Source organism: Perognathus longimembris, chromosome 18, assembly GCF_023159225.1.
Source record: "Perognathus longimembris pacificus isolate PPM17 chromosome 18, ASM2315922v1, whole genome shotgun sequence".
Classification (NCBI taxonomy): domain Eukaryota; kingdom Metazoa; phylum Chordata; class Mammalia; order Rodentia; family Heteromyidae; genus Perognathus; species Perognathus longimembris.
The window spans coordinates 30,526,495-30,598,583 of record NC_063178.1 but is presented as its reverse complement, the minus strand read 5'-3'; the positions used below and the strand labels follow the sequence as shown (position 1 = coordinate 30,598,583).

Below are 72,089 nucleotides of genomic sequence, written 5' to 3'. Positions count from 1 at the left end.
TCACGTTTCACTTTTCTGAATATCTTTAGCAGGTCTACACAGAGCCAGAGAGTGAGTGAATCTTCACCAGTGACTCACAGACTCGATTCCTCTGCCATGCTCTGAGCAGCTCACATGATTGATTGCTAACACATGACCCAGGTCCACAGCTCCCAACACGGCACAGAGCAGATTCGGTAGTGGACTTTCTTAGGAACGTTCCACCAAAGTGAGATACAGTTTTGTACAAAACAAAAGAAGGAACTGTAACTGTAACCCCTCTGTACATCACCTTGACAATAAAAACATTTAAAAAACTAGATTAATTAATTAATAATTAAAAAGAGGAAATCATTTTATTAAATCCATGAATATAAAGTTAGTTGATGAGATCTTTCAAAATAAACTAACATGAAAATATCCCAGGCTATATTTGGGGCTGAGTTAGAATATTGAAGATCAATATTTTTTGGAAAATTAGAAGTCCTGAGGAAAAGGTAAAGTAATGGATGGGCTGAGTTGCAGTTACTAAAACAACACAAGACACACTTTTAACTTTCCAAGAAACAATCAAGGGCGTTTGCTCTGCTATTTTTGAAGGAATTTAAACATGTTGAAATCTCAGTTAAATTGTAGCATTTGTGACATGGTATTTTTATATCACTGGTTTATCTGTTTTATTTTCATTTTCCTTAAGCTTAAGGGAACTGATTTTACTTTTGAATTAGTAACTTCAGTGAAAACATATGTACACTTGTACTGGTGCATCAATACTGTGCTTGAAACTTTATTAAATATGGAAATGTGTCCTAGTTTCCTTCAGTTTATGTGACATAATATAAATGTCTCTGTATAAGTTGCATTTGGGTTAAGCAGTAGAATTTGGTAAGTGAGCAAATGAATGATCTAGGAAAGTCCAGGGCTTCAGAGTAACTAAATATTGTTTCACAATGTAAAAACATTCTGTTCTGTTCTTTGTTTTCATTATACTGTAGATAGTCTCAGCTTGGTATGGATGCTCTGGAACCCGGAGGTGTTTGGTGTGGATGTTCTAGAATCTGGATGTTCTTAGAAATACTAGTGCTAATCCAAAACCTCATATGGAATAATAGAAGACCCTGAGTACCAAAAGCAATCCCTAGCAGGAAGAAGAGCGCTGGAGGAATATCAAAACCAAGCTTCAAACTCGATTACAACGCTGTAGTTAAAAATCAGCTTGGTAGTGGCATGAGAATAAGCCCAAGGACCAATGGAATAAAATAGAAGACCCAGAAATGAACCCGCAGACCTATAGCCACCTAATGTTTGATAGGGAAGCCAAAAAGGCAAGATGGACGAAAGAGAACCCTTTCAGCATACGGTGCTGGCAAAACTGGCTATACCTGTACAGAAGGCTGAAGGAAGAGCTTTATATATCACCCTGCACCAGAATCAATTTGAAATGGATAAAGACTTCCATGTAAGACTAGATTCCTGAAACCTTTACAGAAAGGCAAAGGGGAAACACAGGGGCTCTCTGGCACAGGTCAAAACTTCCTAAGTAAGGATCCAGAATCACAACAAATCAAAGAATCACAAGCCTCGCAGGACCCTAACTCCTCTACCTCTGTGTGGCAGTAGAGGTGATGTTCTGTATTTCCTTCCACCAAGCCAGGATCTGCTAGGGTGAGTACATTCCATTGCTTTTTTAGCATCTTTTGGTGATGCGATGAAAGTAAATAAAATACTTTTTCCTTCCAGGCCAGCGCACAATTACAGGTGTGTGGTGGAGTTGTGTAGGGCTGGTCCTCTCACCAGAGAGCAGAGTCGGTGAGGTAAAGGCAGCTAGCCTCACCCTCCGTGCAGCGTTATCCATGGCCTTGATGCTCACCCGTGACAATCTGAAAGCTCTGGAATGAAGGAGAAGCTACGGATTTTTTGTAGGATAGGAGTCACTAGGAAACATGAATGTCATGTAGCCTCTACATCTGACCACCTGATTTTGTTGATGTACTTATGCCCCCGGGCCATTTGCTCATTTTCACTATCTTAAAGCACATACAGGAAAATTGGCTTTTTTTTTTTTTTTTTTTTTTTGCCAGTCCTGGGGCTGGGACTCAGGGCCTGAGTCAAGGCTAGAACTCTGCCACTTGAGCCACAGCACCACTTCCAGCTTCTTCTTTTGTTTTTCATTTTTTTTGTTTGTTTTTTATGGTGCTGAGGAATCGAATCCAGGGCTTCATGCATGCAAGGCAAGCACTCTACTGCTAAGCCATATTCTCAGCCTGAAAATTAACTTTTTAAGTTCAGAAACTGGAAATAAAATGAGTCTTCAGAAGTGGAAGTCATATAAATCTAGTAGAGTGATTAATACGTTATCTTTACTACTGACTTGAAAGAGACAAGAGTACAAAGAAATTTCTAGAAAGAGGTCTAGAAAGAGAAGGCTAAGAAGCGCTACCTCTCAGTCTTTTCTCAGTAGTATTCTTGCTATTTTCCTTTCTCTATCACCATCTTATGAAAAAAATTAATATACTTGGGGCCCTTGATTTTCAAAGAAAATAGTCATTTCAAGGTCCCTCTTATGAAGGGGTCAAACATTTGAGCTATTTCCACTGCAAAGCCGCAGCCTCTGTAAACGCATGTACACGCGGCTGACTACCTGTGAATTACCATATTGAAATCCAACAGAATTGTGTGTCAATAAAGCAGCTTCATGCATGTCAGATTTCTGAGTTCTTTTGCCCTCACATTTTCCCTTCTCATATTGGCTACTGATTGTTTAAGTATTTTCTCTTTTTCTTCATTCCTTTTTATATTTCACAGTCCCCCCCCCCACCCCCAGACTCAAATATACCTCGGCCATTTTTGTTCATTGTGCCTTACTCTCAGTCTGCATGTATTTCCTTGACACGCCCTTTTGGTAGTTTGCTGAATGTGGTTGGACTCGTTTGCTTACATGGAGGAGTGAAGACCGTGAGCCGGATGCCTTTGCAGTTGGACAGCGGGAACACAGGGAGAGGGATGGACCAGGTGGGTGGACTGCCTGTACCACAGCATAGGCAGAAAGGTCCAAATGAAATCACCCCAGTCAAACCAGTCTACATTAATTATACTTAAGACTTTTTAAGTCGTTGCAACAAGTGAACATTGTATAAAATATAGTTTGATAGTTACTCAATTCTGTCAGATGTGTCCAAGTATACAAAACAGTCCTGGTGCTGCCTGTTGTGACCAAAAGCCTAGGAGTATTACATATTTAGGTGGTTGTGTGTTGAATAATACTCAGCTACATTGCATGGTGGTTAAATCAACTTGTGTCTCTCCATGAATACTTGACATTTTACTTTGGTGCAAACTTTCTGAACCTTTTCTTCTTATTTCTGAAACGTAGAAGTTTAATAAATTGACCCAGATCATCTCCCATCTTTCTTTCTTCTGTTTATTGATTATGCTATGTGTATATTTTGAGCTCATCAACTTGTTTAAAAAGTTACAGTCACATTACATAGGGCTACTTTGAGGGCCAGAAGGAAAAATCTGTGGAAGAACAAAACAGAGGGAAAATGCAAACAAGGAATGTGTTTAATTAACAAAACTTCTTAGAGAGGAACAGATGGAAATCTGCCATTGACCTAAATTACATGCTTCTATTTTTTTCCTGGATGGAATTCATCCTATCTTTGCTTCCAAAGAAAAAGCAGTATACTAATTAAGTTATTTTAGTTATCAACTTCAAAGCCTCAGCAGCTCTTCCATTCTTCCTTCTAGACATATATTTTTTAAATTTCTCCTTTATATTTCATTAGTGAAAAGTCTTTTCATTGTATGGCATTGACAATGTGGTAGCCTATTTTTAATTACTATTCTTCAATAACATGGAAAGACCACATAAGCAAAGTCCGAAATAGAGACTAGCTCAGTTTTACCTCCCAGGATGTACATTTTTCCAATTCAAACAAGCAAACCCAGACAGATCTACAGTAAGTTATGACCTCCCTAACCTTCCTGTCTGAGAGCAACAGCCCAGGCAGTCTGTCAGAACAATTTTCGCAAACACAGAAATCCTGGCAGCCGCTCAGACATGTGTCACAGGATGGGATGTTTGCATTATTCTTGATATTATTCTGAATACTGCTTTCTTTTACCATCTTGTTTTACCTTTCTGAATTCCTGAATTCAAGGCCTTGGCACTGTACATAGCTTTTTCACTCAAAACTAGCCCACAGTTCCATTCCCAGTGTTTTTTTTTTTTTTTGTGGCTAATTAGAGATCAAAAGCCTTGCAGACTTTCCTACCTAGACTGACTTTGAACCAAAGTTCTCAGATCTTAGCCTCCCCAGGAGCTAGGATTGTGGGCATGAGACAGCAGTGGCGAGATTTAAGTTTTCTTCATAGCAATGTGTCTAAAGTATATTATAGAATATGTATGACAAATCTAAATAGAATATTGTGTTTTAAATATTGCTTATTTCAAAGTAAATCTACAAATCGATATTGTACTTATAAGCCTGTGAGTTGAGCTGAAAACCCTTAGTACAAGAAGCTGAAGATTATAATATATAATAAGAAGAAAATAACTTGACACAACAATGATATGGAGGGTGAAAGACCTAATGAAGAACTGCAAACAAATAAAAGTAGAAACTTTATGATATGAGAAATCTCACTGAATCCATTACTCCATCTATGTTATAAAACATTAGGAAACACGAACTCGTGAAATACATGAAGATAAATGATAAAATGGGAAACCGTCAGGCCCACAGGTTAACTCAGTCATGAGCGATTAAGCTTTCCATGTCCCTGTTTAACTCAAGTATTTGGCGACCTCGTCACTAGTCTCAGAACAGCTCTAGCAGTGAGCTTGGTGAATGCCATGGTTGTGGATTTTCTGGGGAGTTCTGCCCGTCTCTGTTGGGTTCCTCAATGGCTGGAGATCACTGCCTTGAAGCACCCAGCGGACCTCCATGTCCCTCCCAGCAGAGAGCCGATCCCCCTGGAGCCTGGCCAGCCTCATGGCTGAGGACAAATGCCACCCAGGTGGGTGTTTCTGCTTCTGCCTCCCTCCAGCAGCTCCGGCGGTGGCTCTCGAGTCCAGGGCCGCAGGCCTTGAGCTCAGGCCCCAGACACCTGACTTTCCCAAATGTCCTTCTCCTCACTCACGCTGTGTGCACACTTGCTGCTGTTGCCATTGTCCTTGCTTGGAAAATGTGTACCCTTAATTTGGGAGCTCTGATCGCTGGTCTCTGCTCAGAGCAAGATGAACTACTGCTTCCATAGGAAGCAATACATCTAGTGAGTAGGCTGACTAATGAATCTAATGCACAATGGACAATTTTCCATTTTCTCTATCAATTTACCGCTTTCTTTACCAACTTTGCCTTCATTTATTTAACAATACTTACATCTGATAAATTTTGTTTTACAAAATTCAGTTGCCTATTACATTTGCCTTAAATAACTATTGATCTATCTACCTAGAAACGATTTTCCATGTATATGATATTTTATATTTTATCACTATATATTGCACAATTATATATCACTTAATTGTGCTTTATATTAAGATACCTTCAGTTCGTTACCTTTAGTAACTAGAATGAATGAAGCTAAATGCCTAATACTGCCATTATGATAAAGTTCAAAGAAAAATCACCCCAGCTTTACAAATGACCCTAAATGATTGTCACCTTGTTTCTTATTCATAGAAATTTCTGCAGGAATTCTGGAAAATTAAAATTAACAAATAAGAACTTGTGATAATTGCAAGGTATTTGTCCTAAATCATGAATAAATCTGACTCTATTTGCAGGCTTACTTGAGCTCTCCAGACATGGCCTAAGTTATATTTATTAGTTTGGAAACAAAATGTAAAGACTTTAATCTTTTTATAAATTTATTTTATTTCATGTATGCATTGGTAGCGGTAGCAATACACTGCAAGGTACACAAAGATACACACATGAAGTGCTTGTCAATATGAGATATAGAATATATACATATAGGTTCTAGTTTATATATACTTATGTGCATATATACTTCTGTATATGTAGATTTTTATTTTGTTTGTTTGCTTGCTTTACTGTGATTTTGGGCGGGGCCTTAGAATAGGCAAGCAAGAGCAATCTATAAATGACTTACGAGTTAAAAAATAAAATGACATTCTGGACGAGATAAAGTGCCCTTAAAACTAACCTCCTGTGGTTATAGCCCTTTGTGAAATATAAAGTCCACATTTATAGTGCTCATGGAAAATACCCCTACGGGGGCCCAAATGAATCAGACCGTCTTCTGGAATCTTCACGGAAGAGGAATGGAGAATGTCGGGGTTCATTGAGGAAAGAGCACTGGAAGAGCTGGGGGGCTGCTTGCTCTATTAGTCATCCACGGAGAGGAGAGGAAGGGGGGCTAAGGTGCTGTTTGGCCAAGAGGAAGGAAGTTGGAGGACAGAGAAAGGAAGGGAAGCTGCCCTGGCATTTTCCTGGGTCTAAGCTTGATTTTTCTGTGAGGCCCTAATTCCTCTGAGCCGTGAGATGACTGCGGTGCTCATAATCCCCACGCTCTGAGGAGGTGTGAATCAATTCTGCTCTGTGTGAACATGACAAGGTTGTGCAAAGTCTTCTCCAAACCACCTCTACTCACTTCCTTCAGAACCCTGACCAGCACTTTGCAGGCAAAGGCAGTAAAAGGGTTTAGTGCATAAAGGAAAACTCTTTATCCATCAGCACGTACATGCATACATAGAACAAGAACATGCATCAGTACATACATGCATACATAGAACAAGAACATGCACTCCTATCTATACAAGAAGTTCACTGTCTCCAACAAACATACATGATTTTGTGTTATATAATCGTATTGCTTTAATAAATACTATATATTGTTGCATATTTAATATACATGCACACACATATATATATGTATACACAGAGAAGTTTTTAGGAAGCTATTACCATTTTCTCTCACTGATGGCTAGGAAAAATAAATAATATGATATATATAAATGTGTATTTTGTATAATACAATTACATATGCAATATAATTGTATATAAAATACAACTTGACTCTTGTACGCCTGAGTTCAAAGTGACAAATCATTATTGTTATGGTTCGGATGTGAAGTGTCTCCCCAAGAATTTCCAGTATCGGTGTCCATTCCTAGTGAAACTAGTACGGAAGGCTCTGGAAAATTCAGGAGGTGGGACTTAGCTAGAGGAAGTAGGGTAGAGGACTCTGGTCCTGTTAATTGCCTTGTCCCTGACTCCTCCTGTCTTTGTCTGTCTCTCCCTCTCTCTCTCCCCATCCCCCTCCTCTTCCTGCCTCCCTCTCTACAGTCCCCTCTCCTTCCTGTCTGGTGAGTATACCCCCTCCCCTTCCTTCCACCTGCATGGTGACCTTGTACAGTCACGTGACCACCAACGGAGCCCACTGAAATCATGAGACAGAACAAGTCTGGTCTCCCTTCAGTTCTTTCTGTCAGACATTTGTTCATAACTACATAAAAGTGATGAACAAAATCATGAACGATGATCATTTTAACATAACCAAGGTAATTTTAATTTATTGAACTGAAACCAGTAGCATAGAACACTGACTGGTATATAACAGTGCTACATAGCATACTGACTGGAATATAACATTGTCCTGTAAATACCCAGATAGGAAAACAAGAATATGCAGAGGGACAGTTTCATAGTTTTAATTCTATACACTGTCATCTCCCCAGCTTTCATTAGTTATAAATACATGAAATTAATTCAATTATGGTTGAGTCATGTGAATATGATTTCCAAAGCAAGTAATTTTAGGTCAACTAGGCTATATTATATCTTTACTCTGATATGGGAAATCCAGTCATGTATCTTAACTTTAAAAAAGAGTTGTTTAATGGATTGAATAAATGATATAATAGGAGAAAAGGAAATTGTACGGTGAGAATATGGCTTGGGGACTCTTTCAGCTGGAAAGAGCCAGGCAGCCAGAGAATCCAGCACCATGTTCCGGAGTTAGGATTTCTGCGGCACACTGAGCTGCTTCTTTATGTGTGGCCTGGACTGGGACCTCTAATTTAACACGTGTTGTGGTATGGATAACTTTCAAATTAAAGCTTTTAATGCTACAACTATAGCAACTGAATTAAACCAATTGCCTTAAAGTAAGCAGAGTCACAATATGCTAAAATAGGAAAAATTCAATGTGTAGACCAAGACAGACCGTTGTACATAAGTAATCAGAGAAGAATAGTTCATAAATTCACGTTCAAATGTACCAACCTGTGTTATGCATTAAATTTATCCACTAAGTAAATATACATCATGTAATCTCACTAATCCTACACAATATCATGACTGATTTATGTAATTTAGGACACTAAAGAAATATTCGTATAATTTGAGATATAAAATTAATGAAAACATTTATTTACCAATCATTGCCCTTATTTTACTCAAGATTAAAAATATATTATTCACCAGGGGTTCATGAACGTAGCTACTCAGGAGGCTGAAATCGGAGGATCAGGGTTTAAATCCAGCACAAGCAGGAAAGTCCATGAGACCCTATCATCACCAGTGAATCGCCAAAAATCCAGAAGTGGAGTTGTGACTGAAATGGTTGAGTACCAGCCTTGAGCAGAAATGCTTAAGGACAAAGCCTAGGTACTGAGTTCAAGCCCCAGGACCAGCACATGCACACACACACACACACACACACACACACACACACACACACGATGGTATTTATACATATTGTTTAACACTTAAGCCGAAGAAGCATTAGAAAATCGTATACTTTTGTGAGCAAATAAATCATCGGATGAAAACTAAATAGTTCAAATTATATTTAAACCTTAAAACTATAACTTATCTAGAAAACCCAAAGTATATCAAAGAAGAAATGCAAGAACTGAACATCTGGAACCTAGGAGAAGCATTTCAGGTTCAGGCAAAGATGTCCTGGCAGACAGAATGGCCACACCCCAGAAAGTGTCAAGAATTGACATGGGGTGGGGGCAGGGAGAGAATACCTCCAATACTGAAGCGAAGCCAAGAGCCAACAGAAAACAATCTTTCCTAGATACTCACCTAGCAAGAGATGATTATCCATAGCACAAAATGAACACCAGCCTTTAATATGACAAAGTGCAAATGAGAAATAACTGCACCTTTCCCTTCAGCCCTCAGGGCAACCAGTGCATGAGGCCCTGCATGAGAACCCAGAACTCAGGGGAAGCACTGTAATGGAGGCCCTGCATGGAGAACCCAGAGCTCAAGGGAAGCACTGTAATGGGGTCCTGCATGGAGAACCCAGAGCTCAGGGGAAGCCCTGTAATGGGGGAGACTGAAAGTCCCCCCCCCCCAGCAAGCTCATGACGAGTCATCTTGCAATAAGCTGACATTTCTGACCACCCTCAAGGCTAGGCAGAGCAGATAGTCACTCTCAGGGCTAGGCAGATAACCACCCTCAAGGCTAGGCAGAGCAGATAGTCACTCTCAGGGCTAGACAGATAACCACCCAGGATTACTGGAAAAACCGCAAATTCTCTTTAAGGAAAGGACCAATTAGAACCCTGTAACTACGCCTCTTGCTTCTGTAAACCGCTTCTGCAAACCCCTTAAAAACCCCCCATAAATCGAGCCTGGGCGCGCCATCTCCCTGCGAGGACTTGGACGCCCGGGTACCCGCAACCCTCAATAAACCTCTTGCTGTTGCATCCATCGCGTGCCTCGCTGATCCTTGGAAAGGGGTCTCCCTAGAAAAGACCACCCAAACTCGGGGGTCTTTCATCTGGGGGCTCGTCCGGGATAGGAGACCCCCACCCAGGGACCACCGACTCACCGACGGGAGGTAAGCTGGCCAGCGATCGCGTTTGTCTGTAGATTTCTGTGTCTTTGTTTCTGTGTTCTGCGCTTGCGTCCGTACTAGTTAGCTGACTAGCTCTGTATCTGGCGGCTCTGTGGAGGAGCTGACGAGCTCGTACTCCCGACCGCAGCCCTGGGAGACGTCCCAGTGGTGTCTGGGGCCAAGCTGGCCCATCTGTCATCCGTAGCCTGGAAAAGAGTCAGCCCATTCGGGGCTGCCCCGCTAACCGAGGGTTACGTGATTTGTCAGGGAGACGAGAGATCCGGACTCTCACAGTTACAGTCTCCATCAGAAGTTTTGTTTTCGGTTTTCCGCCGAAGCCGCGCCGCGAAAGTCTGTCTTGGTCTTGTCTCCCTGCTGTTCGTTTTGTCTGTCCTAGGACTCTGTGTCAAACTGTCACTACTCCCTTAAGCTTAACTTTACAGCACTGGTCGGAGGTCCGGAAGATCGCTGGTAACCTTTCAGTGGAAATCCGAACTTGTCTTTTTCTCAGGCCTGTGTGTTTGGTACCTTTTCGTTGTTGTAATTGTTGTGTTTTTTGTAGCTATCTGGATTGAACACCTGACCAGAGCTATAGGTAATGTACCATCTAGCCCCCTAGACTTGACCCTAGCCCACTGGAAGGACCCCCCCCCCCCCAAAGTCAGCCCAAGCCACCCGCAGGTGGCGGGAGTGACCCCACTGCGCAGCGCTGTATCTGCATTATTTGTGAATCTGACAGTCTCTTTTGTGTCAAACCTGCATAACCTGTTTTGTTACCTTGTCCTGTGTTTGTTGGCGCCGTCAGTTTATAAATTAGTAGATTGTTTATGGCATATTAATTCCTTTATGTGTTTTTTTTATGTGGTCTGTGTGTAACTGTGTCTAACCTCTCTCCACACTGGCGGGAGAAATTCCTCCTAGGCATGGGGACTAAGCTGAGAATGTGGCAAACAGAAGACTTCCAGGGATGACTCCTTCTCTTTCTCTTTATGTCCCCAGCAGAATTTTCCTCCCTACCTTTTCTTAGCAGTGTTGCTTCTCCAGATTTGTCAAACTGCTTTTACTCTCACCACTTTTGTATGTTTGTCTGGTTTATATAAAATGCTCTGAGAAGTCTAAATAATGTGGTTAATTGGACTTTGATGTAAAAGAAAAAGTAAAATCGAAAGCAGAAGGGCCTAGGACAAGAGTGAGTACTGAGGAGACTAGGTCTGGTGGTAAATTAGAAACGAAAGTAATAGTAAATCCAATTATATACTAAAAAAGATTATGTTGTAGAAAAAAATTGTCTGGTCTGGACTGTTCTTCCCTGTTTTTGTATCTCCTGACTGTGACGGACGTAATAGGACATATTCCCTCTACCCCCTTTGATTTATGTTTAGCTCATTTGAAAGATGTACGGGCGACAGCTCACAATCAGGGTGTGAGTGTCCGCAAAAAGAACTCTGGGTGACCCCCACCCAGCCTTCTTCAGCAGAAAATTATTTGGTGTGCTAAAATGTTTCCTAAAATTATCAAGCCCTGGAAAATGAGGCTGGAAAATGCTAAAATCATTTGTTAAAAGCTTTGTCTTAAAATTTGGGAGTTACAGGAGTAAGATTGGCAAGAATACCTCCTGCCACTGGAAAATGTACGGCCGATGTTAATTTTGCGCGCTTTAAGATCTTTTAAATGTGTGTGTGTGTGTGTGTGTGTGTGTGTGCATGTGTGAGTGTGGACATGTACAAGACTGTTAGCATGATGTAAAATTGAGTGAGTTTAAGTTTAAATTCAAATGGTCATTAAGTTTGGGCATTACCAAATGCTTTAAAGGATTATTGCATTGTTTTAAAGAGGAACTGTAGTTAAAGAAAATGTTTCATTAATTAAAAAAGAAATTAAGGTTAAGTGTCAGAAATTTTGATGTAAAGGTTTATCACTGTTAAAAAAAAGAAAAAATTACTTGGGTTTCTAGGAAAGGAGAAAAATGGGCCTGTATGCCTATCCACAGGAGTGAGTGGTGATCTGGCAAAGGTGCAGCTTAGCCAGCCCACGTGGTGGCACAGGCCCTGGAGGGAATCCACGTGGTGGGACAGCCAAAAGGGGGTGTCCTTTCATGGTGGAAGAGGACAAGCCGGCACCAAGACAGTTCATCAAGCTCTGAGGAGTAGGATGAAAATAGGCTGTTTGGCAGGACAGGCCATGGAGGTCTCTCCTTTGACTCTTTTGTTTTCAGGTGAACTTTGGAAACCTGGTGGTAAAAATGAATGATTTGGCTGGAATTTTTACAACTACCCCTTGAAGTACTAAGAATTAAAAAAGTTTTTTAAATGGTTAAAAAGTATATTTATCTGATGTAATTTGATTCCTGTGCTATTTTTGTAATTCGGATGTATTAAAAAAGCAAAGATGCTGAGACTGGATTTCATGTGTTTGTAATTTTGGTGACTGTTTTAACTTTTGTTACAATTGTTTTGGATATCAGTTTAATGATTCAGGTACTGAATTTTATGTGATGTAATAGTAAGACTCGTAACTATCCTAAGTTACACATAATGAGGCAAGTATAAAAGTAAACTCTCATTAACTGTATGTAGGAAGAAATGGCAAAATGGGCTATCTCACTACTTTATTGGAAAGCTAAATGGATAAGTATTTCTAATTTCGTAATTGTAATTCTTGCATTAAGAAAAAATTGTCATTTTAGTCCAAAGGTCTTCATGCCATGTGGTAACTGGGACTAAAAAAAAAGAAAAAAGGCCCTTTTAAAACGGGCAGCCCAAAGGCAAAGGGCAGTACTGGTTTCAGAATGCCTCTAAGCTTCAGAGTTTTTCCAACGCAGATAAGCGCTAAAGTGTTAGTGTTAAACAGAGGTTAGTAAAAGACCTTGCAAATCAAAAATGCATTTCTAGATAAGAAATCTGGAAGTAAAATTGTCCTAAATGATTATTGCAAAGTGAGAAAAGGAGAATTATGGCTACCAAAATGTTTAATTGCCATTCCAGTTTCTCTGTAGTTTTTTTTGTAACCATTTCCAGCAGGCCCACAGAGAAGGACAGATGATCCCTACAAGTTTGTCAAGATCTAACACTGGCCCTTAATAAGCTCCAGGTAAGAGTATGCTTAAAAACTATTTCTGTGTGGACCACCTTGTTGCTACTAATTGGAGTAAAGTGGCCTCTTGTAAGACTCATTGATCTGAAATCTGCTGTTCGAAGCCAGTCCGGGCAGAAAAAGGTCCCTGTGGGAGTCTTCTTGTCCAGCTGACCAGCAGAAGTGCTGGGAATAGTCATGAGTTGCTTTGAGGCTCAAAGTGGTAGGGTGCTAGACTTGAGCTGGAGAGCTGAGGGACAGCACTCAGGCCCTGAGTCCAAGTCCAGTGATGGACCAAGAGAAATGACAAAGGTGCATTTATACCAGCATGGAAAAGTTACTCCTGGGACAGAGTGATTGTGCATCCAGAGGCAGTAAGCCACTGCTTGGATGGCAGAGAGGGTGTCAGATCCTAGAGTCACTGCTGTTTGGCCTTTCAAAAGTTAATCAGAGCCGGGAGGTCCTAGAAGAATAGTTCGTAAGCATGCCTTTTATTGCCCATGTCTATCTACTTTGTAACTGGACAGGAACTTACCAGTCATCTGTGGTGGTGGGTAGTAAAGCTAAGATTGTCAAATGGGGAAATAGTTTAAAATCCCAACCCCCTGCATCTGCTCAAAGCCCTAACTGGCAGTGAAAATTCTGAGTTGGCATATCTGTTCAGGAAAGGAAACTTGTGGACCTGAGATTATGTCTTTATCGAGACCTACCTGAGGCCTACAAAGGTAATTTAGGCATTGTTAGGTTATCAGAGATCCATTTCCCCAGCCAGTCAGGAAAATTCTTTTGCAAACTAAAATGTTAAAAGGCTATACTGATGTAGCCCCGAAAAGTCTGTATAGTTAAGTTAAATGTTGAATGTAATTTTCAGTTTGGAGTAAAGCTCCTACTGGACATCTGACCCTGCAGCCCCTTGGTAAAGTAGACTAAGGTCCCTGGCTAGGTAAGGTCAACGCCCCTGAGTCAGCCTGAAGAAGTTACAGAAGATGGATGATCTTCGCCCATCAGCCCCCCTTTTAGGACCAAGGGACCAGAATTGTTTTTGGGAAGATGAGACAGGATAAATTAGGGGCATGGAAAACAGAGTTAACAGTGTACAGAAACTGCACTTGTGAGAAATGGTTACAGGACAAACCTTCTATGTTGGTTAAAACAAACAAACAAACAAACAAAAAAACCCTAGCCTTATTGGAAATATCTGATTTAAACTTATTGCCCTGGCAAAATGATCCAAGGTCCATTAATTGCTAAAGCCGTCTTGACATTCAGTGATGTGCCAGCCTACAAAATCTAGTGTGCTTAAGAAGGAATCAGGAAAATACAAGGAAATTTGATTAAAGTTATGCCTCAGGTTAACTTAGGTTAAGCTTCTCTAACCAGTCTATGGAGAAAGTTGCAGGTAACCCAGAAGGTGTGACATTCTACTGGAACCACTGGAAGCCACTGCTGCCTGATACCACCATGACCCCTGCCCATTGCATTTCAGTGAGGATCAAGGAGAGTCTAACAGTCATCTGGAAAAATCTACATTTTCACCCTGTGTAGCCCTATCTTGGTAAAACAAATGGGACTCTTATCATGAGCAGCTGATTTCTGCTGGAAAGTGCTTTGGATCTGCTGAAACTAAAATTTTTGGGGGACATTCTTGAGTTGACTGGAGATAGCTAGCTCTATTAAAAAAATTGAATATTGTAAGAAATTTTCAAGCAGACTGGCCTGCTGCTAAAATCAAAGCATGTATGACAGGCAATGTCTGGAGTGGGAGTATTAAAATGTGTCCAGATGAATTAGGGTGTGACCTCAGAAGAAAGGGAGGTAACTGCCATCAGGTGTGCCAGATACCAAGGTAACTGGACAGAGATTTAAACTGTCTGGGGGCATCTTCATGGAGCCCTCCTGAGGGTGGATCTTACAGATGCCACTGGCCAACCTTAGGCACTTAAAGGCACTGGAATCAGGAGAAATCCACTCTAAAATAGTAACTCATGATAGTTGGCTCTGGTCTGGCTTTTTAGGAGCAGCAGTCCCCATCAGGCTGACCCTTGCCCCACCCTTGTTTTCCCCAACAGCCTGTGGGTAGAGTCACAGTAAATTGCCTTGATGTAGCTGAGATAAACTAGATTCTACAAACCAGAGGAAGAGAAAATGTAGACAGTTTAAAACTCTAGCAGCAAAGAAGCCCCAGAAACTGTAAAGAGGAAAGTTAGTATAGTAAGCCTTGGAGAATAAGAAAGGGATTTAAAAAGTCAAGTGTTACAGAATGTTCCAGTAAGTCGCTGCTGGCGTGAGGAAGTAAAAGGTGGTGTGAGTAGGGATATGTTAAACTGTATAAAGAAAGACTTTAAAAAAAAAATTAGGGAAGCCCTTATGACTGACCCACCTCTTTGGGTTAAGCCGTTTGTACTGCCAGCCCTTCCCCGCCCTCTTACCCCTTCTGCCCCTCCGCCCCTACCCCCATCCCAGTCATCCCTCTACCCTACTGTGACCCGGTCCTCTCCAACCTCTAAAAACCCCAAGGCCACCGTGCCTAAGGTTCTACCCCCTGGAGATGATCTCCTGATGGACTTATTATCTGATGACCCCCAGCCTCCTCCTCCATACCAGGACCCTAATGAGGCCGCTCCAAGGGAGATCGCGCGACCGTCAGATCCCTCCCCTATTGCCACCAGGGCAAGGGGAAGAAGGGAAGCTGCTCAGCCACCTGCTGATTCCACTTCTCAAGCCTTTCCCCTCAGAGCAGCCCCCGGTGGAGGATCAGATCAAAGATGGCGAGCCCAGCGTACTCAAAACCCACTAAAGATAAGACTGGTCAGAGGGGAGCCTTCCTCATAGTTCTTTTTGGGGTCATCACCTTAGGAGGAGCAAGCCCCTACCAAATCCTTAATGTGACTTGGACCTTAATTAACCTCAACTCAGGAGAGGAGTTTACTTTGGCCCAAGGAAAACATGCCTTAAATACCACCAATTAAGGCAGTATGAGCCTGAGGCCGCCCGAACAACAGCTCTCCTGGTTAAATAAAAGATTTTATTCAGTTCATAGAAAAAGGGGGAAATGAAAGTCCCCCCCCAGCAAGCTCATGACGAGTCATCTTGCAATAAGCTGACATTTCTGACCACCCTCAAGGCTAGGCAGAGCAGATAGTCACTCTCAGGGCTAGACAGATAACCACCCTCAAGGCTAGGCAGAGCAGATAGCCACTCTCAGGGCTAGACAGATAACCACCCAGGATTACTGGAAAAAACCGCAAATTCTCTTTAAGGAAAGGACCAATTAAAACCCTGTAACTACGCCTCTTGCTTCTGTAAACCGCTTCTGCAAACCCCTTAAAAACCCCCCATAAATCGAGCCTGGGCGCGCCATCTCCCTGCGGGAACTTGGACGCCCGGGTACCCGCAACCCTCAATAAACCTCTTGCTGTTGCATCCATCGCGTGCCTCGCTGATCCTTGGAAAGGGGTCTCCCTAGAAAAGACCACCCAAACTCGGGGGTCTTTCAACATAGACAGGACCAAATGAGTTTTCTAAAGAGATCATAAATTACTTTGCAAAACCATTTTTGTGGGGAGAGGGGTTGACAGATAACAGAAGGAAAGTCCTTAGCACAAAGTACCTCATCATCTGACTCTCATAAGTACAGTAGCCACATCTGCTAATTGGGTGGATGAGCTCCAGTTTGAAAAGGTTCTATATAAAATGACTATGACATTCAGAATCAGCCTATAGATAGAGGTGGAGTCAGGCTCCTTTTCTATACAAGGAGTCAAAAGAAGCCCCTCAGAGATCCCAGAAAGCCTCCTTCCATCCCGATGTCAGCGAGGAGGTATGGACCAGAGCCCTGCCCTACAGGACAGAATGCACCCTCGGCTACCTGGACCTTCTGGAGCATGTCTTGGTGATTCTTCAGAAACCAACCCCAGAACTCAAGCATCAGCTGGCTGCTTTCTCCAAACGAGTCGCCGGTGCAGTCACAGAGCTCATCCAGGCAGCAGAAGCCATGAAAGGAACAGAGTGGGTAGATCCAGAAGACCCAACAGTCATTGCAGAAACAGAATTACTGGGGGCCACAGCATCTATTGAGGCTGCTGCTAAGAAGCTAGAGCAACTGAAGCCAAGAGCAAAGCAAAAACAAGTGAATGAGACCTTGGATTTTGAAGAACAGATCTTAGAAGCTGCTAAATCCATTGCTGCTGCCACAAGTGCCCGGGTCAAGTCAGCCTCAGCAGCCCAGAGGGAGCTGGTGGCCCAAGGCAAGGTGGGCTCCATCCTAGCCAATGCTGCAGACGATGGCCAGTGGTCCCAGGGGCTGATTTCTGCCTCTCTGATGGTGGCAGCTGCAACCAGCAGCCTCTGTGAGGCCGCCAATGCCTCAGTACAGGGACACGCCAGCAAAGATAAACTCATCTCATCCACCAAGCAGGTGGCCGCATCCACGGTTCAGCTACTGGTGGCCTGCAAGGTGAAAGCCGACCAGGATTCAGAGGCCATGAGGCGGCTACAGGCGGCAGGTAATGCTGTGAAGAGAGCCTCAGACAATCTCCTCCGTGCAGCCCAGAAGGCAGCATTTGGCAAAGCTGATGATGATGATGTCGTAGTGAAAACAAAATTTGTGGGAGGCATTGCTCAGATCATCGCAGCCCAGGAGGAAATGTTAAAGAAAGAACGAGAACTGGAAGAAGCAAGGAAAAAGCTGGCACAGATCCGCCAGCAGCAGTATAAATTCCTACCCACTGAGCTGAGGGAAGATGAAGGCTAAGACCAGGCTGGGATGGCCAGGCCCAGGAATGGCCCCACAAGCACTGGACAGATGGTATTCCTGAGAGCTGGGCACTTAACCTGGGAGCAGCTGCCTGCCTCCCTCTGGGGGAGGAGCCCAGAGCCTCTGATTCTCCTTCTAGCTACTGTCCTGTGGGCACGGGCTGCATAATCATGACGTCACACGGTACACGCCTCCCCTCAAACCTCACTATAACTCAAGAGAGAGGCGCGCACATTTTGTGGACTGTTACCCAAAACAAGAAGTCAGTATTATGATGCTCTCAGAAACCTTTGCTTTTGTTCATCGTCCTTTAGGCCAGCTCTGGGGCCTCTGTGAAATAATCTTTGGGGGTTAAAAAAACATACAGTGGCCCTGAGGACCACAGGTACCATGGACACCCAAAGACATCCTTCTCCCTCACAAGAGAAGATGGAAGTTAAGAGTTGGACATGGTGAATCAAAACCAGGAAACACGGGCTGGGGATATAGCCTAGTGGCAAGAGTGCCTGCCTTGGATACACGAGGCCCTAGGTTCGATTCCCCAGCACCACATATACAGAAAACGGCCAGAAGCGGCGCTGTGGCTCAAGTGGCAGAGTGCTAGCCTTGAGCGGGAAGAAGCCAGGGACAGTGCTCAGGCCCTGAGTCCAAGGCCCAAGACTGGCAAAAAAAAAAAAAAACAGGAAACACAAACCTAGGTGAACTCTGGGAGGGGCCCTGAGGTCCTCCCTTCCATGTCTCGAGCACTGGCTCACCCAAGGGGTAAAGAATCTTATCCGTTTGCACGCCTTCTTGCTTCCTTGTGTAAGCTCCTTGTACAATCATTACCCATCTTGTATTGTGTGGCCCAGAAAAATCAAGCAGTTCTTTTTATTTGTTCCTCCATCCTCCAAAGGGGCAGAGTTGCGGCAAGCTGGCAGGGCTCGGCGGGCAAGAGCTGGAATAAAACACATGGGCTCCTTAAAAAAAATAAATAAAATGACTATGAATTTTGTGTTAAGATTTTCCTTATGGAGACAATACTTCACTATATATCAAGAATTCTCTTCCAAAAGGAGATACAGAATTGTCAGAGCCTGAAAATCCAAGCTGTGAGACCCTGAAAGGATTGATTGGGAATTTGGAATACCTTCTCCCTACAAACTCTCAAGACACTGAGAATTTTCTGGAAAGGTTAATCAGTCCTGGCTTAACAGGAATTCAGATTTCTATCCTGGGTGTGGGGGCAATTTCACCCTAAACTGTGTGGGAGCCTGAGAGTAGACTTAGCAAGTTGGAAGCTATTTACCTTTTAGCTCCCTTTCCCAGAATAAGGAGGTTATCTACCACCTTTATACCAAATATTGTCACGTGTTGATGTTTGTACTTTACTTTCTGCTTCACTTTACAAGACCAATAAAAACCTTTGTGAATGGAATCTTGGGGTCTGAAGCTGATGGAAGGCTACAGGTCCGCTAGTACCCCAAACCTCAATTCTGTGAAAATCAAGGAAGAGTGTAACACACACACACACACACACACACATCCCTAGCTCCTAGAAACAATAGGGCTTGTAAAATTTCACTGTCTTAGAGTTTACTCTTAGCTTCTATAACTCCATTTTGGTGACTCTATGCTAGAGGACTGCATACTCACTGACAATACTAGTTCCTTGAAGTTTGACATTTAAAAATGTATGTAGCCTTTGTTCCTCTCTGTATCTAGGTAGCAACCACAGTAACAATTGTAAAAATGATCATAGTAATCGATTATAGAAATAATCATAGCAGTAGTTACAGAAATGCCATGGCAACTGTCAGGTTGGTTCACTTATGATTGAGTACTGGATTGTTTTAGCCCACTTATGCTTGCTTAGTTGATATTAGGGGAACATGGTTACAATTGTTCAAATAACGTTAATATTAGATCAGCCTGACCACAAAATTCTGCTTCTGTAAACAGCTTGCTTAACCTGTTTATGACTTGTTCTACCTCCTGCCTTGACCCCTGCATCTGTGCTACCCTGACTGCCTGCTGTAGAATGCATACCTTCTACCTGTAAAAACCCAGCTAGCTTGTGAAGGAAAGTCCCTTAGGCACTTCTCTTCAATTAATCAGTAAAAGCCAAAAATGGAGGTATGGCTCCAGTGATGGAGTACCAAGCCTTGAGCCAAAAAGCTAAGCAAGAGTGAAGCCCCAGTTCAAGCCATAGTAGTGGTCCACGTGCATGCGTGTGCATGCATGCACACACATACATTTATACAAAGACACAGACAGAGAAATAAAATAAAAACATACATGGAGAAATTTGGAGAAAGGTAGGGGATGCTGCAATTGCACTTAAAAATTTCAGTACACCTCCAAAGCTGGATAAGTGAGCAAAAGCCAAGGAAGAGTTGAGTTTCTACTAAGTAAACATGCCATAATAGAGTATAGGAGAAGATTCCCCCTTCCAATGATTGACAGCAAAAATGTCTAAATCTAGATGACTGCAGAGGAAATGTGGACTGCTCATATTAGACTTGGCAAGCTATACTCTCTAGAAAGGAATGCTGAAAGTGTATTTTAGTTTCTTTTCTTTTGTCATAGCAGAATACCTGAGACTGAGTAATTTATTAAAAATTTTTAAAAAATGATCTCAAATTTATGATCTGAACTTGGGGTATACAGGAAATAAAACATGCCTTAGTTCTCATGTTTAATGGTATTGGGGAGCCTCTCATTACTTAAGGCAGCTAAAGGGCAAAGTGGGTCAACAGACAAAAGATTTCCAAAAATAGTAAGAACAGAGCCAGGAAGGTAAATATTCCAATTTATATGGGTTCTCCCAAGTAGAAACCACTTTCAAATGTGCTTCCCAGATCCTAAAGTTCTTTTAGCATAAATAGGAAGGCCAGCTAAACTCAAATGGTGACAAAGACACCATTAATGGCAATTCTGGATTAGGTTAACACTGTAAGTCTCAATGATGAACGAGTCATATGCCAGGCTGTGACAAAGGGTTCACTCTTTTAAGCCAGAGTTGTCTAGTTCTGGCTTAGTATTGATGTCTGAAGCTTACATCCAGGGAAGCTAGATATAGAAGGTTAATCTTTATCTTACTGTAATTTCATCAAAATAGATTTTTGCTGTTTTCCCTCACGTTCATGTATCTGATACTATTTAAAAGAATACACAAGAAATCCTTTCTACTTTGGTTAGTCAGGAGAAATCTCAGCAAGAAGAATCTCGGCCCTAAGACCTGGAACTATGGTAAGAGAATGAGGGGAGTGCTAGGGGAATCCAAGTTCTGGGAGCTGCCTGCATGCCTCCCTGCCTGCCTGCCTATCTGGAAGAAATGGGTTCTAAAATGCCATGATGAACTTTTGACGGCCCTCAGTTTTACCTCATGAATGGGTTCTACCAAATCTAAGGGAGGGATTATGAGATAAGATAAATATGGGTAGGAACTTGTTTTAGTCTTGCTCTCTGTCTTGTACTGTACATTCCATTCCTTTACTCCCCACTTTATTTTGTCATCCTTCCACCTCCCACCTTCAGTGATGGTGACAGCTATCATGATGCCATTAACAAAGCCTTACTGGATTCTACTTGTCCTTTGGTATTCTCCAACCTTGAACTTGGCTCTGAAAGTGCTAGGACAGAGGCATTTAAACACTGGTTTCTGTGACCTTGGCTTATACCCACCCTCACTCTGAGCTCTGTCTCTTTCCTCCTAAATTTTCAGGATAATCAGGAAATTTTTGTTCATTTTTGGACTGGTGATTGCTTTTTTCCCCTTCATTGTTCTTTGGTGAGTCTCCAAAAGCCTTTACTCATGGGTGTTCTTAGCTTCATCCAATGTGATCTTAAAGTGGATCCAGGAGTGGAATAAGGGAGGGACCATAGTAAAACAAAGGGAGAATGGAGCCCATCTTGCCACATTTATCTACAGGAATAGTATCATCAGTTTCCAGTATCCTGGAAAAATGATTATTCTTATAGTATCATTATTATTATTTGTGCCAGTCCTAGGGCTTGAACCCAGAGCCTGGGCACTGTCCCTGAGTATCTTTGGCTCAAAGCTACCACTTGAGCCACAGTGTCACTTCTAGCCTTTTTCTGAGTAGTTTACTGGAGATAAGAGGCTCACAGACTTTCCTGAAGGGCTGCTTTGATCTCAGATCTCATCTTTCTGAGCAGCTAGGATTACAGGCATAAGCCAACATTGCCTGCTTTAGAAAAATTATTTTAAGCTAGGATCATTAACACCAAGAAGGGAAGTCCATCGTATTACTCATCTTCAAGGCTGTTCCATATGGAAATTATGATTTTTAAACTAAACTTCTGGGAAATATAACAAAACCAGCAGGGGAGTCTAGGGGAATATATTTCTCACTGAGTGTTCCAAAAAGAAAGATTTTTCTTACAGTGATGTCCTTGTCACAGGCCCTTCATAGCTCCCTCCTCATTCCATGGTATGAGTCATTAATTAGAAAAACAACTTTTTTCCAACTTTGCTCTGATAAAAGCCATAATAAATAATTTTACTCTTTTAGATAGGCAGTTCCAGTGGCTTGTGCCTGTACTCCTACCTGCCTATAATCCTAGCTACTCAGGAGGCCAAGATCTGGGGATCTAGGTTCAAAGTCAGCCAAGGCAGATGAATTTGTAAAACTCTTACCTTCAAAGAACTGGCAAGAAGCTGGAGTAGAAATACGGCTCAGGTGGTAGAGTGCCAGCTTTTAGCAAAAAGCCAAGTGAGAGTGTGAAGCCTGGAGTTCAAGCCCAGTACTGGCACAATAAGTTAAGTACATAAATAAGCAAATAGATAGCTATGATAAATATGTATACTTTGGTAAAACTGAAGATACCACATTGTCATGTAACTATCACTGCCATCCACTGCCACTAGTCTTGATACACTGAAACTCTTATAGCTATCAAACACTAACTCCCTGTTCTTCCTCCTACAGCCCTGACAACCTTCTTTCTCTATGATTTTGGCTATTTAAAAGACCTCTTATGAATGGAGCCATATGTTTCTGACTTTTGATGGCTGTCTTTTTTCACTCAGTTTAACCCTCAAGGTCTCTGATTGTGTCAAATTTTCGCTTTTTTTCTAAGGTTGAATAATATTCTATTGTATGTATGTGCAGCATTCATCTTACCACCTATCTGTTGATGGACACTTGGGTTCCTTCTATGTTTTAACTTTTGTGACTAATTCTGGTATAATGTAAGTTTACAGATAACTCTTTTTTTTTTTTTTTTTTGCCAGTCCTGGGGCTTGGACTCAGGGCCTGAGCGCTGTCCCTGGCTTCTTCTTGCTCAAGGCTAGCACTCTGCCACTTGATCCACAGCACCACTTCTGGCCATTTTCTGTACATGTGGTGCTGGGGAATCGAACCTAGGGCCTCATGTATGCGAGGCAAGCACTCTTGCCACTAGGCCATATCCCCAGCCCTACAGATAACTCTTAAGACTCTGCTTTCAACTAAGTCAAAGCCTAACACAATGCGTACTAGGAAATGGGTACTTGCAGAGCAGTGATCACAAGGAGGGGAGTAGAAAAACAAATTTGAAATGAGTAGAATGCAGACAAGAATGCATTTTATATACCACAGAACTGAGGAAATAAAGGGAAGGGGTAGGTGGAAGAGGGTGAAGATGTTGAAGGGATGACACAGATCAAGATGCATTGAATAAATTGCTTTGTTAAGTGGCAAAAAATCAACATAGAACCTCAAAATTAAGAAAAATTAGGGAAGGGGTAGAGTGGGAGAGGTAGGTGAGAATGATAAAAGGAGTGACACTGATCAAGAGGCCCTACATTCATAAACTGGTTTATGGTGAATGACAACTCCTTAGAACAACTACATAAAGAAAACAAAAATATATTTTAAAAAAACTGTTTTCAGGTCTTTTGTTTATAACCAGAAACAGCATTAGTGATCATCTTACTTTAAAATTTTTATTTGAAGGGATAGCACCCAGGCTCAGAGTTCAAGCCCTACAAACAACCAAAAATTTTAAAAATCATCCTTAAAACAGGATCTCACTATGTTCCTAAGCTGGCTTCAAACTTGTGATATTTTTGTTTCAGCCTTCCAAGTGCTAGATTTTTTTTCCCCTTCCCTCTTTCCTTCCTTCCTTCTTTCCTTCTTTCCTTCCTTTCTTCCTCCTTCCTTCCTTCCTTCCTTCCATTGTCTCTCTTTCTCTCCCTCTTTTCTCTTTCTTTCTTCCTTTTTTCTCAGTACTGGCAATTGAACTCTATTTAATGCTGGCTAAGCAAGTACTCTACCACTTTAGACATGCTCTTGGTTTGGTTTGGCTTTGTGTTTTTTGTTTTTGTTTTCCCTGTCCTGGGGCTTGAACTTGGGGCTTAGGCACTGTCCCTGAGCTACTTTTGCTCAAGGATAGGACTCTCCCACTTGAACCACAGCACCACTTCTGTTGATGTGGTACTGAGGAATTGAACCCAGGGCTTCATGAGTGTTAGGCAAGCACTCTACCACTAAGCCACATTCCCAGCCCATGTTCTTGGTTTTTAACTTTGGGGGAGGGGCTAAAATAACTTTTTTCTATACCAGCTGCACCATTTTACAATCGTACCAACAAATCACAAGGAATTTAATTGCTTCTCTTCTCACCAGTTCTTGCTAGGTCCTGTTTTTTTTTCCTTTAAATAATAACTTTACTAAGGAGTTGAAGGTGGAATCTTATAATTTGGATCTGCATTTCCTTAATGTGCAGTTATACTAAATTTCTTTTCATGTATTTATTGGCTGTTCACATACCCTTTTTGGAGAAGTTTTGTCTATATTAGAAATGGGTTGTTTGTATTTTTAAAAATTATCTTTAAGTAGTTGTACAAAGGAGTTGCCATTCAGTAAAGCAGTTTATTAAGGCAATGCATCTTGATCAGTGTCACCCTTTCATCATTCTCCCCCATTCCTGGCTGTTTGGATTTTGGGTAGTGAGCCTCCAAGCTGGACAAATATGACTGTTCACCACTAGGTGACTGCAATGGTGCATCAAGACTGCCATTTCCTGAGGGGGGAAAGCATTGCCCTCACACTGTTCAGGGTCGAGTCCTCTGAGGAGGGTCTCAGGATTGGGGTGTGGAAAGTGTTTCTGCCCTGAGAGAACCAAGGCATTTCTGTACCAGAGAGGGTGGGCTGGCCTGAGTGAAAATTAAGAGAGCTGATGATCTGATGTGAGTCAGGGTTCTGTCTTCAGCCCTAGTTTCTGTCCCCTTACAAGACTTGCAAAAACGTGTATGCATACTCAGGCCTGTGCACTACTCTACAGTGTCTCCATATGTCCTAACCTTACTACAAACCCCTCCACTTGCACTAAGCATCCTTCTGTCGCTCACCTCTATCCTTGAGCTGTCAGGATGATGCCAGTGACAAATTTTGCAATCACAGTTCCCCTCCTTACTGTAATACTAAAGCATGGGTGATCATGAATGAATGGTAGGGGAACTAACTAGGCAGGAACTGTGGGATATATGGGATCTTAAGGAAAAAAATCTGTTGTTTCTTTTTAACTCCAAGACCTAAAAAAGAATGGTGTTGTGTTTGTTCTCTTCCAAAACTCAGTATCACCATTACTGAAACCATCCTAAAGAGACGTCCTGGACACCTACTATATACCCAACCCTTTCCTAATTCTTTCTGGTGCATGAACAGATACGTATGTTATAATGTTTCTGGCAAAGCCTTATTTTATCTAACTTTAATGTTTTACTGTCTCTCACTAGTCATTTCCTATGATGTGCAAGAAAAATAATATCAGCTAGGAAAACCATACTGAAAGATTTCCTGCTCTTGTGACCTATCTGTTCATCCACCTCTTTCCCCTAAGATCCTTCTGTGGCTCATTTTACTTGACTTCAAGAGAACTAGGAAAGAGAATTTTTTTTCCTTAACATGCATTGATGCTGAGAATTCACAAGAGTGCCTGGAAGAGGATGATATGCGGAAGAGAAACAACAATGGAAGCAGGGGATGGAGAAGCAACTAACAGGAAGCAAGTACCAAGAAATTATCAGATCTTAGGAGAGGTGCAAAGCAGTCAACATCACCGTTTTCCATGCTCTTTTGCACCCAAGTGCTGACTACTAACAGAGTGTAGCCCGGCTGCTTCACTAGTTCCCAGAGCTCTATGTCTCATTTCTCTTGCTCTTGTCCTGTTTTACCTTGTAGCAGCAGGTGGAGGATGGGTCAGAGAAGGAATCCTTCTCCATGCAGCCAGCCTTTCTCTGCCTTCCTCAACTTAGCATTTCTCTATGTTCTTGGTGGTAATGTTAATCTTAAAATACCACAAGCCATATCTTGAGCCTGAGTTTTGAATAATACAAGTGTTAAATATTCTCCAAAACAATAGATTCCTTCTTTAGGAAGCCCACACTAGTGACAAGAGACTGTTTTGAAGGAACAATCCACCTGTGGCCTAAATGGGCCTGCAAAATTAACTGGCAAAACAATTTGGAGTGGAGACAAAAATCTTTGATCACTGGAGCAGAGCCAATGGCTTCTTCATACTTTAGAGTCACTCTGGCATATAATTGTCCTTAAGAAAGAACAGAATGGCTACTATTGCATTCAAGTGGCACAGGCACTTTTAAAATGTTGCTCTTGCCCTTGTTTCTCAGATAAAAGCATGTACATGAACAGGAGGAGTAAGGGAAGTGGGGGAGTGAGGTGCTTATAATAAAATTCAGACACAGATTTTAAATTTCACTATTGACAAGTGTGTGTGTGTGTGTGTGTGTCTGTGTGTCTGTGTGTGTGTGTGCCTGTGTCTGTGTTTAGTGCTGGGTATTATTAAATCCAATGCCTTGGGAAGCCAGACAAATGTCCTCGCACTAAGCTAGATTGAATTCTCCTTTTTCTCTTCATTTGTCTGTATCCACTCCCACTTCCCCTCACCTTCATTTCAAAGACAACATGGACCTACATGTACAGAATGGACAGAGTGACAAGTGGAACTCTGGGAAGGATGTAGAAATATAACAGTTCTGCAGGGTGGTACATGCTGTTTCTAGGAATCACTTTTGTTAATCCATATTCAATAAGTCTGAGATATGCTGATGTAAGCCAGGCTAACCAGATCTCATTATTGTGGGCTTCCTCAGAATATTTACCCAAAATATTAGTGTAACTTGTGAATGTTATACACATAATTGCCCAAATAGAGCTGACTTTGGAAAACAATTTTTTTTTTTCCTCAGTACATCTTACAGTGTTTGGAGGAAATACTGCTTTAGGCACATAGAATAAATCTAAAAGAAAGTAACTTGAAAATTTTGACTCAGGATATAAAACATACAATACAAGTGGTATAACATAAATAAGTAAAGAAATTATAAATAAAACAGATAAGTACTTTAAAAGCCAGATTGTGATTAGCACTGTAGAAAGTACAAGCCATTGAACAACTACTAAAGGATAATAAAAAAATTAAAGAAACTGTAAGCAAGTAGAACATAAAATATTTAAATATTTCTAAGTGATCTCTATATCTTTAAGCACTATAATCTTAAACTCCGTCAAAAAGGTTTGTTTAACTTTTTCCCCCATTTTCTATTTATTTATTTATTTATTTATTTATTTATTTATGCCAGTCCTGGGGCTTGGACTCTGGGCCTGAGCACTGTCCCTGGGTTCTTTTTGCTCAAGGCTAGCACTTTGCCACTTGAGCCACAGCGCCACTTCTGGCCATTTTCTGTATATGTGGTGCTGGGGAATCGAACCCAGGGCCTCATGTATACAAGGCAAGCACTCTTGCCACTAGGCCATATCCCAGCCCCCCCATTTTCTTTAGATCAATGACATGACAAAGGTTTTATGTGTCCATCTAGGTCTAATATTAGGGTGAGAGTTTTAAAAGATTCATTGGAGATTGGAAGTTTGGTATAAGTGGTAGAGCACCTACCTAGAAATCACAAAGACCTGAATTCAAATCTCAAGCTGCCACTAAACAAATTAACTGAAGATGCCTTGGTAGAGTTACATCTCCAATATGTCCACACAGTAAGTAACATTAGCAGTTGAAAAGCAGTGCTAATTTTCCTCATTGGTACTCTCTTACATAATCATTAATATATAGAAGTTGTGGGGGTTTGGGGGGGATTATTTTTGTTTGTTTTTTTGGCCAGTCCTGGGCCTTGAACTCAGTGCCTTAGCACTGTCCCTGGCTTCTTTTTGCTCAAGGCTAGCACTCTGCTACTTGAGCCACAGTGCCACTTCTGGCCATTTTCTATATATGTGGTGCTGAGGAATTAAACCCAGGGCTTCATGTATATGAGGGGAGCACTCTTTCACCATAGGCCATATTCCCGGCACATTGATGGTGGTGGGTGGCAGTTAACTGGTCCTGGGGCTTGAACTCAGGGCCTGGGCTCTGTCCCTGAGACTCTCTGAGCTCATGGCAAATGTAAGGTGATGTAAGGCTGGCCAGAAAGAAAACCCACCATATGGTTCAGGCAGAGAAGAGTTTATGGGTGGGGTGGGGGGAGAGCAAACTGCCAGCCCACACAAGATGGAGGCATGGGGAGACAGAGAGGAAAGAAGAAGAGAAAAAGAGAGCAAGAGAGAGTAAGAGAGAAAAGGAAAGAGAGTGAATGAGAAAAGAGAGCAGGGACTGTGTTGAGACGGATTATATAGGAAAGGTGGGAGATATGGCCAGGTGGATTGGCTGTGACCTCAGAGAAGGAGGAGGTAACTGCCTCCAGGTGTTTCAGTTACCTAGGTAACCCAGGTGCAGACTTAAATAGGTCTGGGTGTTTGTGTGGACCCCTCCCTGGGGTAGACCTTACAACTAGCGTTCTATCACTTGAGCCAAGCACCACTTCCTGCTTTTTCTGTTTATGGGGAACTGAGGAATCAAACCCAGGGCTTCATGCATGCTAGGCAAGCTCTCTATCACTAAGCCACATTCCCAGACCAGACATTGTGTTTTACGTATATATTTTCCCCCATGAGATTCAAACTACTTGGACTGAAAAGTAAATATAGCATACATACATTTTTAATTTTCTTGAACTGACATTAAGAAAAAGAAGTTGGGCTAGAATTCAAATGGTGTAATTCTTTAGAAAAGCTAACTCACAGTGCACCTAAATATACACCAGGAAACTAGTATTCTAAAGTGGAAGTGGGAATGGATGTAGACAAATGAGAAAAAGGGAAAGGAGAATGCAATCCTAAGTCAGTGCACATCCTACAAAATTAAGAAAACTGTGGGAAGGGAATGGTCAGAGGGATGAGGGAGAATGATAAAAAGGGAAACACTAATCAAGATGTGTTGTATTTATAAACTACTTTGTTGAATGGCAAATCCTTTGTACAACTACTTAAAGATATATTATATATATATATATATATACATTTTTTTTTTAAGGTTGGGCTAGAGGCATAGCTCACACAGTAGAGTTCCTGACTAGCAAGTGTGAGACCCTGAGTTCAAACTCCAAACCACCAAAACTAGAAATTCCAATTATTGTTAATATACACCAAAGTTGTTAATCTCTTCAGATAAAAAATCCTATCTTTATAGAGAAAAACCTTTGAAAAATTTTGGGGAATAACTAGGAGTGGTCAAAGTCTGTACTGACTTGTTTTTCTGGAAAGTTCCATTCAGACTGGTTTTCTTGGCTTTGTGAGATCCTCCTGTCTTCTATATTATAGCCTGATGGATGCTTGGTCCATAGTTGAAAATTCTGTGGAGAATTATCCACACATATCTCACCAGGAAAGATGATAGAAATACTATATAGTAATTCCAAACTGCCATTCTGGAAGGATTAAAATATCAAGGTCTACTTATTGACATGTTGCTAGATATTTTAGCTGAGTGGATTTAGGTTCTGTCAGGTGAACGAGACAGCTGGAATTAAAACATGGAAATGACAATGTTGTCAAAACATCCAGTTTGTGTAAGAAAGGAACAAGATGAAGCTGTGGTATTAGGCTAGGTCAGATCATGGAAGGCCTCATATGCTAAGGTTTGGTGTTATTCAATGGCCCAATGTTTCCCAAACTGGAATAAGATTCAGATCAGTTCTCTCAGACCTGTCTTAACCTCAACGCCTCAAGCATGTGGGACAAGCACTCTACCATTTGAGGTACAACTCTAGCTGTTTTGTTTTATGTTTTACCTTGGAGATAGGATCTCATTAACTTTGCAGGTACTAGCCTTGTAATTTGAGATCTTTCTGCTTCCATCTCCTGAGTAATTCCATTAAAGACATATACCACAATGGCTAGTTCTAACCTTTGAAGCTAAGATACTTACATTTTAATATTTATATATGTACATTTATGAAACTATGTATAGGGTCCTTAAGCTAACAGACCAAGAACTACAAAATTAAAACAAATCAACAAATTAGTTATAAATAAGACAACACAATCAATGTAATACTAATCCAAAGCACAATTTTGTTGTTGTTGAAACAATATCATTGTTAATTTGTGTGTGTGTGTGTGTGAGAGAGAGAGAGAGAGAGGGAGAGAGAGAGAGAGAACATACACATGCAAGCAAGTACCTCAATTCTTGAACTCAGGGCTTGAACTCAGGGGCTGGCATTATTTCAACTCAATGTGAGACCACAGCATACACAGCTTCTTCTCTCTTTTTTTTTCTTTTGTGTCGGTCATGGGCATGAGCTCTGGGCCTGGGTGCTGTCCCTGAGCTCTTCAGCTCTACCACTTTGAGCCACAGCTCCACTTACAGTTTTCTGGTAGTTAATTGGAGATAAGAGTCTCACGGACATTCTTGCCTAGGCTAGCTTTGAACTATGATCCTCAGATCTCAGCCTCCTGAGTAGCTAAGATTACAGGTATGAGCCACTGGCACCTGGCCCACAGCTTCTTTTCTTATAGCATGTTTCTTTTCTGGTGGTGGAGGGGGGTGAATGTGGTCCTAGGACTTGAACTCAGGGCCTGGGCATTGGCCCTGAGCTTCTTTTGTTCAAGACAAACACACTACCACTTGAGCCACAGCTTCTCTTCCAGCTTTTTTGGTGGAGATAAGAGCCTCACATCTCACAGATTTTGCTTCCCAGGCTGGCTTCCAACAGAGATTCTCAGATCTCAGCCTTGAGGTAGCTAGGATTACAGGCAGCGTTTTTACTCATGCCCTACTGTAATACTGACCTCCAGCCCCCCACCCCCCCACCCACGATTGTTTTTTGTTTGTTTGTTTGTTTGCTTTTGCCAGTCCTGGGACCTGAGCACTGTCGCTGCCTTTTTGCTTAAGACTAGCACTCTACCACTTGAACCACAGCACCATTTCTGCCTTTTTCTATATATATGCTGTTGAGGAATCGAATCCAGGGTTTCATGTATAAGTGACAAGTACTCTACCACTAGGTAATATTCTCAGTCCCCTGGTTTTTTGGGTTTTTTTTGTTTGTTTGTTTGTTTGTTAATTTTTTAAAGATTTTTTTTTTTTTTGTCATCTGGGCCTCAGTGCCATACCTGAGCTCTTGTGCTCAAGGCTAGAGCTCTACCACTTGAGCCACAGTGCCACTTTAAGTTTTCTGGTGGTTAATTGGAGCTAAGAGTCCTAGACTTTCCTGCCCAGGCTGGCTTTGAACCATTATCCTCAGATCTCAGCCTACAGAGTAGCTAGAATTACAGCAATGAGTCACTGGCACCCAGCACTGTTCATTTTTTAATTTGGCACTCTGTAAGGGACATAGTGCAGAACAAAATGATCTGGTTCAACTAAGGACTGATGCTAGACTTGCCTGTCTTCCACCCTGGCTTAAACTCACAGACATGCACTTGAATTACAGCAATTTAGGTGCTGTGGAAAATAACAAGATTCCTTTGTCTCAGGCAAGGCTTCAGGAGGCCATTTAGCTGGAGGCCATTTGAGGAATAGGTAGGATTTGGAGAAATGAAGAACATTCTAGGTAAAACCAAGAGTTGTGCATAGGGATGCTGAAGCCCTAGTGGCTTTAGGCATAAAGTACATGAAGTCACAGACACAGAGGGGTTGTGGGCGTTCTTCAATAAGTCATTACTTAGGCAAAAGCAAGACAGACTATCAGAAATCTTTGGGGTTGTGTGGTGGCTCTTTTTCTTAATGATAGTATGCCAAAGCTAAGAGTAACTTGTTTTTCACTGATTTAGAAAAGGAGGAGGCATGGAAAATAAGCAGAAGTCAACTGAAATTTAATGTCATTATGACTGTATTGTTTTTTTTTCTTCTTCCAAATTATTACTGGTAGAATTTTCCTCCAAGTTAGAACATTCTGTATCTAAGAAAGGCAAAAAAATTAGTATTCATAAATCCAGTGATCTTTACTTAACATTTTTTTAGTTCTCTCTTAGACTGGCTCTTTAGACTTAGTTGGAAATTTCATAATTATCTATTTGAAATATTCTGGTGAGCTCAAGTTTTATTTTAAGGATTAAGGATATGGTTTTAGGGATTAAGGATGTAGTTATAATCTCTTACCAGAAACGACTTAAAGATGTATTCTGGGACTTAAGCTCATTATAGAAATTGTGCAATGTATCTCAGATCAGTGTGAGAAAAGCCTCTTTTCTGTCAAAGTAGTTTACTTTCTTTCTGTGAATCTTGTGAGAATTGTTTTTCTGAAAAGTTTCTGCTTTGGCACCTGTTTTTTGTTGTTGTTGTTGTTGTTGTTTGTTTGCTTGTTTTATTATTGGTCATGGGTCTTGAACTCTGGGCATGGGTGCTGTCCCTGAGCTCTTCAGCTCAAGGTTAGTGCTCTACCACTTGAGCCACAGCACCACATAGGAGTCTCTTGGACTTTCTTGCTTGGGCTGGCTTTGAACTGAGATTCTTAGATCTCAGACTTCTGAGTAGCTAGGATTACAGGCATGAGCCACTGGTGCCTAGCATTATTCATTTTTTTAATTTAATTTTTCATTGTTATTATAGAGGTAATGTTCAAAAGGGATAGAGTTAAATAAGTCAGGTAAAGAATACATTTCTTTTTGGAGACTGTCACCCCTTCACTGTTCTCTCCGAGATTTTCCTTCCCATCCCCACCCACATGCTCATTTTCAACATAGTGTCTAGTGAGTACCACTGCTTCATTTGTTCATCCATTGCATTGGCCCTTGCTCATTACATTTTAGTTTCATCTATTTCATGCAGCACTTTAGAACTCTTATTATGGCTGGGAATGTAGCTTACTCGTAGAGTGTGTGCCTAGCATGCATGAAATCCTGGGTTCGATTCCTCAGTACCACATAAAGAGAAAACTCCAGAAGTGGGGTTGGGAATATGGCCTAGTGGCAAGAGTGCTTGCCTCATATACATGAAGCCCTGTGTTTGATTCCTCAGCAACACATATATAGAAAAAGGCCAGAAGTGGCACTGTGGCTCAAGTTGGCAGAGTGCTCGCCTTGAGCATGAAGAAGCCAGGGACAGTGCTCAGGCCCTGAGTTCAAGCTCCAGGACTGGCAAAAAAAAAAGAAAGAAAGAAAAGAAAAGGCCAGAAGTGGTTCTGTGGCTCAAGTGGTAGAGTGCTAGCTTTGAGCAAAAGAAGCTCAGAGCCAGTGCCCAGGTACAGATTTCAAGCTCCAGGACTGGCAAAAAAATAAAAATCCTAATAGAAGTTCCATAAGTATTAATTAAATTATATCCCATTAATTAAGCAACATCATTGTTCAGGTTGTGAATATGAGCAGAGGGACAGAGCCTGCTGGATTAAGGGTGAAAGTGAGCAGCCTGCCTGTTCTGCTCTGCTTGCCAGATTTTTGGCTCTGGAGCACCCTTCGGCAGAGTTTCTTGCCTTGAGTTCCTTTTGAGTTGGTGTCCTTATTCCTATGTGACACATAGGAGGATGTGTTACCCAGAACCATTTCTAACAATAGCAAAAAATGAAAAAAATCCTTACTGCTTTTACCTATTTTGTTTAATAACTCTACTTTTAGGGTATTAGGCCCTGAAGCTTTTCAGACAAAAGTTATATGAATTTGTTTATGCTTTTTTTTTCATTCAGAGTATTGCCTGTAAATCTGCTTGCTGTTAGGAAGGAGGGCAGGATGAAGATTATTTTGTTGTTTGTCTTATTTTTTTTCCTGCATAGTTACCCAGTGACTCTGTAAGAAGGCATCATTAGAGCTTCGTAAGGCTCAGTGGTCTCCTAGGCACTGGGTATGATAGGGTTTCTGACCTGAACCAGTTCTTGGTCTCCAGTGGCAACCCAGAGCTCCGTGGTGTAGATGACAGCAGTGCAGTTATTGATATAGAGTCCAGGTGTCTCTGCTGCAGCCATGTGATTGCATCTATATTTGAAGTGTATTGGAGATTGAGGTTGGCCTGCTGCCTTGTCGTGAGCTCACCATACCATCACTGCAGCAGGACTGCCACTGCCTACAAGGAAACCCTACTGAAGTGAAATATATACAGCCTGCTGGCATGTGTTAAAGAGCTCTCTTGTCAAGAGAGAAAAAAATCTGTTGGAACTAGCTACCTTTTCAGAGCAGTTTTAAGTGCCCAAGCCTGTTCTGTTTAGAAACTTGAAAGTTCCAAATGGCCAGCGAAAAAACTTTTTCAATGAAACTGCTTTCTCTTTTCAGGTAAACTTCTGCTGATACTTTCTTTCATGTCTTAGCCATGTTTCCATCTCTTCTAATTAAAAGTAATAAGGCTAAGGACAAGAAATAGGGTCTCTGAAAATCTTTGTTGTGGTCTAGCTGGTTAGTTTCACACTTTCCTACTAATGTGAAGTTCATTTTGTAGACTGTTCTACTACTTAGTAGAGTTAAACTTGCCTGGCATTTCCCTTCTTGCTTTCCTTGAAGGGCTTACATATGTTTAAATTATTAAAGATTATTTTCTGAGTTAAGATTATGTTCTGAATTAGTTCAAAAATCAATTTAATTCAGGTAGTAGATATCAAATGAAAACTTTCTCTGACAAAGCCTGCATGTGGAGGCAGACAGCAAGACTCATTTATGAATTTATGTACTTTAAAAGGCGGAGAGTATGATTGTAAAGGGTATCCTACCAGTTCTTCCATAGCTTCACCTGCCAGTGCTGTTATTTCTGGAGTTAGATAATTCAGAACAGAGTTCTTGGCTTCCCTTCAAAGCATTAATTGCCCACTCTTCTGGTGCAGTGTTGATTGTAGGATGGAATAGCTAGGCACTGCTAGACAACTGTACTTAACATGGAGTTCAAGATATGTTTGTCTTCTAAAGCCAATCTTGCCAAGGGGAATTCATGTGTGTTCTGCATCATGGACATAGATACATTCAGACTTTGAGAGTAAGCTACAGAAAGGATTGCAATAAATGGTTGTAGTTGTAGGAGTTTTAAGAATCCCATACACTTTACAACCTTCTGTGTACTCTTAGTATTGTAGAGAGCTATCAAGTAGTCCTTTAGTTTTCTTTTTCTTTTTAAATAATTACTTCTTTATTGTCAAAGTTATATAAAGAGGGGTTACAGTGTCATACGTAAGGCTGTGGGTACACCTTAGTTTTCTTAAATGTTGTGTCTCATAGTAGAAAACATCTCAGTTGCCCAGTAAGAGTTAGAAATATTGGGGTTGACATAGCCTAAGATATCATGTTGACAGAGTTTGGTTGAGTCCAAGAGAACAACATGCACAAGTTCCACTTCTAAATCAATAGTTTTTGGCCAGACTGCATATTTAAGTTGCTTAAAGAATGTTTTGAGATAATTCCCAGGGGGCAGACCCTACCCTGACAAAATAAATTAGTCTCTGAGTAGAATATAGACATTGGTGCTATTTTAAAGCCCCTTTGATAGTTCTAATATGTAGCTATTGCTGGTCACTTCTGCCTTAGGTCTCTGTTCCCTCAACCATTGTTCTCTTAACAAATATTTCCCCACCCTGTGTTTCATTGTAAATTTAATCCTTTGAAACCTTACCACATTATTTAAATTAATCTCAAACCACCAGTATAAGAGGAACTTTGAATGTGATGCTTGGAATTAAGTCTATGAAACAATTGAACGTCCTCAAATTCCTTCTGAATATGGGATAAATAATAGACATGATTTACAGAAAAATTCCTCTTTTACTACAGTGATGTTCTTGTTGTACCCATTGGTTTTATGTCTTTGTTCTTGTGAATTGAATTAAGTGATGGTCATCAATATGAGAATAGAACAGCACAACTATAGACCAGTGAGCTGTTACCTACAGTAGTTCTTTTTCCAAGCATGGAAATGCCAAATGGTAGGGCCAAGATTAATGGGTCCCCTAATTCTCTTCAAATGTTTTGTGTTAAACCTTTTTTTTCTGTTACAAAAGGGTAAGAGAAGTACTCTAAAGAAGTAAGCTTCTTTTGGCTCATGTTTCACTTCATAGTTGTCTGATTCCATTGCTTTGGGCCTGTGGAAAGGCAGAACATCATGGTGGAGATGGTATAGTAGAACAGGCTTGCTCAACTGACAGCTGCCAAGAACCGCATAAGAAGGAGCATAAGACAGGAAATGGCGCCTAAGAACATGCCCCTAGGGAACTATTCTATTCAGCTGTATTCCTGAAACTTTCTACCACTTCCTAGTATTTTACTCAGAGCATGAACTCCCTTGAGTGCCAGTGGCTCATGCCTGTAATATAGCTTCTCAGAATCAGAGATCTGAAGACTGTAGTTCATGAAGCCAGGCTGGGCAGTAAAGTATGTAAAACTTTTATCTCCAATTAAGCACCAAGACAAGCAGAAAAAAATTATGAATGCAACAGATTAATCTATTAAGTCAGAGCCCTTTAGATCTACCAGCTATGGACCAAGCCTTTTAAAACATGAGCATTTTGAGAGAAAGATGGCGCCGATGGAATAGGGAGGCACCCCGACTCGCTCCAACGGCATAGTGAGCTGGGAACCCCAACACCCAACACCCCATCAAGAACCCAGCAAAACCAGCAGCCAGAAGCAGTGGAGAAATGCAGGAAAACAAAAAGGAGCAAAAAAGAAGAACCGAAAACCTACACAGAGCCGGAGATTCACCGGGGCACCCTCCCCCCTCCAGCCGACCCTGGCCCAAACAGGGTCAGGCTGGGAAAGGGGAACCCGGCGATCGGCAGACAGGCTGCCAGGAGCGCAGAATTCATATAGGGGGAGACCCCACGGACACAAGGCAGGGTGCGGACCAAGACACACCCGCAGCGACGAGAAGTTCGGGTCCACACCGGGTTTGGACAAGGGAACCCAGCGCGGCAGAAATCGGGAACCAGGGAAGCCACCACAACACTTAGCCAACCCCTGGAGGGCCAACGGCTGCGAGGGACACACACACAAAGCAGCAAAAGTGAGTGCCCTCCCCTCCCCCCTCCCCCACCCCTGAGGGAACAAAGAACCCACAAATCAGGCGGGGAAACTCCCATCAGGCGCTGGGAAGTCAGTTTAGCAGGGGAAGGGCTCAGCAGCACCAACACCCCACAGGCTCCTGAACTGGCAGAACCGGCCCCGCCCCCCTTCCCAACAGGGGCCGGGAGACAGCCGGTTGTGCAAACCCCACCTGAGGCGCCTGGACCTCACAGACTCTTTACAACTAAAACCACAGGCGCTGGTGGGCAATACCAGCCCAGCAGGGTCACTTGAGCCTGATCACGTCCCCCCTCCTCACAGCGGAGGTGAGGTCTGAAGGTGCCAAGCCACACCCGGACAGTCGATCCCACTGGGCCCCACACGTACCCCCCCCCCCAACGGACTCGTGGGTGGGCGCAAGCACAACCCAACAACCCAGGACTTGCTCTGGGAGGCATATCCCGCCGAAGTGCCTGTTGCACTGAACGCACAGCGCACAGGAGGGCGGGGCCCCCGGCGACAGCGCCCGCTCTGGTAGGCGTACCCTGCACTGGTGGGCGGGGACACAGCGACAGCACCTGCTGCCGTAGACACGTCTACACAGGAGGGAGGGAGGAGCTACAAACCAAACCTGAGAAGCCATCCAGATCTCCAGATGCGCAAATCACAAAGAAACATAACTCAGTTCATCAAAGGGCAAGCCAACTCGCCAGCTCCAAAAAGCAGCACGACTGAAGAGGAGATGGAGACTAAAAAAGCAAATGAGGCCATGTTAACAGGAATGATCGAAAGCGTCAGAAATGAAATCAGAAAACAATTCCAGGAATTTAGAGCGGAAATCTGGAAGGACACCCAGGAAGCCAAGAAAGAAATGGAAGCAAAACTGGATACAATGCAAGCTGCCTTTAAAGAAAATCTCCACATCCTAAGAATTGAAATGCATGAAAAAATAGATTTAAAATACAACTCTTTAAAGGAAGAAATCTCCACGATCAGAGCTGATATGACAACCATAAATAGCTCTCTGACATCCATAAACTCCGCAATTGAAACCATGACACAAAGAGTAGACCATATAGAATCCAGAATCTCTCGCCTGGACGATGAAGCAGCTGACAACAACCAGAAAATGACCACACTCCAAGAAAAGGTGAAGCTTCAGGGAAGACTAATCCAGGAACTAATGGACAAAGACAAGAGATATAATCTGCGCATAATTGGAATAGAAGAAGGAGCCGAATACCAGAGCAGAGGGCTTAATCATGTTCTCAATAAAGTTATTGCAGAAAACTTCCCCAATCTCACAGGGGACCCCATCCAGGTAACGGAAGCCTATAGGACACCTGGCAGGCCAGACCCCAGGAAAGCCACCCCAAGGCACATAATATTCAAGACTACAGACCTCAAGATTAAAGAGCAAATTCTGAATTCAGCCAAAGCGAAGAAGGAAACTTTTTTCAATGGGAAGAGGATTCGAATAACATCCGACTTATCCACACAAACTTACCAAGCTCGAAGCGAGTGGAAGAACACCATCCAAGTACTCCAGAATAACAATTTACAACCTCGGATCAAATATCCAGCGAAATTGGAGTTCACATTCGAAGGGAGAACCAGATCTTTCCACACCAAAGAGGAGCTAAAGGAGTATGTGAATAAAAAACCAGCCCTACAGCGAATATTAAGAGGGGAACCCCACCCAACAGAGATCGTAAAAGACACACAGACAGAATCAGAAAGAAACTTCAATAGCCAAAGTCCAGCAGAAACACAAGCTCACTAAAGACAAGAAGAAAAAAAAAAAAAAAAAAAAGAAGAAAAAACAGCCCACCAAGAAAATGGAAGGAGAAAAAACACCCTTATCCTTGATCTCTTTAAATATAAATGGTTTAAACTCCCCGATAAAGAGGAGCAGACTGGCAGAATGGATTCGCAAACAAAAAGTTGACATCTGCTGTCTACAAGAGACCCACCTTACAGCAAGGGACAAAAACAGGCTTCGAGTGAAAGGATGGAGCAAGATCTACCAAGCAAATGCATCCACCAAAACGGCAGGTGTAGCCATCCTGATCTCAGACAAGCTTGACTTCTCTTTAAAGTCCACTCAAAAAGACAAAGAAGGACACTACATATTAATACAAGGAAAAATACAGAATCAAGAAATCACGGTGATAAATGTATACTCACCAAACAAAAGAGGCCCGACATATGTCAAGCAAATTCTCAAAGAATTACAGAGCAAGATAGACGCAAACACAATCATAGTGGGTGACTTTAATACTCCTCTCTCTCCAAGAGACAGATCCAACACCCAGAGGATTAGTAAGGGAGCTGAGGACCTAAATAACACCATTTCCCAAATGGATCTAACAGACCTATATAGAACCTTTCACCCCACAGAGACCCAATACACCTTCTTTTCAGCAGCCCATGGATCATATTCCAAAATAGACCACGTCATAGCCCACACAAAGAACCTCAGCAAATACAGAAGTATTGACGTCATCCCATGTACTATATCTGATCACAGTGGATTAAAGGTAACCCTCAACAACAAAGGATACCACAGAGCCTATACACACTCTTGGAGGCTAAACCCCACGCTGCTATCCAACACTTGGGCCACAGATCAAATTGAAGATGAAATCAACGAATTCATAAGCCACAATGACAAAGAAAACACATCACAAAGAAACCTATGGGACACAGCTAAGGCAGTTCTGAGGGGCAAGATCATTGCACTCAGCACCCACATTAAAAGAATGGAAGCAGAGCAGGTGAATACCCTCACGATGAAACTAAAACAACTGGAGAAACAAGAAATGACAGAATCTAAAACGCCTAGGAGGGGAGAGATCACAAAGATTAAAGAAGAGATAAATCTGATTGAAAATAGAAAGACCATTCAACAAATAAATAAGACTAAAAGCTGGTTCTTTGAGAAAATAAACAAAATTGACAGACCCCTTGCAAGACTTACAAAAAAAAGAAGAGAAGAGACTCATATTCGTAAAATCAGGGACTCCACAGGAAAAATTACAACAAGTACACACGATATTCAAACAATCATAAGGAGCTATTTCCAAAACCTCTACTCAGCAAAAAACAATAATTCTACAGAAATGGATCAATTCTTAGAGAAGTACAAACTGCCCAAACTGAACCAAGAAGAAATAAATCAGCTAAATAAACCAATAACTTACGGTGAGATACAGGAGGTAATCAAGAACCTCCCTACTAAGAAAAGCCCAGGCCCAGATGGATTCACCAACGAATTCTACAAAACCTTTAGTGAGGAGCTAATTCCAATACTCCTCAAACTCTTCCGCGAAATAGAAATGGAGGGAGAAATTCCAAACTCATTCTACGAAGCTAATATCATACTAATTCCCAAACCAGGCAAAGACCCAACAAAAAAAGAGAACTACAGACCAATATCACTAATGAACACAGATGCAAAGCTCCTCAATAAAATATTAGCTAATAGGATCCAGAAAGTGATCAAGAATATCATACATCATGACCAAGTAGGCTTCATCCCTCAGTCACAAGGATGGTTCAACATCCGTAAATCAATCAACGTAATTCACCACATAAACAGAACTAAAATCAAGAATCACATTGTTATCTCAGTCGATGCCCAAAAAGCCTTTGACAAAATACAACATCCATACCTATTAAAAGCTTTGGAGAGAACAGGAATAGATGGAACATTCCTCAAAACAATAAAAGCCATATACAACAGACCAACTGCTAATATCATATTAAATGGAGAGAAACTTAAGTCATTCCCCCTAAAATCAGGAACAAGACAAGGATGCCCACTCTCCCCACTTCTGTTCAACATAGTGCTGGAATCCCTAGCCTTAGCAATAAGGCAAGAGGAGGACATCAAAGGGATCCACATCGGCAAGGAAGAAATCAAGTTATCCCTATTCGCAGACGACATGATCTTGTATCTGAAAGACCCAAAAACCTCAGTACCCAAACTCCTACACCTAATAAACCAATTTGGCAAAGTAGCAGGATATAAAATCAACCCACAAAAGTCAGCAGCTTTTCTGTACACCAGCAATAGACAAACAGAAAAGGAAATTATGGAAACAATTCCATTTACAGTAGCCAAAAAAAGAATAAAGTACCTAGGGATCAGCTTAACCAAGGATGTGACGGACCTATTCAATGAAAACTACAAAAATCTAATAAGGGAAATCAAAGAAGACACAAGGAGATGGAAAGACCTCCCATGCTCATGGGTAGGCAGAATCAATATAGTGAAAATGGCCATATTGCCCAAATTGTTATACAAATTCAATGCAATACCTATCAAAATCCCAGCCACATTCTTCACTGAAATAGAGAAACCAATCCATAAATTCATATGGAACAGCAAAAAACCTAGAATAGCCAAAGCAATTCTAGGCAAAAAAAGCAATGCAGGAGGTATCACAATACCTGACTTCAAGATCTACTACAAGGCCATCATAACAAAAACAGCATGGTATTGGTATAAAAACAGATCGGAAGACCAATGGATTAGAACTGAAGACCCAGAAATAAAACCGCACTCTTACAGCCAACTGATATTCGACAAAGGAGCTAAAGATATACAATGGAATAAACATAGCCTCTTCAACTACTGGTGCTGGGAGAACTGGGCAGCCATATGCAGAAAACTCAAAGTAGACCCAAGCCTATCACCATGCACCAAGATCAACTCAAAATGGATCAAGGACCTCAACATCAGACCTGAATCCTTGAAACTACTGAAGGACAGAGTAGGAAAGACACTAGAACTTATAGGCACAGGAAGGAACTTCCTGAATAGAGTCCCAGGGGCACAACAAATAGGAGAAAGACTCGACAAATGGGACTACTACAAATTAAAAACTTTCTGCACAGCTAAGGACATAGCCACCAAAATAGAAAGACAGCCAACGATATGGGAAAGGATATTTACCAGCACAGCAACAGACAAAGGCCTGATATCGGTCATCTACAGAGAACTCAAAAAACTAAGCCCCTCCAAGCCCAATAAACCTATTAGGAAATGGGCAAAAGAGCTAAAGAGAGACTTCACAAGAGAAGATATAAAAATGGCAAAGAAACATATGAGGAAATGCTCAACATCCCTGCTAGTAAAGGAAATGCAAATAAAAACAACCCTGAGATACCACCTCACCCCAGTTAGAATGGCCTATACTCTGAACTCAGGAAACAACAAATGCTGGAGGGGTTGTGGGGAAAGAGGAACCCTTCTCCATTGTTGGTGGGAGTGCAAATTAGTACTACCACTTTGGAGAACAGTATGGAGGTTTCTCAAAAAGCTCAATATAGACCTACCCTATGACCCAGCCATACCACTCCTAGGCATCTATCCTAAACAGCAAAATCCAAGATATCAAAAAGGCATTTGTACTACCATGTTTATCGCGGCACAATTCACAATAGCTAAAATATGGAAACAACCCAGATGCCCCTCCACAGACGAATGGATCCAAAAAATATGGTACTTATACACAATGGAATACTACATAGCGATTAGGAATGGTGAAATATTGTTATTTGCAGGGAAATGGTCGGAACTCGAACAAATAATGTTGAGTGAGACAAGCCTAGAACACAGAAAACAAAGGGGCATGATCTCCCTGATATATGACTGTTAACAAAGGGAGACGGAGAGACAGTAGAGACCAAGTCTGTGAATACTGTATATGTTCTTGATACATTGTATATTGCATATATGTCAACCTGACCTAGACAAGGGATAGAAAAACAGGTTGTAAGATATCATAAGAAATGTACACACTGCCCTACTATGTAACTGCACCCTCTTTGCACAACACCTTGTAAAAAAATTTATGTCCAATTAATAAAAAAACAAAACAAAACAAAAAAAAAAACATGAGCATTTGTTTGGGGGTGGGGGATTAAGGGTGGCAGGAAGGAAGGAAACATGCTTTACATCTAAACCATACCAAGCTTGGTTTGCTGACCTCCTTGACTCTAGTGGCAGATATTTGGAAGTTCTTAAGGGCAAAGTTTGACATGGTCAGGATCATGTTCACACACAGTGAGTGAGGAAAGTTGGGAATGATTGGGAGAGAAATGGTTTCTTTAACCCAGTGGAGGTAGTTGATGGGGGAAAACCTGAAATTAGCTGATCCTAGGAGAACTTTGGATGTTTAAAAAACTGAGTTTTTACTTATAAGCAAATTTTAATTTTTCCCTCCCTAATTAAACATTTTTAAATTTTATTTTCAAGGTGATGTACAGAGGGGTTACAGTTACATATGTTAAGTAGTGAGTACGAGTACATTTCTTGTCATACTTTTTACACCCTTTAAATTGAACTTTTAATAGAGTCTTGAGTACTGTCTCTGGTACAAGAGGTTTTCCTTGGAAGTCTGTCTTTCCAGATGTTTGTTGTAAAGGAAGCAATGGGCTGGGACCTCTACACAAAAGCTTTTATTTTTTGGGCTGGAAGATTGTGTAAGAACAAGTTGCTTGTTTTGTGTTTGTCCTAGGATCTTGTGAATTATGAAGATGAGTCCATGCTCCAGAACCACTGTTGGGGGCAGAAGGGGGAAGGGGCACGGGGGGGGGGGGGAACAGCAGGCAGTATTGAAACCCTTCATTCCCCACCCCCACCCCAAAGCCAAGTGGTGCTTCTATATTGTCAGTCTGTTGCCATTTCTGCATTCAGGAACAACTTGGATGTCCCCTCAGCCCCAGAGCTTAGGAGCCCTCCCCTGTTGTTATGCTGCTGTCAGGAAGGGATTGGATTGTTCAGCCTGGGGAGTGAGTTCTAGGCCCAGATACCTTGTCCAAGGGCCTTAGTGCAAAGGGAAAGCCCATGATTACCCTGTCAGCAGATATTCCACTCTGGCAGCCTAAAATGAAATGGGAACTTGGATAGGCAGTAGCCATGTGATATGATAGGCACATTAATTATTACAGACACAAAGATATGGATGGCATCAGTGCCCACAGAGGATGGGGAGTCTCTTGTGCAAGTGGCTGTCTTTGCTTGTGTATTAATCCTCCTCAGATGACTGTATGCATGTGTTTCTGACTTTTGTTTGGGCCTTGGCTGAATTAAAGTCTCATGATTCCTTTTAGGCTCTCTAGTGCCCCTACTCCTTCTTCATCACCACCATCTTGGTAGGTGGAAAAAAAATAGCTCAGTATCTTCTAGCCACATAGTCAGTGGGAGGATATAAGTGACAGTATTTTCTTGTTCAATTTTTTTTTCTCACCTCTGGACCAAGCAGGACTTTTCCCTTGGAACAAGACGGCTTCCATGCCTCTCTTTTTGTTGAGCCATCTGGCTACTGAGGCAGGCCTTTCACATAGTTGTGCTCCTTAAAAGACTTAAAGAACCATGGGTGCCCTTTTCTCATCCCCGGAGAAGCCTTAACAAGTTACTTCTGGAAAAAAATTTAAAGTATCATAAAGTAAAAATCAGATGGCCTCATACAGTACATTTTCCTAAAACAGCATAATCAAGTACTGAAGCAGCTGTTTAAATAGGCTAGGTTACCTTAGCATTACAGATGTTTTGGGCCAGATAATTTTATGTTGTAAGGCTCTTCATTTGTAGGTCCTGAGCAGTGTCTCTAGAGCTGCAGCACACCTCCAGTGATGACAAACAAAAGTGTTTCCAATTGCCTCCTGGAAAGTAAGCTATCCCTCACCTGGAAATTGCCAGGTAGACTTCCAGACACGGCTATTGGCTATTGAGCACTTGAACTGTAGCTAGTCTGAATTGAAATTATCCTTAATTCATAAAACACATGTTAGATTTCAAAGACTAAATGTAAACCAAATACTTCATTTCTTAAATATCTCAATAATCCGCCAGGCAGCAATGGCTCATGCCTATAATCCTAGCTACTTAGGAGGCTGAGATCTGAGGATCAAGGTTCAAAGCCAGCCTGAGCAGGAAACTCTGTGAAATTCTTATCTCCAATTAACCACCAGAAAATAAACCAGAAGTGGGGCTGTGGCTCAAATGGTAGAGTGCTAGCCTTGAGCTGAAAAGAGCTGAGTTACAGTGCCCAGGCTCAGTTCAAGCCCCATGACCCAGAAAACAAAATACAAAAAAACAAAAAACAACCCATCTCAATAATCTTATAATGATTATGAGCTTAAAATGGTACTTTTTGCTCAGAGTTAAGGGTGCCAACTTTTACTTTTTTTTTCTTTTTTGGCCAGTCGTGGGGCTTGAACTCAGGGCCTGAGCACTGTCTTGGCTTCTTTTTGCTCAAGGCTAGCACTCTACCACTTGAGCCCCGGTGCCATCTTCTGGCTTTTTCTACATATGTGGTACTGAGGAATCAACCCTAGCACTTCATGTATACAAGGCGAGCACTTTACCACCAGCCATATCCCCAGCACCCAATTTTTATTTTAATAAATACTTTCTGCACTGAAAATGCATGCACACGTATGCACAATGGCACAATGGCACAATGGCCCGGGAGCTTGAACTCAGGGAATGGGTGCTGCCCCTGAGATTCTTTTACTCAAAGAAAGCTAGCACTTCCGTTTTTTTTCTAAATAGTTTATTGGGAATAAAACTCCCATGCACTTTGTTGCCTAGACTGGCTTCAAACTGCAGTCCTCAGATCTCAGCCTCCTGTGTAGCTAGGGCTATTGGCATGGGCTACCAGTGCTTAGTGAGAAATATAACTTTTGCAGGGCTGGAGTTGTAGCTCAGTGGTAGAGCTTTTGCCTAGCTCATGAAAGACCCAGTGTAACAAACACACACAAAACAACAAAAAACCTAACTTTTAATGTAAAAGTGTTTTAGTGTTAAATTGAAATCCTAACTTTTATTTTAAAATGTAGATCCTAGAAAATTTTAAATTATATTGTATAGCTTTCATTATTTCTTTACTTTGGTTAGTTGATTGATCTTGTGCTGGGGTCTAACCCCAGAGCTTTGTGTATCGTAGATAGGTAGACAGATACACTATCATCAAGCTTCATCCCTAGCCCCTTGCATTACATTTCAATGGGCTGGCACTGAATTAGAGTTGATATCAGTATGTAATGCGTCCATTGCTCCTGTATTAGGCCATTTAGAGCCCTTTGAGCCAATGTTGGTTGTTTCTGAGTTCTCACCGTATAGACCACTCTTCCTGCCTCAGTTTCTTGAGTGCTGAGATTATAGGTGCAGACCCCATGTCTGGCTAACAATTGGGTTTAGATAATTCTTTTTTTTTGGCAATATTTTCCTTTTTCAATACAGTAAAATTAGAGACATGGTATGCATATGATGTTAGCTATTCCCATTTTTTTTTTCCTACTGATGGTACAGAATCAGTTTGGTGTTCTTACAGTGTATATTTATTTACATTTCCTTCTTTCCCATATTGGATTTTGTCTCTCTTTACTGAAGTATATAATTATATCTTAATATTGAAGTTATGCTTTTTGATTGTTGATATTATATGTTTGTTTCCTGCTGTACTATGGACAGTGTCTGTACATCATAGACCTTCAGTGAATGGATTAAGAAATATTATCTCACTAAAAGCATAAGGTTTGAAATATATGAGATACCTAATTAATTCTTTAACTTTAACCTTTTCTTTAACACTAATTTCATTATGCAATACGTTTTCCTTTTCTATTTGTAACCATTTGTCTTTGATAAGTTTTTGCCTTTTGGAGGAAATGGAAGCTAGCTCCTTTCCCTAATTGTGCTATTCACTATTTTTCTACTTATTTCATCACTTATGTCATTTTTTTGTTCTGTTTTGTTTTTTTGGCCAGTCCTGGGGCTTGGACTCAGGGTCTGAGCACTGTCCCTGGCTTCTTTTTGCTCAAGGCTAGCACTCTGCCACTTGAGCCACAGCGCCACTTCTGGCCATTTTCTGTATATGTGGTGCTGGGGAATTGAACCCAGGATCTCATGTATATGAGGCAGGCACTCTTGCCACTAGGCCATATCCCCAGCCCCTGTCATTTTTTTTTGTAAACTTAATTTTAGTTATACATTCATGCTGTGGTGACAACAACTTTCACATTATTTGTAGGACTAATTTTCTCAATTTAAAGGGCACAGTCAAGAAGAAACATTAACATTTACATCAAGAAACAAATGTAGAAATAGGACCCATCTGAAATCTTAAACAGAAAACATTTGAATATGGATGACTCAGAACATATTTTTGTCCTGACAAGTACTTTCACTTTTCAATAACTGTCTCACTATGATGGCACTTTTAGGGTCTCAGTGAATTCTTAGTATCTATTTAATCTGTAACAAATGAAATCAAGCATTCACATAACTGCAAAACTGAACATCTCAGGTTTTTACAAACATTTCAGATTTTAAAAGTAAATTCTATTATAAGTCCTAACTTAGTATTTCAGTTAGTCCTGTGAAAATCACAGACTTTTCTTACTGCTCATTGACCATTCAGTAATTCAGCTATTTTATATGAGATACATGGGAATTTAACCAACTATTATTAAACTGAGCAAAAGCCAGCCAATCATAGTGCTAAAATATTATCAAAGTGACTGGTTTCTGCAATGGGAATTTTTAGTTTAAAAAAAAGAGCACATATATAAATAAAATGGAGCGATGTAAAATTGCTTTGCCTTTAAAAGTTTAGTTACTCTTGTAGATTTGTGCACTTATTTTTAAGCATCTGGTCTGCAAGGATCCTTTATTCTGAATATGAATATTTGGAATGTTTATATTCATCAAAATATAATGCTGGGAAGAAACCAACACATTTGCATTTTCTGTATGGTTTTATAAATATAGGTCCTCGATCTTAAGACATCTTATTTTTTCAGTCCTAAGGCAGCACATTACTTCCTAGGTTATTTCATGACCTTCAAAGCTAATTATTAATTAGCCAAAAAAGCAACTGATCCCTGTTTATACTCCCACAGTTATGTTTCAAGGTTGGTTGGAATCCATTAGATCTTGGTTTCTCAAAATGTACTTATCTAGGTCAAGAAAAAAAGGAGCAGAAGGCAACTTCATCCAAATCATGTAGCAGTGTTAAACAAATTCAGCTTTTGAGCCAACATTAAATCATTTGTGTCTCCAAACTTTCCCTTTGTAACTTTTCTTATAGTTATGTCACTTTGCATTTTGGCCAAAGAGAGCTATTTTCTTTTAGCAGACAGAGATCATCTTCTGAAGAAACACTATTTTATATCTGTGGAGTTGTCTCCATTTCAGTAGAGCACTAACAAATCATTATGTATTTATTTTGCCTATGTTCGCCTCTTAAAGGCAACTACATTGCTCTGAGTATGTTTTTTCATCATATTTAATTATAGTCAACTAATTGTTTTTAAACTGGCTTATGCCCATGATTCAAGAAGCCTAACAACAATCAATTAACTGACAAAAATGAAGCCATAGTTCTTAAGTGTAATGTTTTAAAACCAACTTTATATTATTACTTGTTCTTGAGCATTTGTAAGTAAAATACTTTGACTAGGAAAAAAAACAAACAGTTGGTAACACATCAAGAATAGATCCATGAATGTCAAAGTAACTAAATACTGTTAAGCCATCAAAATTAGTTTAGATTGTTACTCAAAAAGTTAGCTATTTCCAACAATTTTATTTTCCCTTTAAAGACTATATTATTTTTTTCATTTTAAGGGTCATATTTTCTCTTAGGATTATCATAAACCATCCTTATAGCTCTCAAGTGAATCCTAACCTAGCCCAATGCTCATATTCACAAGAAAGGGATACACATTAGGTTGTTTTAGGAATGTGCGCTTCTCCCACCCCAAACTGACAATGCACTACAAATTATACCACACATTTTGTTATATGAATTTGTAACAAAGTGCTCATGCTTTCCCATTAAACAAAGTACAGTAATATGCTGTAGTCTTAAAATACTTCATGAACCCTGAAGTGATTCTCTATGGAAGGAGCTTTCTTTGCAAAGTGAATCTGGCTAGTCACCTGCACACCAAAATCTCTAAGTATCTGAACAAATTTCTTATGCTCTTTTCCAATCCAAGATCTCATTGGATCACTTACTTGGTAAGATCTTACATGGGTGTGAACAGTAATTCCAGTTTGTGCAAATTCTTTTAAGACTTCTGGATATGTAACCCAAGTATTGCTTCCTCCAGAATGACCACCATCCAACCAATACATTGTTTTTATGCTTTTGATGAAAGCATCTATGGTCTTGTCTTTCTTGGCTTCTTTTAATTCAAAAAGTAACTGATTCAAAACAACACAACCTTTACTGAATCCAATCAGAGTGAAAGATGCACCTTTTAGTGATGGTGTAGAACCACTCTCACTCATGGTTGATTCATCAAATCTTTTACAGGTCTTCTCTTTTTCTACCTGGCAACCATTACTAGAAGAATTTGATCTATAGTCAGATGCTTTGGAGTCCTTATTCCAAACATTCACATTCTTCAGCAAACCATTCTGACTTAAGTTAAAAGCATTAACTAACAACATATAAAGGTGCTTAAAAGCTCCAAAGTCAGTATTATGTTCTGGGGCACCAAACATGTTGCTTTTCACAAAGTTGTCATAGCAGCTGAATTTGTGCAAATGTATCTGGGAGCACTTTATCACCCAAATATAACTATTGGGGAACCGATGAGCTAAAATGGTGGCAACGTTTTCTAGACTCCAACTTTCCCACTGATAATTCTCAGGATGACGAGTCATAATTTCATGGTAATTCTGCACATCCCCGGGGAAATAGAGGACTTGATGCCGGGGCTCCAGATCCACGGGGAGACCCCGCGGCTCCAGTCTCTCCCCCGCCGCCGGCGGCAGCAGCAGCAGGTCGTTGCCGCGCTGCGGGTCAGATCCGAACACCGAAGACAGCCGCAGGCACCGCGGGCGGCGTTTCCACCGCCGTCGGGGCGCACCCCGCCCCGCCGCTGCACCCGGATTCATGGGTTGGGCTTGCCGGCAGAACAAGGTGTTTCCGGTCCCAAACCGGTGCAGCAGGAGCACCAGCGGCGGGGACCGCATTAGACCGAAGCCACACAAGGGTGTCCGCAGCCAGAGCGGCTCGGAGAGGGTAGGGGCGGAGGGCGGGACTCGGGCCCGCAGCCTAAAGGCCCGCGGAAATGGCCAGGGCGGGAGCCGGCGCCTGGGGACTGCCGCACCACAGACCAACGTCCTCGCGCCACTTACGTCATTTTTTAAGGGTTAGTTTCAGATGGATTTTTTTTACAATATGAAATGTGGGTCTCAGTTCATTCATAAGCTGGTATTGATTTTCTCACAGTGCTCACTGACTCACATATTTAAACACTGCCATGTTATGTATGTGCTCACGTAGTACCTCAACTAGCTTGGATATATTAAATTTTTTTCAGTTGGTTCATTTCCAGTGTTTATAACTCACCTTGTAGAGTGTTGATTGTGGTAGTACATAAGTATTTTTACCTTTAAGCAGGCTCTTTTTTTTTTCCTCCTGCTGTGCTGGGTCTTAAAAGCCCTTTTAGGGAGGCTAGAAGGAAAGAGAAGTTAAAGTTAGGAAGCACATAGTTACAAAGACAAGACACCTGTGCAGCAGTTACTGGCAGGTTGATAGATGCTTTAATGTTATGTTTAAACATGAGTCTTTAATACATCTCTAGCGTCTGCTCATCTTTGGTTTACAAACAATTTAGGATGGGCATTTTTGCAATTAAGTAAAATGCTTTTACATTCTACTGTGTTAAGTGCAGAACTGTGGTAGACTTTGCAAATTTCCATTTGCTTATAATGAGGCGAGTTAGGAAAACCAGTTAAAATTTATTTTATTCCAGTACTTCCTCTGGTGAAGAGAAGGAAGCTCTTTATGAAGGTGTATGATGGATAATTAGAATTTATTTGCTTTTTTTTTTTTTTTTTTTTTTGGTCAGTTGTGGGGCCTGGGTGGCCTGGGCGTAGCTACCCCTGAGCTCTGCAGCTCAAAGCTAGCACTCTACCACTTGAGGCACAGTGCCACTTTTGTTTTTTGGTGATAAATTGGAGATAGAAGTTTCATGGACTTTCCTGCCAATGCTGGCTTTGAACTGCAATCCTCAGATCTCAGCCTCCAGAGCAGCAAGGACAACAGGCCTGAGCCACAGTGCCCAGCTTTCCTTCTTTTTTGAAAAGCATATGCATAGTAATTTAGAGTAACTTAAGCACGGACTCAAAGATGTACTTCCATCTAATACCTATTTGACTCCATTTCTTCCAGCTGTAAAAGAGGAGTAATATACAGGGTTGGTACAAGGGTCACCAAGTTAATGTCTATAAAGCAGTTAAGACAGTGTCGGATACAGTAACTGCTATGTTGGTTTGTTTTGAAGTAATAGCTCCAAAACCAGGTGTGATGGTCGACTCAAGAAGCTGAGACACAAAGAGTTCAAGGACAACCTAGGGTAAGTAGATTCTTTGTTGTTTTTTTTCCCTTCAGTCATGTGGCTTGAACTTTGAGCCTGAGTGCTGTCCCTGAGCTCTTTAGCTCAAGGCTAGTGCTCTTTCATTTGAGCCACAGTGCCACTTCTGGTTTTCTCATAGTTAATTGGAGATAAGAGTCTCACAGACTTTTGTGCCCAGGCTGGCTTTGAACTGCAATCCTCAGATATCAGCTACCTGAGTAGCTAGGATTACAGGCATGAGCCATCAGCACCCAGCTGTTTGTTTGTTTTTTAAAGAAACTGGCACAAATTTTCTTCTCATATTCAAATAATCAGTTTGCTATTATACATACATGCTAGTCATGAGCTTTGGCTATGAAATTGCCCTTGCTTCCTCTCTTTCTGTCCAGTGTCCCAGGGAAAGTTGGATAGAGGCAGCCTCAGGTCAACAAAGTAGAACTGAAACACCAAAGCTTAATAGCAGTTCATTTTGCAATAATACTAGAATACATATTCTAATATTTTATAATAAAGCTATTGGGGAAAACTTGGTAAGTTTCTAGTAGGTGTTGTTTTTTCCATTCCCCTTGTAGTATTGGTGTTTCAACCCAATTGACTCACACATGTTAGGCAAGTGCTCTAAGTTACACCCCTGCCCCTGTTCATGCTCTAGGAACCATAGTCCTAATCTTATTCTTGTTATAGGGCTAAGGAATATTACAGAGTTTGAAGGAGGGGATTCCCCGTCCCTCAAAGAGTTCACTGTTCAGAGACAGTCTCAAGCAAAAAGATGGATTTATTGGGGAAGCATAAAGCGAACTAACCAGCCAGGGACGCAGCACAGACTTGGGAGATGCCACCGTGACCCCGAGCAGTCCTCTAATTGGTGTTTGTAAAGGTAAAAGCGTAGCGCAGATGTAGGGGCTTGATGCAGGGTTACAGCAAACTACAAGTGAAGCTCGCATGGCATAGATGTAGGAGGTTGATGCAGGGTGTAGAGCAAATAACAAGCAAGCCATTTGCAGAAGCAGAATTTGGGGTCAGGTTGACCTAATAAGATGGAGTCAGGTCTATTTCCCCCAACATTCCCTACCATGTTTCCCTAATCATGATGGAGTCAGCTCTACAATTCTCTTACTAGTGGAGGAGTGTATCCATGTAATCCAGAAAGAGAAAAATGAACTAATTATTTATTATACTCAATAAGAAAAAAAACTAGAATGTCTTAACAGAAGTGAATGGTTAAGATCGTGATTAGTGATTCAGTATTAAAATGCTAACTACACATACATAGTATGCAGAGCAACATAAAATGATTTCCATTGACTCTGTACTGTGCAAGGAGTCAGGGATGCAGATGAGTAGGACAGCTTTCCCTCCAAGTGTTCTTGCTGGAAGTATCCTGTTGCAGAGATATAGGGGTGAGAAGACCCAATGGGAAGGGGAACGAGGTGACCCTAGAGATGGGCCAGTTAGATGAAAGAGGAAGTAGTTGAGATGGGCTGTACGGTTTATCAGGGCAGCCCAGGGTAGTATTGTTAGTATGTATTAAGTGTTTTCACAGTATTTTTCATTATCCCTTTAATTCTTTTCAATACTGTGTGCCAGGTACATGAACCAAGTAGTTGTGAATGAACTGAAGCTTCAGTAGCTGAAGGCTGATGGCAGAATGAGCATTCAGACCCTGTCAATCTTTTGAAATCTGCACACCTCACTTTTGTCTCCAGCTAAGGGAGAATTCTACCTACAGACATAGTACTATGTAGTTTAATCCAAAGAGATAATGGGTTTTTGAAGTATAAGAATTCTTTTGAATTTTTGTCTATTTGTTTTGTTATCTAATATTTGCATTTGAGAGTTTGTACTAGCAGCAAAATATATGGTGGGTTGTTGTTATTTTGTGCCAGTTCTGGGGCTTGAACTCAAGGCTCTGGATGCTGTCCCTGAGCTTTTGTGCTCAAGACTAGCATTTTGCCACTTAAGCCACAACTCCACTTCTGGCCTTTTTGGTGGTTAATTGGAGGTAGAAATCTAATTGGAGATAGGAACTTTCCTGCCTGGGTTGGCTTTGAACTGCAATCCTGACTCCTGACTAGCTAGGATTACAGGTATGAGCCACCAGCACTTAACTATCTGGTGATTATTGAGAAATCTGTGTTTGAAGGACCTGGGAGCAGAAATGGAACAGGACTGTTCGCTTTAAAGAAAGGATCTTGTATCAGATGCTCACTTCTTCAACAAGGATTGCATTTTCCTGAAGCAGGCAAGACTGATGATTTGGGACACTATGGGAAATAATTACAGAAACATGGTATGACTTGCAAATGGGATGTTCTTGCCTATTGTGGGAGTTACATTCCAGAGCACCAAAAAGTCTGCGAAGTAGCAATAAATGGACTGCAGTATAGCAAGGGACAACTATCTAACACTGCTGCTTTGCAGATTTTCACCTATAGTGGGGATCTCTGGAACGTAGCTCCCATGGTAGGTGAGAGATCACTATTTAACTACTTAAAAATAAAGCCACAATACAATGAAGCTGCTGTAAGTGAACTGTGATATATATAGTAAGGGAAATGTGTTAAGTCCATTAGTAAACTTTTTGCGAACGTTTACTGGGCATTTTGGAGATGACAAAAATGAAATTAGTGGCCAAGCACCAGTGGCTCATGCCTATAATATTAGCTACCCAGAAGGCTGAGAAGAGGATCGCAGTTTGAAGCCAGTCCAGGCAAGAAAGTCTGTGAGACTCTTTATTTTCAAACCACCACCAAAAAGCCAGAAAGTGGAGTTGTAGTAGAGCACAGCTTTGAGGGAAAAAAAAGAGAGAAAAGCTGAGGACAGTGCCTCGGAGTATCACATGCTGGTGCACGCATGCACATTCGCTTTGGCACCCACCCCTCCCCCCCACACACAGAAATTAGTGTGCTATCTCTGTCTTTTTCTTATTCCCATTATTGGGAACAGTCTTGCACATAGAAGGTGCTCTGTACATTGTTTTGAGAATGAAACTTGTAAAGACTCCTCCCATTACCAATATGTCACTTTTATGTAAGCATACTAATTAATGGGTGGCATACCAGGTTTTCCTTTTCTGATGCCCTAATGGCACAGAATGTTGATAAAAAAAAACTATCTAACTTTTGAGCTTTATTCACTAGGAAAGGCAAAAAAAACTGGTACAACTAAATCACTTTTGAAAAAAAATAAAATTCCAAGTATCATACTACCCGATTTTGAGATTTAATTTATAGCTTGGGAACCAAGTCAGCAGTGCCAGTATACTCATGGAGAGATCAATGGAGTAGACTCTAGACACAGACTCACACAGGTTTGGCCAACTTTTTCACATATACACAAAAGCAATTCGATGGAAAATTGAGGCATTTTATTATTTTTTTTTGGCAGTTCTAGAGTTTGAACTCAAAGCCTTGAGCTTGTGAGGCAAACCCTGTTCCACTGGAACTGTGCCTCCATGCCAATGTCTTCTTAATAAATTAGGTTAGGACAATTGGATAAGCATAAGCAATGAAACAAAACTTTTACCTAAACTCCACTCCTAATTTTTCTGGGTTACAGAAAAATTAACTGGAAATTTATGATAGATGTAAATGTAAAATGTCAAACTATAAAACTTTTGGAAGAAAACATGTAAGGAAAACCTTCTTGATGTAGGTATAGAGAAGCACTCTTAGACAGGATGCTTATCACATAATCCATAAAACAAACAAAATAAATAAATTAGACTTCATCAGAATTACAACCTTTTCCAGGCATGGTGACAATCCCAGCTATGCAGGAAGGAAAGATGGATTGATCATGGTTCAAGGTCAACTCAGACAAAAATATCAGTAAGCCTTGTCTCAAATAGAAGACTGGGTGTAGTAGCACAGGCCTGTAATCCCAACTGTGAATGAGGCATAAATAAGAGAATCAAAAAGTTGAGGCTGGTGCTTGGAGAAAAACCTTGTCTAAAAATATCTATTAAAGAAAAAGGGGTGGGTTCATGGTCAAGTGTTAGAGCATCTGTCTAGAAAGCTCAAGCAAATTCAAACCCCTGTAACATACACACACACACACACACACACACACACACACACACACACACACACACAGAGTAAAAATAAAATAAATCGCTATAAACTTTTACTCTATCAGTGGCTCTATTAAGAGAGCAAAAATTTGGAAGAAAATATTTGCAAATCTCTTAGCTGATAAATGACTTGAATCCAGTAGACATAAAGGACTATGTGAATTCAATGCTGAAAATCCTGTTAGGAAATATATAAAAGACTCAAAAGTTGCACGTGGTGGGTTACTCTTACATCCTAGCTACTTGGAAGGTAGAGAGACTAGAGTTGAGACCAACCTGAACAAAAAATTGTGGAGACCCCTTTCAACCAGCGGGGCTTGGGTGGAGCATGCCTGTCATCCCAACTATGTGAGAGGCCTTGGGTAGGAAGGTATGGTCTGATCCTGAAGCCAGCCCAGGGAAGAAACGTGAGATTTTAACCATAAAATAACTAAAGCAAAAAAATATAGAGAAGAAGATTTGCCAAAAAGAGTGTGTGAAAGAAAGGAACCACAGAAGTCAAATAGCATTCCATTAGAGCAGCACAAATACACCAGTCCTGTTAAAAAGAAATTAAAAGAAAACTGATGTCACAACCAAGTGCTGACAAGGATGTAGAAAAACTACGTTCATTCCTAGTAGGATATAAAATGATACTATGGGAAAGTAATTTTATTACAACTAATGTTTGAATCATAAAAAATATTAAACTACTTTCTAAACTTCTATGCTGTCAAAAGTTAAAACTCTTCCAATATACGTTTGTAGTGGATGTATTTTCTGATTCAGATAATGGCTCTAACAGTGCTTTTTGAATCTCATTGATGTACAGAGCAGATTTCTACATTTTAAAATCCACTAGGGGGCTGGGGATATGGCCTAGTGGCAAGAGTGCTTGCCTCCCATACATGAAGCCCTGGGTTCGATTCCCCAGCACCACATATAAAGAAAATGGCCAGAAGTGGTGCTGTGAGTCAAGTGTCAGAGTGCTAGCCTTGAGCACAAAGAAGCCAGGGACAGTGCTCAGGCCCTGAGTCCAAACCCCATGACTGGCAAAAAAAAAAAAAAAAAAGATAAATAAAATAAAATCCACTGGGCTGGGTTAGTAGCCTAGTGTAAAGTGATTGTATACTAAATGCAAAGGTCTGGTTCAATCCCTAGTTGTGAATGAAGAAAGGGGAAGGAAAGAGAGAGGGAGAGATGGAGAGATGGAGAGACAGAGAGAGAGAGAAAGAGAAGAGAGAGAGAGAGAGAGAGAGAGAGAGAGAGAGAGAGAGAGAGAGAGAGAGAGAGATGAACCAATAAAGCAGGAGAGAAAGCAGTAGAATCCACCATGCCTTCTGAGAGATGAGTAGGGGGGCCAGTTCAGACCACAGGCTCCTGGATCAACTTAAATATTTGAGCAGTAGCTTTCTTTGTGAAGATATTCTCAAAATGAAGTTGCAGACTTTTATTCAAATCAACATTGGTGAATGAAGATTTGCAAGATTTAGTGAAAGGGGAAAATATTTTAAACCTTAATTAAGTGAAATATTTCCTCATTAGTAGACCTATCTTACAAAAAGCAAACTATTGCTATAACCTGAATTTTATGAAATGTTTCATAGTGATCTATTTTACTTTATCATCAAAATACCTGTATAATATCCTTGATTTTTTGGTCTCTTGGTCCACAAAAGTCTAAAAATATTTATTATCTAATCCTTTACAGAAAATGTCAATCCCTAGCTTAAAGCACAGATCTTCAAGCATTCAAAATTTTACTTTGTGTCCCCTGTAGTTACATCCCATAAATTTTGATGTATTCTAGTTTCATAACATTTAGCTAAAAACATTTTCTAATTTCCATGTCATGTCTTCTTTAAGTCATATTATTTAGAAATTGGTAGAGCTAGCCAATGAGCAAAAGTGTTAGTTAGGTACTGAGTTTGAATCCTGATCTTGGCCCAAAACAGTGTGTTAGATGACTTTTAAACATGTAGAAAATCTTTGTGACCTTTTATTCAGAGACCTAATTAAGTTCCAAAGTGTCAGTCTAGAAATGTGTTGAAGTTTGCTTTCTATCAGCATGTAGCATAACTTGGCAGCTATGCACTGAACACTTGAAGAAGTGTCTTCTGAGCTTGGGGTATGCAGTTCACAATGGTCCTGTAATTTTTTGTACCTACTCTGTAGAATCCCAGTATCAGCTAAGATCTAGTAAGTGTCTTGTACTTTTTTTGTATATCTTTCTTTATGGATCCAATATTTTCTTTTTTCTTTTTTCTGTGATTATGAGCAGATTAAAGGTAAGAAGAAGTTATGTTGAATTCTGGTCTCAGCAGTCTCTCTACTTCATTATTTTGTACTGTACTCCCTAGCAATTAAATTATGTCAACTTATACATGAGAATTAATATAAGAGGGAAATCTTTTCCTAGCACTGATTTTTCTAGTCAGTGCTGTTTCCTCTTGAAACCTACCTTGTTTGTAATGGAAGGAACGAGTGTGAACACAGAGCAGTGTACTCTCAGATCCTCTCAGGTGTTTCTGAGGTTGCATAACTGCTGTGAACCAAAGTTTTTGTTCAATGGATGCAGCAAGCAGGCCGGGGACCATGTGCACACTTTCTACCCTTACAGTTGTTGTGGAAAGACAATAGTCTATAAAAATAGAGACTCAGCTGAGCACCAGTGGCTCAGGCCTGTAATTCTAGCTATTAAAGTGGCTGAGATGTGAAGATTGTGGTTCAAAGCCAGCCTGGTTTCCAGTTAACCACCAAAAAGCCAGAAGTGTGATATGGCTCAAGTTCTTGCCTTGAGCAAAAGGAGCTCAGCAACAGCACCCCTGCCCAGAGTTCAAGCCGCAGGACTGGCAAAAGCAAACAAACAAACATTAGGTTATACAACACCAAGAGAGAACCTAATGGCCTCCTGACCGTTGTTGGGATTTCTCAGTTTGGGTGAGGTAATGTGTGGTTGTGCTGTTGTCACTTGGACTTGCTCTTCTGTATATGTAATATTTGTTAAGTGCTCATGTCTCTTCCCCTTTCTCTGGAGAAGCTGGATTGCCAGGGATGCCTTGGAAACAGCAGCCCGAGCTGAGGGTATTTCCCTGGATGTGTCTATACATTCTCAGCTCAGAATTCTGGATGATGAACATCCCAAGGGGAAGTACTTTGAAGCCAATCTGGACCACTTCCAAGTAAGAAGCTGTAAAGGTTAATGAGTCATCAGCCAAGCACCAAAAGCATTTTTGAAAATTTGGACTAAGATGAGGCAGTTGGGGAGATGTACTTTTAATCAAGAGAACTGTTTACTGAAGTGTATTTTAAATATTGTCTTCTTGGTGTATGTTGAAGCTTTGTGACTTGTTTTCTCTTTACAGACACCAACACCTGGTGGACAACGCTGGCCTCTTTTCCTGTATGACATTTTCATGGCTTTCTCCTCTGTCCCGGGTGGCCCACAAGAACAGGGAGCTCTTAATGGAAGATGTATGTCCTTTGTCCAAATATGAGTCTTCTGATGTGAACTGCAGAAGGTAGGCATCTCTGGTCCATCATGGTTTCCACATACTGGATGCTAGGCCTAAGATAGGAGGGTGTGAATTCTGCAGCTGTCCTTGGGTGGGGCAGTCTCCTAGGGGGTGGCTTCCCATTTGCTCTTCTGCTTTATTTCCTATTTCACTCTAATCCTACTTTTTTTTTTTTTTTTTGGCCAGTCCTGGGGCTTGGATTCAGGGCCTGAGCACTGTCCCTGGCTTCTTCCCGCTCAAGGCTACCACTCTACCACTTGAGCCACAGCGCCACTTCTGGCCATTTTCTGTACATGTGGTGCTGGGGAATCGAACCCAGGGCCTCATGTATATGAGGCAGGCACTCTTGCCACTAGGCCATATCGCCAGCCCTTCACTCTAATCCTATTTTAAGCATGGGCTTTCTCTCTCTCTCTCTCTCTCTCTCTCTCTCTCTCTCTCTCTCTCTCTCTCTCTCTCTCTCTCTCTCTCTTTCTTTCAGCCCTGCTTCTCTTCCTGAGTCTGAAGGGAGATTATGTGGCTGCCTTTAAAATCTAGTTTGCTACTTTGCTTTTTACCACAGGATCCTTCAGAAAGGCTGGGGGCCCTGACAAAGGAAGTTATCCCTAGACTTTATTCAGGGGTAGGCCCTTTGGGAGTGGAAGGAAGGGCTCTTGTTCTCATCATTTTCTGTACCTTGGAATGCTCCATATCTGGAATAAATAGGCACATACACAGGAAGGGACTTTTTCTCTAGAAGGTAAATACTATGTTTATAATTTTAAAGGAGAGACTTGTATGTGCTATTTCAGAGCCTGCAGACAAAGAAACTATGGGAGGGAAGCTAGGGTGTGTCTTTTTCTCTGAGAAGATGTGTAACAGGAAGATATATGCCTCTCAGCTACATCCTGCTCTTCTCCTTTATCTTCTGCTTTCTCAGTTCCTTGCTCTTTATTGGATGTCCCAACACAGTCACCAGCATTCTACAGAAAACCATTTTTGGAGTTGCATTCACTGTAACTGTTTGCACTGTTTTGGCAAAAACTGTAACTGTGGTTCTGGCCTTCAAAGTCACTTCTCCAGGGGGAAGGATGAGGTGGCTGCTGGTATCAGGGGATCCTAACTTCATCATTCCCATCTGCATCCTGATCCAGGTGATGCTCTGTGGACTCTGGCTGGAAGCCTCTCCTCCCTTCACTGACACAGATGCACACTGAATATGGCCACCTCATCATCCTGTAATCCAATAATGTGGTCCAGCTTAATGGGTAGCGGCTTATCAGGACCCAGGCCACATACCCCATAGAGACTCAGCTATGGGTACTCCATTATTTGTTCAACATTGTGCCTCTGACTGAAGTCCACAGTCAGCAATTGGGAAAGTAGGTGAAGTCCTTTTGCAGATAGGTATAGTGGAGAGCTGTACTTGGCCTCTATGACTAGGACCTATATGTCAGCAAACTTCCTCCCCTCAAATGGGAACTTTCCTGTTGCCATCACATACAAAATGATGCGTAAGTTCCAAATGTCCATCTTGTAGGCATAATACATTTGGTGTAGGAACATTTCTGGGGGTCAGAATATCAAGGCTCCACAAGCTCCCTTTATCAACTGCCCCCAGGTCATACTGACACTCTCCCTGAAATCATTGACCTTGGCATCCAACAGGATGTTTTGGGGCTTGAGGTCTTGGTGTGCAATTCTGTTCTTGTGAAGGCAGTGCATGGCACTCATGATCTGAACAGCCTCCTGGTTTCATGCTCGATTATGCAGCTGCAGCAGGCTTTGTGGCTCCACTCCATGAGGTATCCCCTCATGGCCAGCTCCCTGATGAGATATAGACAGTTTTTATCCTCCATGATCTTGAAAAATTGGATGATGTGTGGCTGATGTATGCTCTTCACAATGTCCACATCGTTTTCTATGGCATGGCTCTTCAGGTCTTTCTCCAGGAGAACTTTCATGGCCAGCCTTGTGTCTGTGAGGCAGTGATGGGAAACCTTCACATATCCAAAGCTACCATGGCCGATGGTCTCCTTCAGTTGATACTATCCGATGATGGTGATCTCCTTCTCCCCTTCCAAGGAAGAAATAAAGGAAACTTTATTGTATTTTGACATCTTTCCAATGGGATAGCAAATATGCAATCTTAAAATTATCTCGAATGTTCTAAATGAAGATGACACATAGGAAATCTTAACCCAAATGAGATAAACGAAAAAAACAAATAATTAAATACAAACACCAGAATCATGAAAAGAAATACCCAAACACAAACCACACCAATACAGCTCCTCCCACACCACCACCCCACACACAAAGAAAGCCTTAGAGTCATTCGAAGTTAGTCCAGCGGACACCAAGAAAAGCTCCCAGTGCTGTAACTGACAAAAGTGGAGAGTAGCTTCTTATATACTCTACTGGGGATGCTTCACAAAGCCTGAGGACATCAGGGAGCAAATGGACCAATCACAAGTGGGACCAGTGACCTTAGTGAGGAATGGACCAATTGGGGCTCAGCAGGCACCCTCTGATAGGTATGCTCTTGAGCCTGGAGGACTGCTTCCCAGAAAGACTGGTACATGGGAAGATGCTACTGCTCCCATGGCATCCATGAGGGAACCATAAGAGGAGGACATTGGGCAGTGGCCGCTGACGTTTGTGGGGTGGGGGTACGGAGGGCAGGGTACCTTAAGTTTGCTTCTTGGGGAACATCAGCCAGTGTACTTTATTCTTGTACAGAAATTACAACACTGTTCTTGTCCCATAGCATCCTCTATGTCTAATTGCAAAGGATCCCGAGAAATGGAGACTTTGCAATGATATGACTCAAATATTCTGTTTCTACTTGAAAAGGGAGAGCAGACCTCCAAGATTAAGTCATAGTTTTGTCCACATCTGCCATTCTAGTTTGTGTTTCCTGTTTTTACCATTTTCTCTGGTTCTTTGTCTTGTTTTTGCTTTTGATTAGTTTAATCATTTTTTCTTTTTTATAAATTTAATTTTATTGTGAAGGTGCTGTTTAGAGGGGTCAGTTACATATGTAAGGTAGTAAGTACATTTCTTGTCATACTTTTGACCACCTCCCTCATTCTTCTGCCATCTTCTCTCCTCTAAAATTTTCCCCTGCTTGAATTGTACTGTTAATTTGCGATGTTTTCTTGTACCACTGTTGCATTGGTTTTTCCTTTATCTTTTGTCTCACCATTTTGATGTTTCCCCTTCCCTTCTCTAATTCAGATAAACATATATACAATAACCAGGGCACTGAAATAAAATGTGGTGACAACATGGACCTGATGCTTATTCTACTTGAGAGGCCTTTTTTGTTGTTGCTGTTGAACTCTGGGTCTGGATACTGTCCCTGAGCTCTTCAGCTCAAGACTAGATCTCTATCACTTGAGCCACATTGCCACTTCTGTTTTTTTGGTGGTGTGAGCCACCAGTGTCCACTTTAAGAGGTCTTTTAAGTAAAATAAATAATGGGGGGGGGGACAGTGGTGGCTCATAGCTGCAATTCTAGCTACTCAGGAGGCTGAGATCTGAGAATCTCATTCAAAGCCTGCATGGGCAGGAAAGTCCATGAGACATTTCTCAGCAATTAATAACCAGAAAACAGCAAGTGGCCCTGTGGCCTCAAGTATGCTGGAGGTACTCTTAACCACAAATGCTGAGGGACAGTGCCCAGGCCCTGTGTTCCAGCCCTAGGTCTGACAACAACACAGTATTAAACATGAGCTGGGCATAATGCCGCCATTGTCACAAACACAGAAGGCAGAAAAAAGCTGAAGCAGGAGGTTTGGGTGCTTGAGGCCAGCTTGGGCTGTATAATGATTTCCAGTTCAACCTACTATTGCAAGACTTAATTCCAAGAACCCTAACAGAAAGTTCACTCACAAAACAATCTCAGAGAGCCGTACTTCCATAACCCTATTTCATTTTGTCAATTGTTGTGACCTATTACTTTATTCTTCCTCCTTTCAAAAGTCTCCATAATTACTTTCTGTCATTTATCATTGTTGGTTTACCCCTGAGGGTTATTTACACATCCCAACTTATACTTTTCCCTTGTAACACTGGTTCTTCTAATTCTCTCCCTCCCTTCTTTCCTTTATTTAAACCTCCATCTTCTTTACCATCTCCTCCCTTTCACTTCTTTTCCTTTATTACATTTTTCCTCCCTTTGTCTCTTCTCTTACTTTTCTTCTGATATAGAAGAGGATGATGTAACCCAAGCTAAACTTGATTCATGATCTTCATGCCTCAGTGTTCTGAATGGCAGGACTACAGGAGTACATGGCCATGACTGGCATGGCCATTATCTTTTATCATAGAGTGCTCTCCTATTCCCTAGACTTTTCACACACATTACACTGTTTCATGTCCTAGATGTCTCTTAGACTATTTTCTGAATTTCCTTTCTTTTCTGTCCCATTCAGGAGCCCATAGTCTTGGGGAATTGCCAGCCAGTGCCAGGCATACCCAAAACTGTCCAAGACCAGGAATCTTGGGCACAGACCCTTTCAAGCACTGGATTTGACAGAGCATAAGTGAGGTGTAGATTGACCTTTCAATTCAGGACTGCAAGTAATTAGCTAAGGAGGTCCCTTTAACAGAAAGCACTCTAAACAGAAGTCCCAGTTCAAAACTACACCAATTCTGACAATCACCTGCCTCATTTTTGAGACATGGGCAGATCTAGTCATTGTCTAATGAATAGAAAGAGACAGAAATGATAAAGTATCACTTCTGATATTAATAAATGGCTGTTACTCTCACTGTGACATCTCTATATATCTCTATCTCTCTTTAACTTTTTTTATTATTAATCATTAAAATATTTAATTTCATAATGAATTTATACTCTGAATATATTTGGCTTAATTAAACATATTGCTAAATTTTTATTTATTTATTTTTAATTTTTTATTTTTTCAAATTTTTATTGTCATACTGATGTACAGAGAGGTTACAGTTTCATACGTTAGGCATTGGATACATTTCTTGTACTGTTTGTTACCTTGTCCCTCATACCCTCCTCCCTCCTCCCTCTTTCCCTCCCCCCCCCACGGAGGTGTTCAGTTCACTTACACCAAACAGTTTTGCAAGCATTGTTTTTGTAATTGTTTGTCTTTTTTACCCTGTGTCTTCTCTTTAACTTTTGATCCTGGTGAAACAACTGATGTGTGAGTAGTCTAGAGAGAAGGCTCCATGACAACGAGCTGAAGCATCCAGCTGGAGGACATGAGATGGGAAGGAGTCATGCCTGGAGATGACCATGGCCCCAAGGGAAATTTTCACAGTTGTCTCCTGAGCTCCTCACTTACAACCCTCCTGCAAAGCTTCTCCTGGATGCCTGACCCCTAGAAACTGAATGAGAATAGATGCTTGGTGTTCAACAATATTTGCTACACAGGCAAGCCACTGAAATGGTGAGAAATATGAAACAGGTCATGTGAATCACCCTCTCTACATCAAAGACTCATGGCCTACAGTACACTTGTAGTCTATAGATTATTAAATTCACTGTCTAGTTCCCAAATATGTGTGCCCTTGTTACTTAACTTACTTGCACCTCAGTTTATACTTAGGTGTATACAATATGTATTTTATGAATTGTCAGTTTTGATGACACAGCTTACATTCAAGAATATTCATCTGAAAATAGGCTTCAATAGTCCTTGGGGGCAAAGACTATAGCTATTACATTATATGAGGAATACTTGATTTTTAAAAAATCAAGTGAATGTCCCAGAATTTTCAGAGAGGCTGATGAAATCCCCACAGTCAGGGATAAGATGCCTTATGCTGACTTGTGCAGTTCTCAAAGAATAATCTGAACCCTGTAGTTCTTGTCATAAAGCTGGGCAATTCTGCTACCTAGTGGACTTTGAATCAACTTCAATTCAATGCCTTCTGTATTTCAGTGAATCCAATTTAGAATGACAAGGGAAGGCTGGAGGTGAGGGCTCTCCCCTGTAATCCCAGCTACTCAGGAGTCTCAGAACTGAAGATTGTTGTTCACAGCCAACCCTACCTCCAATGAACTATGAGAAAACTGGAAATTGACCTAAGGCTCAAAGTGGTAGAGAGCTAGCCCCATGACAACAAAAGAAAATGGCCATGATAATATAATTGATTAACACACAGAGAAATACAGTTCAGGTCAGAGTAATAGTCCAATTGACATTCAAGTTGTCAAATATCACAGAGGACTGAGGAACATCTTATGAGTTTAAACTCAGGCTGTTAGTACTAAAAACAACATGAGATGAAACCTCCATCTTCTTTTTCTCTTTGCAGCTCAGGGCTGTTAGCACTGTTAAGGGTCTCCTGGACATGATGACTTGAACTCAGAGAACCTGAGTGACCTTCTCTCCTGGACTCAAGCAGGAAATTGCCTTTAATTACCCAAAAGATAAAAGGAACATAATTCCAAGTTGTGCACACATCCTCTATTTAACCACTTGAGACTGGAAGGAAGATGCAGAGTTAACCATCAATGGTCTGAGGAGCAGACAATTTGTACCACTTCCTCCAATCCTCCATCCATCAGTATTTTTCTTAGAGCCATATGTGTGCCCACCTTCAGTGATTTGTGAAACACACATGTTGCCTTGGAAGAGTGCATTGTGGAGTGCTACTGTAATTCCACTGACTTCTATGCTGCTCTGATCCTACTATTAACATTTGACATGTTTCTATGTTTTCTGTAAGTATAAGTAAATGGAGAGAGAAATGATGGCAAGTTTTACCAACTGTTTCCAAACACTGGTGGCTCACACCTCTAATCCTAGCTCCTCAGAAAAGGCTGAGATCTGAGGATTGAGGTTTGAAGCTGGCTCAGGCAATCCATGAAATTCTTATCTCCAAAAAAGCCATAGGCCCCGAGATCAAATCCAAGGACTTGTACACACACGGAAAGTTGTACCATTTGTAACCTTGCGTTCACATATTCAGAGATATTGGCATTATATAATTCTAATTCAACTTCATGTTCAGAGCACAAATGTGAAAGTGCAGCTTTTATCTGTTAGGGAAACTAAGACAGAGATATAACAGAGGCTTCCGTAGCTAAAGTCTCTTTCTTTTTCTCTTTTTTTCCCCTTCCTACTTTACTCTTCTTTCCTCTGGGAAGAAAGTTTTCTTTTTCTTTATTTATAATGTGAATGTCCTGTACATATGGACTGTACTGTCAGCATGATGTTGCAGGCGTTCTCATGTATTCCTCCCAATGATTTAACATAAAACCTAAGCTTATGCTAAGGGGAGGGGAAATGTGGAAACATGAAATGTGCCAAATTTTCAAAAAGAACACAAAAGAACAACATGAAAAGGAAGTCACAGTTCTGTGTGTTCTGTAGCAGTGCGAAGATCACGTTTTATGCTTTTTCAGATTTAAAAAGAGAAGCAGAGGTATAAGGAGCGGTAGATTATTGGACAAAACCCCATTAACACCTCTGAATGACCCCCCCACCTTCCCTTGCTGACCTGAAACAAGCCTGCCAAGCCACATACAAATCCACATATTCCTTTTTTTCCTTCCCCCCCACCCCGACCCCAGTACTAGGGTTTGAACTTATGGCTTCACAGATGCTTATCTGGTTTGCTAACTTGAGTCATGACTCCATTCTAGCTTTTTGCTGGTTAGTTTGGAGATGGAGTTTCTTAGACTAATCTTCCCAGGCTGGCTTTAAGACACTGTCATTTGGGGGCTGGGAATATTGGCAAGAGTGCTTGCCTTACATACATGAAGCCCTGGGTTCGATTCCCCAGCACCACATATATAGAAAATGGCCAGAAGTGGCGCTGTGGCTCAAGTGACAGAGTGCTATCCATGAGCAAAAAGAAGCCAGGGAAAGTGCTCAGTCCCTGAGTCCAAGCCCCAGGACTGGCCAAAAAAAAAAAAAAAAGACACTGTCAATTGGATCTGAACCTCATGACTAGCTATGATTACAGGGATAAGCCACAGCACCAGGATCTCCCATTACTTTGACAATATCCATTATGAGGAGCACTAGAGATCAAATGATCTGCATCAATGGCAGAGAGAGAAGGTGGGTCATCCTTACACTGGGATACCTTTCTGTCACCTCTAAAATAAAGTATTTCATTCCATGACCTTTGGGACTCTGGTTTGGTGAATAAAGCTAATGCAGTACTTAACATGCAGAAACATGGCTTGTGTTTTCATTGCTACCAGACTTGTTCTGAAAACTAAGAGAATGGTTTGTCAACCTTTAAAAAATGTTAAAAAGAAATGTAACCCTGGAGATTTGAAGCAAATGGACTTGCAGGGCACCTGCAATTGTCAATATTCCTTCCATCACACAGCAGACAATTGCCTAGTAACATAAGTTACAGTTCCAACCCTGTTATTACTTGCCTTCTTTGAAGCTCACAGGCTGTGAAAGAGAAAATCATGCTTGTCTAAGAAATTTAAGTGGTTTGAAGCTGTATTACAAAGCTATCATTTAAACTAAGTTGGCAACTTCATCTAAAGCATCTAGCCCTCCAGGATGGACAGAAACACAGGCTCCCTTAAACCAATTTGTCAACAGAAAGCAACATGAACATCCAATGATTCTGACCTTGTGTCCTGCAGAGGAGGCAACTGAGGATCTAGTAGGAAAGGGGACAGGTTCCTTATGGACAAAAGACACGTGTTGGTGGCCATGCTGTGGAAATGGTCCCTTGTCATTCTAGGGTCACCTCTCTGTTCAAAAGCAGATGTCGTGAGCTCCTTGGGAATGGTCTGTGCAAAGAGAAAATGAGATTGTTTGGTCAAAGTTTCTCAGGACATGCTAAGATCCACGTAAGGAAGAGTGACATTCTTTTTCTATCGCTGGCCTTCTCTCAATTTTCAAAAGGCCACTGTGCCCGGTCAATCTCCAAGTGGACATCTATTTGGAAGGGTGAAAGAGCATGATTTTCTCTGTTTTACTTTGGCATTCGACACTTCTCCTTGTGCTCTTGAATAGCATCTTTTTGTACTGATCATTCATGAGAAATCCACTTTGAGATTAGGTACGAGACAGCTATGTCTTATGTTGATAGAGCTGACCAAATCTACCTGCAGTTCACTTTTGGATTATTAGAGTTCTAAGGACCCAATCTAGCAGGTTCTGTGATTAAATTCTTGAAGCAGTTGGTAGAAGTGAAACCTATGTACGTGACAGGACTTCTCCATTCCCAATGGGACCTCTTTTCTCCAATTCTCCATCTTTTCTTGATAAAAACAGGAATGTGAGGTCTGCCCTCACTGGCTTTGGTCCCACACAGGCCCCTACCATGTTGAAACCCAAGAGTCCTAGCACCACATCACTGTAGCAGGTGAGTGCCAGTTCAGAGAAAGCACCAGCAAACATGGCTCCAGCCCCATGACCACCGGAGGACTTGGTGGCATGGTGCAACCCTGGGCCGTACTGGGGAAGGGGAGACAGGGTGGCTTCTGAGTGCCCTGGCGTTCCTTCTCCATGGGCCTCTAGAACACCTACGTGGCTCTGCAAGTGCACGTGAGTGTCCTGTCACCCTGCTTCTGGTTCCTTCACCCAAGCTTCCTGTTCTGTCACCTGTATTTCCAGTCCCTTCACACACACTTTAGGTCCCTTCCTCCGTGCTTCCAGTCCCATGGGTTGGGGTAGGAGTGACAGGTTCCACTTACCTCAAATCCCAGGCTGGAGAGCATAGCACTCATGTGTGGTCCCATGCCTAAACAGACTGCGACCATGGAGGTTCAGGCAGAGAAGCCGAAGAGTACCCGGGAATCCATGTCTCAGCAGCAGTTGCAGCACCAGGTGTGGGAGGATGGCAATGAACACAGCTTGGTTTCTATGGCTGCCTGTGGAATCGAGTAACCTCAGGCAGTCGCCAGCCAAGGATTCAGGGCAGACTCCGTGCCTCCACCTGTAATCTTGACCTGAAGCTGTGGTGGCACATGTCAAGCTCATCTGGGGCTGTAGGTGTTTGTGTGTGCTTACATAGGCTCATGTCCACACCCACATGCGTGCACATGTGCATTCTTCACCTACACTTGTGACTGTGCTTCTTTATCCAATGAGAGGCTGGAAAACCCATAATGGCTGGAACCCAGGCCTGAATGCGTTTGCATCGGTATCAGCTCCTTGTTTGTCTTTGGGGACCAGAAATCTAGGCATAACAAATACAATATGCTTTTCCTGTGTGAAGTACTGCTCTTTTTCACATCCTCTGTCTTCCTAGTCAGAAGGACTATTTTAATAGCATAGATAAGGCATGAGGCCTGCTCTAATAGCATAGCTAAGGCTTGAGGCCTACTCTAATGCTGTAGATAATAAGGCTTGTGGCCTAGTCTAATGGTGTAGATAAGGCTTGGTGCCTACTCTTATGGGGTAGATAAGGCTTGGGGTGTACTCTAATAACTATCTAATTAGACGAGGCTTGAGGGCTACTCTAATGGAATAACTAAGGCTTGAGGCCTACTCTAATAGCTAGCTGAGTAGATAAGATTTCTGGCCTACTCTAAAAGCATAGGTAAGGCTTGATGGCTACTCTAATAGCTATCTAAGTAGCTAAGGCTTGAGCTCTACAGCATAGCTAAGGCTTGAGGCCTACTCTAGTGTAACTAGGTAGATAAGTCTAGAGGCCTACTCTAATGGCATAGCTAAGGCCTGAGAACATTACCTTTCCAAAATTTCAACTGCACCAAGTTTTGCTCTTCTACAAAATCTTACAATTTACCAATAATTTTCTTGTTCTCAAAAGTCATCTAGATTGTTATCTCAAATGTCCCTTGAGTAGAAATTCTGAAGCTGGCTTTGATAACTCTTTGGGGTTTATGAAATTGATATCTTGTTGTTGTTGCTTTGTCTATTTTTGTGGGTATGTGACAGTTCTAGGACTACAACTCAGGTCTGGGGAGCTGTCCCTAGCATTTTTGCTGAAGGCAAACACTGTACCACTTGAGCCACAGATCCATTTTGACTTTTTTTTTGTTGGTGAATTGGACTGTCCTACTTGGGATGGTTTTGAACTGCATTCCTTGTTCTCAGCCTCTTGAGTAGGTTGTGGTGGTCTTTGCATCAGAAAAGCCATGATACCTGGGTCCTGGCAATCACCACCACCATGAATCAATAACTCTTAACCCTCTCTCCCCACTTCCGCCTAACCAGAATTCATCTTGGGGAAGAAGCAGGGAGATGCCATCTGAAAAATTAAAGCCATTAGCCCGGCACTGGTGGCTCACATCTATCATCCTAGCTACTCAGGAACCTGAGATCTGAGGATAGCTGTTCAAAGCCAGCAGGGCAAGAAAGTCCATGAGACTGTTGGCTCTAATAAACTACTCAGAAAAAGCCAGAAGTGGTGCTGTGGTTCAAAGTGGTAGAGTGCTGGCCTTGAGCAAAAGAAGCTCTGTCTTTGTCTACCTGTGAGTCTGTCTCCTTGTCTGTCTTCCTTTCTATGCCGGTGTCTCTGTGTCTCTCTGTATGTCTTCCAATGTATGTGTCTGCCTGTTTGTCTGTCTCCTCATCTGTCTGTCTCTGTGTTCTTCTATGTGTGCCTATCTGTTGCTGTGTGTTTGTGTGTCTCTGGGCCTCCTCTCTACGCCTACCTGTCTATGTGTCTGTCTTCCAATGTATGTGTGTGTCTGTCTGCCTGTGAGTCTGTCTCCTTGTCTGTATTCCTGTCTATTGTTCCTGTCTGTCTGTGTCTGTGTCTGTGTCTGTCTGTAGTCCAATGTATGTGTCTGCCTTTCTGTCTGTCTCCTCACCTATCTATGTGTCTGTCTGTGTGTTGGCCTGCCTGCCTGTCTGTGTGTCTCTGGGCTTCCTCTCTGCATCTGCCTGTCTGTGAGTCTCAGTCTCTATGTCTGTCTGTCCACCTATGACTGTCTCTGTCTGTTTTTACCTGGGAGTCTGTCTTTCTGATTCCTTGTCTGTCTCCGGGTCTATGCCTGTGTCTGTCTGTCTTTGTGTCTGTCTTCCAATGTATGTGTCTATCTCTGTCTGCCTGTGAGTCTGTCTGTCTCTGTGTGTGTCTATGTGTCTGTCTCTCTGTCTCCTTGTCTGTCTCTGTCTTCCAATGTATGTGTCTGCCTGTCTGTCTTTCTGTATCTGTTTCTTTCAGTATGTCTGTCTGTCTCCCAGTGAATGTGTGTGTCTGTCTCTGTCTGTCTGTCTCTGTGTCTGTCTTCCAATGTGTGTGTGTGTCTGTCTTTCTGTGTGTCAGTCTACCTGTGAGACTGTCTCCTTGTCTATCTATCTGTCCCTGTGTCTGTCTGTGTGCCTCTGAGCCTCCTCTCTGCGCCTGCCTGTTTGTGAGTCTCTCTGCCGGTGTGTCTGTCTATCTGCCTGTCTGTCTTCCACTGTGTGCGTCTGTCTGTCTTTTCTATGTTGGTCTGTGAGTCTGTCTCCCTGTCTGTCTGTCTAGCTGTGAGTCTGTCTTTCTGTCTCTTGTCTATGTGTCTGTCTACCTGTGAGTCAGTCTGTCTATGCCTGTATGTGTGTGTGTCTATGTGTAAGTCTCTGTGTCTGTCTTTCTCCATTTCTGTCTCTGTTTGTGTGTCTGTCTTCCAATGTATGCAGGTCTGTCTTTTCTGTCCATCTGTAAGTCTGTCTCCCTGTCTGTCTGTGTCTAGCTGTGAGTTTGTCTTTCTGTCTCCTTGTCTACCGGTGTGTCTCTGAGTCTGTCTGTGTATATGTCTGTGTCTGTCTCTCCACCTGTGAGTCTATCTGTATCCTTGTCTTTCTCTCTGTTGCCAGACATTTCATGACACGATGATCTCAGAGGCTGGAGAAATAAATAGAAATAGAGTGGGGAAAAAAGGAAATGAGGACCATATTCAGCTGAGTTCTGATTGTCTATTCTTCATGTTTTCCAAAGTCTTCCAGAACTTTACAACTCCTAAAAAATAAATAAAAAATAATGTCACAATATTAAAATCAATTATCAATAAATAAAAATATTATAAATGATAAACACTGTAGATGATGAATACTATAAATCATAAGTGAATCATAAATAACTGTTATAATAAATAAGCTATAAATAAATACAAATATGTAAATAAAAATAAATATTATAAACAGTAAACACTGTAAATAATAAATACTATAAATCAAATGATAAATAAGTATTATAAGTTATAAATAAATAAATACGAATATAAATTAAATATGAATCAGTAAACTCTAATAAGCATTAAGTGATAAATATTATAAATGATAAACACTTTAAATGATAATTACTATAAATTACAAGTAAATAAAAAATGGCATAATAAATAACAAATATTA

At 41.4% G+C, this 72,089-nt stretch overlaps 1 protein-coding gene across 1 annotated transcript; it reads right to left on the bottom strand.

The window, feature by feature from the left end:
- Nucleotides 1–32,348: 32,348 nt before the first annotated feature.
- On the bottom strand, nt 32,349–57,918 carry LOC125366901 (mitochondrial protein C2orf69-like). The gene is made up of 5 exons (XM_048367613.1): nt 57,783–57,918; nt 51,064–51,139; nt 48,740–50,042; nt 34,339–34,342; nt 32,349–32,358 (listed from the first exon to the last, which is right to left on the bottom strand). The coding sequence occupies exons 1-3, from the start codon at nt 57,916–57,918 to the stop codon at nt 48,764–48,766; spliced, it is 1,491 nt and encodes a 496-aa protein (XP_048223570.1). The 3' UTR covers nt 32,349–32,358; nt 34,339–34,342; nt 48,740–48,763.
- Nucleotides 57,919–72,089: the final 14,171 nt, after the last annotated feature.

Bases quoted from the DNA above. Each gene is read 5' to 3' on its own strand.
- LOC125366901 (XM_048367613.1), bottom strand. From the start codon at position 57,918: ATGGTCCCCGGCCTGCTTGCTGCATCCATTGAACAAAAACTTTGGTTC. The intron at 51,140-57,782 runs GTAGGTTTCAAG...ACTGCTTTATAG, and splicing joins TTCCTTCCATTACAAACAAG to ACATTAACTTGGTGACCCTT. The intron at 50,043-51,063 runs GTATTAGATGGA...AAATGACGTAAG, and splicing joins GAAGAAATGGAGTCAAATAG to TGGCGCGAGGACGTTGGTCT.